The 53,651-nt window shown below is 45.8% G+C and overlaps 2 protein-coding genes across 2 annotated transcripts; both read right to left on the bottom strand.

The window, feature by feature from the left end:
• Positions 1–27,088: 27,088 nt before the first annotated feature.
• LOC131886383 (protein lin-11-like) lies at positions 27,089–28,992 on the bottom strand. Its single transcript, XM_059234690.1, has one exon. The coding sequence runs from the start codon at positions 28,295–28,297 to the stop codon at positions 27,197–27,199; it is 1,101 nt and encodes a 366-aa protein (XP_059090673.1). The 5' UTR covers positions 28,298–28,992; the 3' UTR covers positions 27,089–27,196.
• Positions 28,993–35,610: 6,618 nt separating this feature from the next.
• Positions 35,611–49,932, bottom strand: LOC131887034 (LIM/homeobox protein Lhx3-like). Its single transcript, XM_059235522.1, has 7 exons — positions 49,103–49,932; positions 45,174–45,403; positions 42,897–43,241; positions 42,387–42,604; positions 37,071–37,359; positions 36,015–36,197; positions 35,611–35,939 (listed from the first exon to the last, which is right to left on the bottom strand). Exons 1-7 carry the CDS (start codon positions 49,378–49,380, stop codon positions 35,905–35,907), a joined length of 1,578 nt encoding a protein of 525 aa, XP_059091505.1. The 5' UTR covers positions 49,381–49,932; the 3' UTR covers positions 35,611–35,904.
• Between the last annotated feature and the right edge of the window lie 3,719 nt (positions 49,933–53,651).

Genomic DNA, 53,651 nt, shown 5'->3' with positions numbered 1-53,651 from the left:
GTATGTATGATGGTTGATTCTGTCCTACCATAGGTAGAGTTCGTTCTCTCTCTTTCTCGGGAAGGGGGGAGTTGAGGGGCTCGTACGTACCGGATTTTGATGTTGTGTTGTCCGGCCATATCGCGAAGTCATCTTATTCTTCAAGCTTGTACTCGTCCAATCAGATTTCTGAGATCTTTTCCACCCAAGTTGAGCCGTTACTTGGCTGATGCTCCAAGCCAAGTCATTTCTCTCCCAACAAGTTCTCGCTCTTCCTCTCCTTCTCTCTCTCTCTCTCTCTCTCCCTCCAAGAAGTACAGTCCATAGGTCCATGCATACACATGGAGTGACGAAGCCTACTAGCTGTTCGCAATCGAGCTAGTGCTGCTGCTGCTGCTGCTACTGCTTCTATTGCTACGTGCCATCACGGTCATTTCATCTCTGCAATGTCATCTTAAGAGCTACACACTCAATGAGGGAGCAAAACATAAAACTTGCTGGATGGACTGAGGCTTTGGCAGAAGAGTGACATCTCTGGGCGGAGCAATCTCCAATGCTCCGTCCAAGCCACCATAGAGAACGATTCGAATTCACTTTTCACCTCCACCATCACCAGCTCAACGAACAGAAAACTTCACGACGTCTTGTCATCTTGTATCACTGTGTGTAGCAATAGTGGTAGGAGGAAGGAGTACGTAGTTGAACATGTTTCTAGGAGTATTGTTAGAGCCAACTCGCCACTCACCTCCATTACAACAAAAGCCAGGCCAACAAAACAGACAGCTCACGAAATAGCAATCTAATCCCGGCCCCCCAAAAATGGAATGTGTCTCAAAGGTGTTTTTGTTCTGTTCATTTCTGGGAAGGTGCGGTGGTCCTACGACACTAATACGTCCATGCCCACCATAGCTTTGGGTTGTATGATTCGCTTGGCTACCAACCAGATTTGTCCATTTCCAGCCTCCTTGGGTCTTTTCTTGTCCTATCGGGGTCCTTTTTTCTGATCTCATCATCCCTCCAAACCCGATGGCTCTGCTCCTCCTTCAAGTTCAATGGGAGTCGCTCCGTTCGACCAGATTCCTTCTCAGCCAACCGTTGGTGGGCATTGGTCCGTTGACAAGCGAAATACCACTTTTGTATGCCTATCAAGTCCTTTTGGGTGGGCAATGGCATTTCTAGCCTCTTCGGTCCCAACCCAATCGGTGGCTGCCAGAAAAACATGTGAGAAATTATGCTTTAATTTGGCTTAATGGCTAGATCCTACCCCAACCCACGTCCCAACAGCTCAACAGCCCTGGACTTCCGTTTCATCCCTTCTGGGTGCCAACTTCTGGCCTGCCTGGAATCGCACGTCTCGACCTTCGGTAGCCAGCCAAGAAAAAGTTTGAACTATCTGATCAGAGGTTAATAGGCAATAATCATGCTATCAAGCCAGTGACACAGAAGTTAACCTCCATTGAAGAGAGCCATTTGTGCGCCCCTCCTCCGTCTCCGTCGTGAATAAGTTTGATCAGCTCGATCTACTTCGGATGAGATGAGACTCACGTGCAAGCATTCAAACTCTATCTACACGTACGTACGTACGTACGTACCTGTACAATGCACATGGTACAACAGTACAGTAGGTCACAGATCTTCGAGTCACTAGTCAGTCAGTACCCTAATAGATGGATGACTAGGGCAAGTAGTGCTCGTAGATGGACGAGAGCTCATTTCACAAATGTCCTGCTTGACGTTTAACATCATTCAAATGTCTCTCCAGCCAAGATGGAAATGGGTTCCCTTGAAAGTTCACACGAGCACCTTAGATGAACGAGGCTTGAGAGGCTGGAAAACTCGAGGAGTCCATTGTAGAGATCCATCTACTGTACATACTTACTATTGCCAGAGAGAGAGAGAGAGAAAGGGCGAGAGAGATATGGAGTATAGGGCCTGGTGAGGTAATCCAATGAACGGACAGCTACACTGCAGATTCATCACACCTTGCCCGAGGCCAATGTTCATATCTTCTTCTGCCATTTGTAATTGCCTGCTCATGTCAAAACGCGACGCAACAGCGGAGAGAGAAGTGGAGAAAGAGGGCCACAGAAGTCCTCTGGCAGAATGGATGTTAAACACAACCATTGCCACTACATTCATCATATCTGGGTTCCAGCCCAAGCATCATCCAGCACCCACATTTTGGAGGTCATCACCCAACAACCGCTTGCTGGCTACTTAGCTAACTCCGAAAACCGACTCATTGGACTCACTCCTCGACCCAGCCCCCATTTGAAATGGACGAGTAATAATCTGAAAGCAATTTGGTACTGCTCTCCCAGTTTCAGTCAATGGATTGCTCGCCTGTGATCAAGCCTGGCTCTCACTCATGTTCTTTGGAGTTCATTTGGTTCGAACCGTTCGAACCATTCGAACCCTCTGAACGCTGAAGTCGACAAGAGCGAGTAACAGTTTTGTCTTGATCTGTGCTTGCTCGCTTCTTCGACCCCGTTGAAACCTATCTGTTCACATATACTATTGGGTGGCGAGGGTTCAGGCCAGCAGAAGCCCAAGGAGTTAGATGTATTTAGTTGTGTGACTGCTCAGGTTGGTGGGGAGGGGAAAACAAGAAATTACAAAATGTAATGGCCCATAATAAATTATCAAAAGTCGTGGTCTTAGTCAGATTTATGATGCAACATCTTTTCTCTGTGTTTCCCGCCCCTCCAAGGCAAATGGCAAAAAAGTCAAATCTACTGTTTCAACGCCCTGCTACTGTGACGCCTCCAACACCGGAGAATCCGCCTTAACCACATGGCACTGCTTAAAATGACAGAAATAAATAGCGCCTTGAGTCGTTTAATGCAACTTCATATTTCCTTTATATTACTTGGGAGAATGGTCCCATTTTTTGACAAAGTTCCGTAATGAAACGGTTAAGCCAAAGCAAGAGTTGGATTCAGTTGAAGCAATCATTTCATTGTTTCTCTCAGTGAGAAGAGGATGTGTGAAACACCTTGGTTTTCTTTCAAACCGTTCGAAAAGAGGTAAAGGTAGCCTCTCCAACAATCATGGCGGTGGCGATGATGATGATGATGATGATGATGATGCTGTTACCGGAGGCTATTCGAGTGTAAGGTATACATACCAAGGTGTGGCCAAGGGTGGTGAGGATCTCTATATACGCTTTGCTTTATCGACTTGAATTTGACCTTTGAATCCAAGCCAGGGATCTTCGAAACAGAGCTCTGAAACATCCGGGTATTTAAAGCCGTCGAATAGAAGGAAACTAAACTAGATGGGAGGACAAGGTCATAGTAATTCAAAATCTAAGAGCATTCTTGTGCATACATGCAATGATGTGTAGTCTTAAAATAGTACACCCAAAGCCCAGAGATCGACACAGAGAGTCCCGAAGAGCTTTGAGCTTTGAGCTTTGAGTTCCCTTGAACTTTATCGGCTGGAACTTTTCGACGGAAGTTTTGGCAGGGAGGGAAAAAGTGCCTCTTGCCTTGATTTATGTGGGGCAAAATGCCGGCTTCCTAGATCCACTAACTCAACCACCATGTGATAATGGAGAAAACCAAAAGACCATGGATGATCTAAAACTAATATTGAGAGAGTAATAAGAGCCAATTGGATGGACTAAATTAGAGGCTACACGGGGACCTGAGGATTCTTTCGAAGAACACTGGACGATAATCGTGTTATTAGGTGTCGTTTTGACACACCACTACTAAGAGATGGTTCACAGAGACTCAAATTAGATCATCGGAATCAAAAGTAGATTTTCGATTTGGGCACCTTATTTCAATCAAATTACATATATGGGTTATGGACAATTGGTGGGGATAAGAGTCGAACAGCCTCTGGGCGACAATGTGACGACGATTGGTGGGAACACTTTAAAGTTTAAATCGGAAAGTCCGTGTTCGAAAATGCATTCGCAAAGTGGAGTCACATACAAATTGATTTTGCATTTGGCCTTCCAAGTATTTCGAAAAATGCTTGGGGAATCAAGAGTGACCAACTTTTCTTGTTTACAAAACAAGACAAACGTTGAAAACCAACCAGAAGTAAGCCCCCTGAATTACACTCATGACACTTAAAGGCTGTCTCAATACGAACCTATTTCGTGTGGAACAGATCCCCCTTCTTTTCTCGTTTTTCGTTCCCTTTCCACCCCCCTCAATTCTAGATCGAGAAATCGATTTTAAATCCGTGTGAAAATATTGCGCACGCACCCTACTTCCACTTTTTGCCTGGTGAGTAAGCAATCTTATCAATTTTAAAATCTGGACGAACGAACTCAGGAACCAAGATCGAACACGATTGAGATTCAGACCAACGTCCGTCCGTCCGTCCCTTCACGAAACGAAACAACGGCCAACAAATGTGAGACAACGTCAAAAAAAGTAGAAACCTTCTCGCAGGTTGTCACAATCTCCCAGGCATCCATTTGCCTTGTAAGTAAATTGCAGAAATGAACCCTACCCAAATATCAAATGGATAGGATAGGGATAGGGTAAAAGCCGTACTTTATCCGATATGTTTTTCTCATTTTTAAGTCATTTTTTTTTTATGAGATACACAGTACTATGTCTCATTGAATAGTCATTTTTGCATGATCGTTGATATGTTTAAGTGCTTGGTGATCAGGGATGCTATTCGAGGCGGATATCCACTAAAAACAGATTTCTCAGTGTTTTCAGCCACTATTATCAAATTAATTTAAAACAGGTTGACCGATCAATACCTACGCATTACCCTAAGAATATGAGAGGAAAACAAGTAAGACAAAGATGGAGCCAGAGAAAGAAGAGAGGAGGAATTTAAAGATTTGCCAAACCTATTGGCAAATAACTGGTTTTTTTTTCAGGACGCCATGATCTGATCCTGGAACATCTCACCTGGAACGCCCTTACAAACTCTAGGCTTGTTGAAATGAAATGATAGCGATCTAATTTTAGACTCTTCCAAACCAAATCTCATTTTCCATCCCCACTTGCTAAGTCCTGTTTCTCGGAGATTGGGAGGATCTTTTTTTTGAAAACTCTCATTTAAATTCACATCTGAACATCGCGATGGTTTTCAGTGCCGGGTTTATGAGCCATCGGCTTGTGCTGGCTTGGGCAGGCCCCGGCCAAGAGCTGGAAATGAGATTTGATTTCTTATGACGGGGCCGCCCAGCCCCTAAAAGCTCATTCCAATAGCAATACGTATAAATTTTGCCAAGATCTCTTTGGCATCTCGCGTTATCTTTGATGTTGTTATTTTCCTTGAACCAGTTCGACGAGATCTGGCTCCAGAACTGGTGGCAAACAATAGCATCCAATTCGAATTCAGTCAGCTTTTGAACGAACTGAGGATGTATTGCACAGCTCTGTAGAATCGAGAGAGAGAGAGAGAGAGAGCGATCGATCGATCGAGTAATATTAAGTGAGCACCCTTTCAACCGATGATAGGCATGGATGTCGGTAGTAGTAGGTTTAGCAATTAAAACGGCACAAAGCGTTCCCCAGTAATCCTGTCTCCCGATCCAATGGGAAATTCTCATCTGTGAAATTGAATGCCTCTTGTTTCCATTTGTCCTTGAAATTGATTTCGGACTTTTTTCCCATATTTTCTCCGCAACCGCTGGGAGATAAAATTTCATCCCCTGATCCCCGTCAAAGAGACACCGAGCGTGCTTGCGTGGTCCCTCCTCCCCCCTTCCCCCCTTTCCGACGAGCACGACATTGTCATCACAACTGAAATTAATCCCGGATGNGATGATAGGCATGGATGTCGGTAGTAGTAGGTTTAGCAATTAAAACGGCACAAAGCGTTCCCCAGTAATCCTGTCTCCCGATCCAATGGGAGATAAAATTTCATCCCCTGATCCCCGTCAAAGAGACACCGAGCGTGCTTGCGTGGTCCCCCCCTCCCCCCTTCCCCCCTTTCCGACGAGCACGACATTGTCATCACAACTGAAATTAATCCCGGATGAAATTATCACCTCTCGTGTCCTCTCTCCTTCTCCCGTTCCAACTACCCGATCATCACTATTCCCACAGAGCAATGTGTGTGTGAGTGTACTACTGTCAGTGCCTGCCAAAGCTAACAACCACCCACTGGCCAGGAGAGGTCTTTTCCTTCCTGAGGAGACAACTGGTCAGTCGGATCTCATTTCGTGTACAAACAAATTCAATTTTCCGTGTCCTTGGATCATCACACGAGCGGATGCTCTCGTACAGCATGTACTCGACTGTGCCGGGAGAGTAATTCATTTCATGGGTAGCTTTTGCTGAAGACGGATTTAAGCAGGGAGGGCAGGGTGTCCGTCCGTCCATCCGTCCGTCCTATCGGTGGATGTCTATATTACAGAACGCAAACATGGTCATGATATGGATAGCACTTCCATCATCTCGTGCTGGGATGACAATCACGAGGACTGTTGAGTCGTGAAATTGAACTTTTATGACCCACATCGCGGCAATGCAATTAAATCTGCCTATGAAATCCCTTGATCTGGGTGAGAAGTATTTCTTCCCAATGTCAGGCAGACTCTCCTTGAGTTGTTGCAAATATCCTGTTCGTTTTTGGAATGCTCCTTGACATCTTATGAGAGTGCGAAAGAAGCTACAAAAACTCATTTATACGTCATTTCACGTAGACAAGATTTTCAATCTCGATTTCTTCCAGGCGAGCTCATGATGATATTTTTCCCTCAAGCTTGCCTGTCTCTTTCGCTCTCTCTCGTTTTGTGAAGTTCTTTCCTGGTGTTGTTGGATGGAAGGAAGATGATGATGATGAAGAAGAGAACCAGTCAAGTTGCTAAATCCATTCAATCTCCTGGATCTGTCTGTCTGACTGATGCCCCGATCCCCAAGAACATCGCCTCAGCGACTCGTTGGCCCGTCACCCTGTTGATGTGTGGAATTTTCAATTTTCTTGCCAAAAGACAGCAAAGAAAAGCCGCCGAACGAGTAATCTGCGCTCTAAGATTGCATTTAACAGGGCTGCTCTGCTGGAGCCTGGAAATCGTTCAATTCTTAGCCATGATCAGGTACGCCAAAGCAATGAAACGTAATTAGCTTTCCCCACCGTTCAGTCAACGAGTCTCTGGTTCAGTCAGCGTGTTAGTACTGTGAACGAACGAACCAACGAGTCGAATGTCACGTTCACTTGTGCGCGAACTAAAGTTTCCGAGATCCCATTTTGAGGCAACAATTAGTTTTGATCCTCTGGGGAAACCATCGAAGGCTATTTTTTGATGCATCACCCTCCAAATCGTGTCCCTGGATCTGACATTTGAGTCAGACATTTTCCATCCATTGCAAATGAGAGACAGAAAGAAAGAGAAAGAGAGCGAGAGCGAGAGAGCAATCTCCATCTTTCCCCACTAAAATCCCATTTCTAGTCATTGTCCCCGAGATTCTCGTGGCGTGAAGTTTTCTGCTGATAACCCTTGCAATTTTATTGAGGCTCCTAATGAAACGTGATTCCATCTCTGTGGATAGGTGATTGCATAAGCTTCTTAGGGTTTCTCCAATTTCTCAAAACTTGAAGTGGTGTGCATCAATCACCAGCATTGCCGGCCTTTGTTGGGCACATTCCACCAGACTTTGAGTGTGTAGTAAACTGTCGAGGGCCACAATGACGTCGGGAGGGTGGTTGTTTGGTTGGTTGGTTGAAGGTGGTGCTCGAGTTAGTACATACGTACGTACATACGTACTGCATACGATTTGTGCCAAGGGAACTCGGGATGGAGGCGCTGATGTCATTACAAATCCAACCAAAGGAAAATTACACTCGAATTCCCCCGTGAATTGCCCACACATTCAGGATCGCTCAATCGTGAACCAGATTTGCCAGAATTCTCGTCTTTGATCATCCTCGAGCCAAAACCACGAAGGAGGAACGTCTAGTTCCGCTCTGCCTTGGGTTTGGGGATCCACATATTGTACTGTTTCAACGTCAAGGTTGGCCTTGTCAAGAAGGCCATTTTCTCGTCTTGATATATCATGTGAGCTGTAGTGTTTTGATGGAACAAAACGCTTTGTTTGGTTGGCAGGGATTTGCCTTGGGTGCCCATCAACTGGCTGTCAAAACGATATCTTCTCCTATTTCGGGCAGGAAATCTCTTTCCTTCTCTGTCGAGCGAGTATTGCTGATGTTGGTTTCATTTGAGAAGGAACCACTTGATTCCTCCTGGGATTTGGCTACGAACCCATCTATAGAACACTGACATTAACAACACCAACACTCCTACCACCACCACTACCACCACCAAGTCCAGCACACACACACATAACATCGGTTTATATCATACCGTACATGGAATGGGTGCTGACGGGCAGGAAGTAGTTCATTGCAACACCAGAAGAGTTACACCGCCCAAAGCGAGGGTCCAAAAACCACCAAACAGGGGATTTGCATTCCAAATGTGGAAAACTTTCAAACCACTGCAGAGTCGTTGCTTCCCTGGCTTTTAAAGCTGCTGTTGTTGCTTCTAACCAGTGCGTCGACAACAACAAGTACGACTACAGCACTTCAACTCCACCAACAACACCAACAACACCAACAAGAACGCGTGAAGTTGGATTGATCCCACTCTCACCGCTCGATTTTGCTTCGAGTGTACTTGTTCCATCCCAAAATCGACCCAGCGGCCACGTCAATCCCACCTTGTCGTCCACCTAATCCGGGATCGCGTGATTCGAGGGTCCAAACAAAAGTTTCTGCTATTTGTTGTCGAGTGGGTTTAGTTGGGATTTCCATGGAATGGAAGAATAGTCTTTGTACTAAGTAGAGGAACATGGCTCTGGCCAAGCCCCTCTGGCCCCGTGAGATTTGGATGGAACTCCAACAAACTCCATCGCTGCTACTTGGTTGGTTAGTTGGTTGGTTGGCCTGCTTTAGTCAGCTTCTCCAGAGGATGGAACGTGGCCAAGGGTCAAGAATTTATGATACGGATGAGTGCGTCTTCGAGGACCAGCTCAATATGGCCAGATCTCTTCAATGGCCAATGGACATGATCCTTCCATCTGTTCACCAAGGAGGGCGAGCCAGGGATCAAAGTGGGAAATTTCAAGATGAAATGGGAAGCTTTCGCGTAAATAACCTAGGGAAGGAACGTTCGTCCTCCTCTGGTTTTATGGGCATGGATCATTCGAGGCAGCTTCGATCAAATTCGATAGCTTCTGATTGGTGTGGTCAGTTGGGGCTGGACCACTTGTTCTAAATTAGGGGTGTGCGGCAAGGGGCAGGTGTTGGAATCTCATTACAAGGTAATTTATGGATATTCAAATTCTTGAAAGGCTCCGTCTCAAATTCTTTACTTGTTTCTCTCAAGAATTCAGCCTTGAAATCTCGTCTGACCTCTGGCTTCATCGGCGTTGGTCAATTAAGGTACATACTTAAGACAGTCAATGGTAAGCTCTGGTGATGGTGAGATTCATTCAATCTTGGGAATGAGAAACTAATTGATGTACTTAAGCAATGTGTTCCTCTAGTACCTATCTCTGATCGCCTCGGTCCAATCGAGACAATCGAGAAGTACATCATGCAACAACGACCGTATCCTCCTATGGATGTACGTACGTACTCGTAGTATATAAATTTTACGACCCCCCCTATTCATGCTTGATCCCGTTGGCTCGTATCTCGCTATCGCTCTTGAAGTGGAAACTGGCAGGGTGGTAGCAAAAATCGTGACCCTTTGCTATTTAGGTATTGTTTTATGATGTCAGTTCACATGACATGCCACGCATATGGCGAAGATGATGATGAGGACGACGTCGTCGTCGAGGACGATGACGACTAAAGAAGGAACTCGCGAGGCTTCCACTTCATGGGAGTGGAAAAACGCACCACCAACCTGGAAATCCAGGAGCATCAAATTACAGACTAATTTGCAGAGTTATAGCCTGTAATTATGAGTAATCATGCCAACATAATAATTTTCCTATAAAAATCGACAAGGGCAAGATTAGTTGGCTGCATGGCACACAAACCATCGGTGAACCACTCACTCACACACTCGCTCTGAAAAGTGGAATCTAAGCCGTAATGCATTAGCCAGCCAACCAGCTAGGTAGTCAGTACGTACTAGATACCCTACGATGCCGAGTTTCAGAGGCACGAATACACGAATACTGTTGGGTGTGCATGTGTGTGATAGAGATAGAGAGAGTGAGTGCCTTTTGAGTGACCTTTGGCCGATCTCGCCCAAGACGAGGTCAGCATAATCATCTCGAGAATGAGATTGAACCGAAAGATCATTTGTGACAGGAAAATTGCGTGGACAACATTTCGATTGGAGGCAATTTCTCCATTAGATTGAGGAGATCGTGATTCTATCTGGAAATGATTCATGAGGCCTCATTTATTTTCCCTGCAATTTCGGAGATTCCCAGATTGCTTTCCGTTGGGTGGACTCGACACATTCGAGGAGAAGCTGGCTTGACTTGTACGGATGGACTTTTCATCCATCTCGATAGACTAGATTCCTCGAAAAAAAACCTTATCGGGTCTCGCCGTCGAGGCCTTCAAATATGAGTGTACACTATGTCCTCAATTTCCAAATCCAGATGGACTTCAATGTAGTACTTCCGACAAGTCGTTTGGATAATGGAGAGGGATAATTTAAAGGCAATATGCCAATCTCAACGAGTCTTTGTCCATCATTTTTCTCCCCCTGTGGGCAGATCTCAATTGTGTCACACATGTGATAGCTTCGGTGAGAGTGGACCAGAACACGAAGGAGGGGATCCAAAGGGAAATTGCCTGATAATTAATCCTTTTAGTGGTTATTCTTTTCATCTTGGACTCCCATCTTCTTTCTCCCCTTGACTCTATGATCTACCATTGTACCGTAGTGTACTCTATACCGTTCTTAGCGTGGAGTCGTTTAGTGCGAGTACAAGTGACATACTGTCGGGTTCATCTTTTGTGTTTCCCGGCGGGTTGATATCGAAGAAAAGTGTTCCCCGAACCCTAATTTTGGCCATTTCCCTCCACCAGCAACTGGAATGAATCTCGTCCGTCCAAGCCAAAATGTGATTCATGACCTCTGGGTTGGTCCATGTTGGATGTCATGTTGCCAAAATGTGGAACAGTCAGTTTCGTCGTAAAATGTGCGTGTGCATCATCAGATAAAGAGCAATCTCTCACCCTGATAAAGGCGAATTTATCGAACATACAATAGTCATTGGAGTCAGAGAATGTCATCGGGTCTGGACTCATGGGCTTAGAGTTAGAACGAGATGTACATATGTCATGGTCTGAACTATAAGCTTCGCGATTCTGGAACGCCATCCATGCGCTTTGGCACCACGCACGAGAGTACATCCATTTTCCAATTCATGAGGGGCGATTACTTTCCATGTCGCTGACATCTGGCCTTTTTGTCGAACCGACGAGATCTTGTGGATTGACTCCAACCCCCAATGAGTAAGCAGCCTTGATCTGGAGCGTCAAATTTGGTTGTTGTTTTAAGTGGTCCGAGAATGTGACGTCGTCGAAAGGCATCTTCCGCTAGAGTGCTTTTGTCTCGAAATGTGTACAAGTCGATGTTGGCGAAGCCCTTGTTTCGCCATAGCACCGTAAAATACGGAAGCACTTGTGAACATATGCTCGACTGTAAATATCTCCCATCTTCCTAGTGTTTATGCTGTGTAGATTGGTATCTCCGGGACATCCCTGCCGTCCTCGGCATCCCCTGCCGGTAGGTCAGCCACCGCTCTCAGATCAGTTCTAACCCCAATAAATAGTGGTGGGCATGACCCTCCATCTGTCACATATGCATGCATTCATTGTGGGGGTAGACGAGTGTTTGGACCACTCGATCACGTTCAATGAATACAGTTTGAGTTTCATAGATCTGATTGAAGTAAACCTTTTTCAGGGGAAATTATAGGCGTTAAGTTTGAGTGCGTCAAAACTACATATGGAGAATGGCCCTTTTCCAAACACCAAAGTGATTGAGGAGTGAGCGAAGACTAATCAAGTTGTTTATTTTTGGAGATAAATGGCTAGGGTTGGGCCATAGCTTAAGACTAGGATGGCAAAGCTTTTGATAGGCCGAGTCCAAGTTATATAAAAGTCATCGCTGATTATTTGAACACAAAATTCGACGTACGAAAACGAATTCGTTCCGCCCTCCTTTCACATTTACACTCTCCTTTCACATTTACACTCTTTCCGTTTTCAGTTGAATTCAAGCTCATTTTTTCTCTCTTTGTACAACAAAATGTAAATGTTCCACTTTAGTCAAATCAGTCTGTACCTACATAAAGCCCAGTAAAGAGAACTGTATGTAAGTCAACCAATCTGAATCGTAATTCTTCCACATCATCATCCAATCTGGTCCCTACCAAAGAGACATTTGGGAGACTACCCTGGTCGCTCTCTCCATGGACTAAAAGGTCATTTGCATATGCTGCTGGAGCGTTGTTGGGGGTGGTCCAGGGGGTTCGGACATTCCTATGAAGGGACATTTGGCACCGCGTTGGCCTCGTTTTCCTGGCCAGGGGGTTCAACAAAAAAGAGCTAAAAAGCCACAAATGTTCTCGGGTTGCGGGGTAGACGAAGATACCCGTCATCCCAGCAACTACGCCAAGGATGATCCTGAGCCCTTCGACCCTCGTCGCACAGTCGCACTTGGCTCGCTGTAGGTCACGGAGGAGAGATGGAGAAATAATAGCCCCGAGACGTCAACAACCACAGAAAAATAGTCAAACTGGTAATTATCTTTGACCAGAGAAAAATAGACTCGGCTCGAAACACCATAGAGGATCAATTCGTCTGGTTAGATGGGAGCTTATGTACGGCACCGTATACATTATAGCTAGCCACATAGGCTTTAAACGAAAATGGAATCGGGTGCGGACATAGTTTGAGTATGTACCATTGGACAGACATTCGACTTTCAACGTTCGAAGAGAAGATTTGTCTTGGGTTTTCTCGAATTCGACCTTGTCTCCTCGAGGCAATTCCGAAGGGACACAAATTATGGCACGTAACTGTTGTTGTTGTTGTTGTGGTGGTGGTGGTGGTGGTTGTGGTTGCTGGCTTCTTGCCCCTTTTTATGTGTTTTGTCTCTCCTGGTCCCGAAGTAAATCGATGGAATGTTGACCACATTCAATCCATGGCACGTAAAGGAATTTAGTTTATTTTCAGTCAATTAGGAATGCACATCTCTCGTCTGACTTGGTTCGAGGTTGAACCTCCTTTCTATCCACCTTCGTCGTCTCTGGCTCGATCTTCAGCGTTTTGTGCATTGTACGTGGACGAGAGTGTGTTGTACAAGGAATTGCTTTTTTTCACCATCTCTCTCTCTCTCTCTTTTTCTCTTTTTTTCTCTCACTCTAGAGGGGGTTTGTCTTGCAAAAAATGAGCCAACATTAAAAACCCATTCTGCGAAAATGAGTTCAAAGATTTGGTTCTCGAAGAAACAGGTCCCGAGCCTGATTATTTCTGTCAGTTCCTTGGAGACTGTGGTTGATCTTTTCTTCTGAGATTGAACGAGTCCCTCGAACGAACAACAAGTGTGTCATATTTCGAACTTTATGCAATCTGTTCCACAACAAATGAGGTTATTTATGGTTGGATGATCCTCATAAAACCTGATGCTCTCTCTCTTCTTTCAAGAGATCGCTTGGCTGACTTTCATCCCGAGGACCGAGGACGTTCATCGTCATCGCCATCCTCTTTGTAGGTAATAGTGATGATCTACATACAGTACAATACCTAGAGCACGCAAGTAAGACTACTCTCGAAGTACTGCACGTAGACACCACGTACACGAGCATAACTCGCTCGCTCCCCGTTTGTTCTTTCTCTTGACTTGAGACAGGTCATAAATTTGCGAATTTCTGTCAACCGGACCATCAACAGGAGTTTTGCCAGAAGCTTTCGTGATCCTCTTGTAGCTCGTTGTCTCTGTATGCACGAGTGCACTTCTTGATTCGCCACACCAAGGGTCGAACACACACACACACACACACGCATGCTCACAGCCTCTGTAATGCGCCTCACTGTGCAATATAATGTGCGAGTACATATCGGGCAAATATGGCGCCAGAAGCCAATGAAGGACCCACCTCCAATCCGTAGCACCCATACACTAGTATGGGCACACTATGGTAATCGCAGAGCGTAGTATTATTACCTCACATTACTTGAGGGACTCTCCATTCTAGCTCCTTGTTCGACTAGTCCGACCGACTCCCTCACCCCCCTCAAATGTTGATGATAATGATGATCAACATGATGAGTTTGGTGGGCAGTGTGCCGTGAGCTAAAGCGATTATTTCCAGATAAAACCTAAAAGAGACAGAGAGCAAGGCTGCTTCAGGATTTGCATGGTGAACACTATTATGGGGTAGCTCGGCTCAAGCACTGCGTCTATGTGTAAGCGAGAGTGAGTGAGTGAGTATTCTTCTATCGTAAGTCTGTGAGTCGAGAAGCACGTGATCCCTCCCCTTCCAAGAGGTGCGTAGATAAAAATCTAAGCTTGCAAAATCTTCCACGGTGTCTGAGCAACTTGAGGTGTGCTCAAGAGGTGTACGAGTATTAGATAGAGTCGAATTCAAATGATATTCATGAGACTTTGGAAAGAAGGCAGACAGGAAGGAAGGAAGGAAATAACGAACGAACGAACGAACGAACGAGAGAGTGAGCTTCAAAGATTTGTTTTGGCACCTTTCCCCGCTCGCTAGATATCTCACCCGCACTCTCTGACGTCCCGACAATGACCTCTCTGATTGAATCCATGTTTCGTCTTGAGCAATATCTCAGTATCTTGAAGAATGTGCTGATTAGAGCTAGTGAAAAGAAATTTAAATGGAAGCAAGTCCACGAGGTATTTTTCATGTTTAATGAGAACTACGCTAATTCTTTGTGACGAAGCTGTGAAAGTATGCGGTTCGTTGACACGTTCCCTATTGAGAGTGCTGAGAGAATTCACAACTTGATCATTCCTTTTCTGTCCCGGAATTGATCCGTTATTCGAAATCAAGAGACGACAAAATACGAGTCGTATCTATCCTGAGCGTCTTCAAAGAGGTTCTCAATGGTCGGCACCCTTTGAGAAGATTCCTCATCAAAGACTGACACCGCTCGAGAAACAGGTCCAGGGTTACTTGAGAATTCAAAGCATCCACCACATACCACCTTCATCATTTATCCAATATGGAACAAATAAGGTACGAGGCGTGCGGTTGGAGCCAAATGTCTCACTGTCTTATTATCAAAGAGGGCTCTGGATCTTTATGGAAAGAGATCCCAAACCGTGCCTGACTGCCCTTCATGAATGTTGGAACAACTATGGCCAGTCAATGGGAGTTGCACCGGAGAGAATGAATTTAGTGACAACATTTCCCATGAGAAGAACACTTGGACATACAATTGAATTTCTTGCCTTGTGACATTTCAATATCTGCTAAATGTCAAGCAGGATTGTTTGAGTCGAAAGTTGAGAGTGATCTTCTTTCCGTCTGACAAAGCCAAGGAATTGAATCAAGGTGCACACAATCAAGTGCACACAATGTGGATCCTGATAGGCTAATTACAAGGACAAGGGGGCGACTTCAATGAAACATTAGGTAAAGAAAGGAATGGAACCTGGTCTTTTCCCCCCACCCCAGTTGAGTGGACTGGGTGAAAGGGTGTCATCATGGCTGAGCGAAAGGGGTCTTCTTTTGTTTTTCCAACCTGACCTGCGAGTCGTCGTACAACACCTCCATTTGGGTGCTACATTCCTCAAGCGATCAGTAACATGTAATTAAAGAAATATTTGACTGCCTAATACCCCGTTTTCTCTACTTTCGACACGAGTTTCGCCCAGCCCGACGAAGGGACTCTCTCGTCCTCCTAACGGCCAAACAACCCCCGGGATCCATGGTCAAAACTTAGCCCCTAAAGCAAAGTCGTCGGCAATCGGCGTTTCATCTCTGTTGTTGGTCCTTTTGTTTTGGCATTGTCGTCTGACTGTCTAGCGATGTTCAGCAGGAGGTATTCGCCACCTCTTCGGGGAGTTGGCATTGCAACTCTGCGTACCACTTTCTATTTGAGACCATACACCCACCAACGGATGCTGTTGACCTGCGCGCTGAGGGCCAATCAAGCCGTCATTGACCGCTGACCGCTCGCTTGTTTCCCTTTTTTCCCAACGTGCGGTCCCGCGGATCGGAGGAGGTGGTTGCCCCGGTTTGTCTTGAAGATCGATGGACCAGGGGCTGAAGTGCATAAGGAAAGTGGTCAGGAATAAAGGAGTCAAGGAAGCCGCGATCCTTTATTCCCACTCCAAATGAAAAGGAGGTTGTAATTGTGGCACAATGTGCTCATTGTTGCCATCAGACAGAGTGGAGCCCTTTCCCTGAATGAATTCTCTCCGATCAATGAGTTGAACAATACCATGTTTGCATTGGGCGGCACTTTCAAACGAGTTCCGTACCGGATTTGCCGAATGCCTTTCCACACATATAGCCAATAATCAGGGCGGAAAAGATCCAATTTCTGACAAGGACGACGATGTAATTAGCATGCGACTGAGTATGATCAATTCAATGCGGAGGGTACGTAAATGTTTATGCACTATGATTCGAAACTCTCCGGCAATAACGTGCCATGGGTTTCTTGATCATTCATTCAGTCGGAGAATGGTTTGAGATGTTTTTTTGTTCATATTAACCCCGGGGGCCTGCAAGCCAGTGACCGCGTTAACAAAATTAAACGAGCCTCTTGCCGGTCCGATCCATGCAGCTGCACGCAACGATAGGTTCATAGTTTCTTGGAATTCCCTGGGTCTGATCCACGGTCAGTGAGGGTTGTTTTTTTGACCATCTCTACCCACGAAAAGGGTGCCCAAGGGGACAGATATTCTCCCTGGCTCTGGTTCTCCACCGATGATGTGAAGTCAAGAAATCATTCGTTTGAATGAGCGTGTCATCTGCGGCCACAGGTCAATTCCAGCCTTCAAGTACGTCCATCCTTCTTCGAGCTGATTCATTGGATTGACTTTCCGTCGGTCGATCGACGAAGCCTTCTTCTTTCTCTTTCTCTGTCTCTCTGTCTATCCCTCTTCTTGTCTGGTCTGGCATTCTCATCCGTTCTCCCCCTTCCCTTGAAAATGAATGAAGCACGAAGAAAATTCCATGAATATGGATATGAAATATATTATGCCGGCTTTGCCATTGGTGGGTGGGTCGTCGGGGTTAAAGGCTCCGAGATAGAGCCACAGAGCCACACAGCCACCGAGCCGACCTATCATCACTTGTCCAGATGTACAGATTGACGAGGAGAAAGAATGGCATCCAATATTGAAGAAAATGTGCTCGTGGTCGCCCTGAACTTGCTGTTCTCCATGTGCGCATTGAAACCATTGCCATAATGGATCCGTTTTGTACGTAGGAAGCACCAGTTGATGACATAAACCGCACACTGCACTATCGTTGACTGGTATGGAACTCGTAATTCATTGCTCGTAAGTCGTCGTGAGGCTTAGTTGGTTGATCCTGTGGTTCAGTCACATCTGTTATGAAATAACAACGCATTGGGCCAAAGTGCCTGCAAATCTAACAAGACTTTACTTTTCATTCATGAGCGATCGAATGAGACAATGCAAAGTCTCGATTTCATGTTGGTATGTAAAAACGGCAGGATGCACAATTGTCTACTACCTAAAACGCTTCCCTCAAACAATATTGAGCATCATTGAAAGAATGATTTGATCTCATAGCTCAATTGGGCCCAAACATTTCCGCTAACAAATACTCTTTGTTCCAGCTCTGCTTCTTCGTCAAGTACACCCAAGTAATAGATGGCGGTTGTTGGTAAATTATGTTATCAATCCAAAAGAGGAAGACCCAGATGTCGCTTCATTATCAGGGTCATGTGTGGAATGCCATTTCGTGATCCTCCTCCTCCTTCTCCTCAGCCGTTCAATCTCTCTCTCTCTCTTGTTCTCACTCCCTCATCCAAGCCCATCTCCACCCTCACTGGTTGGCCGCCAAGGAGATGGCCAGTCGAAAACGATCCCAATGTGTGAGATATGACTAAGAAAGATGTTGCAAGGGTTATAATTTCCCACATCCCTCATTCGACGGCGGTGAGGCCACCACACTCAATGGGCTGAGGTCGTCAGGTTCAACTGACGGATTTCCCATCGATAATCATTGGTCTTGGGGAGTAGAACGAATCTTGGGAGTTCATCACCGACCAGCTAGCCAGCCAGCCAATGGGTCTTCCTTCCTTCGGGTGTCTGTTGTGCTAATGCTATCTCTTTCATCTGGAGATCACACTTTGCGGACAGATCTTTTGACTATTCGCCACGGACACACTTTTGACCAAAAGTGAAGATTTCAGAGACAAAAGCTAAAAGGCAAAACCGCCCCGGCCAATGACCAAGATCTGTATCTCCCACCCGGGGTGAACTGAGGGGTACTACTTCCGAGCCGTATTTTTTGTCGATCTATTTACTCTCTCACGAAGCTTCGAGATTTTCACTGACCACCAATATACTGCACGTACTGAGCCAAGCATCAGGGTGGTTATGGCTCTTGAAAAGAAAAGTGACTTCGCAATCAACATCATTTCCATCCCTTTCTTGGCGGTCTTTAAGCGGTCTGCGTTCGGCCAATATCAACTTCAGCTCAAGGTCGGAACCCAGGGGGAACGACTCAGAAGGAACTCTCGTAACTGCTCACTTGCTTCTCTTTGTATCCCAACCCGGCTGAAGGGCAGGGAGGGATGACCCGCTGTTTTCCCAGACCCATTTCAGTTTGACAAGTCCAGATTGGGGCATCCCATCCTGTCGTTGGAGGTTGGTCTTACGCTTGGATTAGAAGTCCTGAGGTAGTAGTGAGTGGGGTGCTGGGACCTCTTGTCATCAGTCTGAAAGGGCTGTTAGTCTTGTGGTTTGGCTCTTCGGGTTCGTACGTACCCGTACGTAATCGATTAGAGGCACCCCAAGATGAGCTTCTCCAGGTGGAGAGAGCATCTTTTATTGGCAGCCCACTGAATGATGCTCTCTCTCAAAGAGGCCATGGGGTTTCTTAAGAGGTACGTAATGTGGTGAAGGACAAGCCTCAAGTCGAGAGTCCATCCAGGTTCTCACGATCAAGTGTGTCAGTTTTGGGACTAAACCTGGTTTAATATCATGTTCATCGGGGTCCACGAGAGACTCTCTGAATTGTTCTGTTTCGTTGCCAATTTGCAATTCTGCATGAGTCGTAATGAATTATTGCCATCAGGTGGTGCTCTTTCTTTTTACTTGAGCGTGACCACCACCACCACTGTGTGCACCGCCGAAATGTGCAGGAGGCTGTTATGATTTCGGAAACAATTGATCATCACCTCTTCCTCGATCCTCCGACGGCCAATGATGAACCGAAACGGAGTTAACTGAAACCCAATCTGAACAACGAGGCCATTGCCACAATCGGGATGGATGGATACGATGGAGTCGAGATGGCCGGCTGTCGACTGAGGATCGAGGGATTGGCGATTTTTTCCCTCTCCTTCCTTCTACCGTCTTCTGCCTGTGCCGCCAAGGAGCGGCAAAACGTAGAAACGATCGGAAACAATGGATTGTATGATTGCTTTTCGGGATTGCCCTTTCCGAGCATATCGTCATTTGGAAATCGAACTAAAGTTTGCTGCCTGCCTGAGGGCTGTCGATAGCCAATGCAATGGAGAATCCATTCATCTTGAAATCGATTAGTCAGAGCTATTTGTAGATATGAACTGAGGGGGGGATGGATGGTCGGAAGCTATTGCAGGTTGCCCTTTTTATTAGCACCAATTGCATCTGATTTTGCTTCATGCTTTTAGGTGATCAATAGAATCAGAGCCTTTCGTGTTTCATTGGAGGAGTTGATTTTTAGGTGGGATCAAATTCAGCCTGGAGAATGAAATTCAATCGCCCTTTTTCGCATAAAGCTTTGGTTCTTGTGGGCATGAGAAAAAAAAAACGATTTTCGCATTCTCGCCAGTCAGAGGTCCTTGGTAAAAAAAGAAATCACTGGGTGAGTTTGAGATGATGATGACCTGTCAGTTTCCGTCTAAAAAGAGACGGAGACAGAGAGAGCGGGTTAGCATCAACAACAGTTGAAGCTTCCCTGATGTGTGAGTGGGTTGCCCATGTATGCCAAGGACCGCTTTTTCAGGAAGGAGGGCGGTAAGATGAGAGAGAAACATTTCTAACATGACATCCTCATGTTTTCCCCCTTTCCCCTCCCCCCCTTCGTGTTTCTTGTGCTGAGAAAAGTACACATCTCCACCATGCGTATAAGCATAGTATAGGAGCCATCCGTGATGTACTCGGGGGTCTCCGAGGTTGTCTCTCTCCAGTCAGTCGTCGCCAAGCTGTCTGGCAGAGCTCATCTCATCCGGGTAAAACCTGAGCTACTACTGAAGAGAGTTAGAGAGAAACGATGATGGCGATCCCGATGATGAGAATCTGTCCGTTTCACCTCAGTCATCTCTTTGAATGCTACACTCTGGCCCGTCAACAACAACAGCCTTCCGGCCACGCATCAGTCAGTCTCTCATGTCCAATCCAAAGGGTCTAAGGTGACGTCACCGATCGGTGACTGCCTAAAGGACCGACCACAGACCAGCGACCAGCCAACGACCCCAGGGAAACAAAGAAGATTTTCGCTCTGTCCAAATCAAGTGGGGGAACACTGCTTTACAGAGATGGGATGATCTCAATTTTCTCGGCTGATGCTGGATTTGAGCCTTGATATAGAAGTAATTTCAAAACCTTCACCACCAATTGAAGTCATACCAGGTTTGAGTGAGTGTGTTCTACTGCAGGTAACAAGTATTTGTAACTTGCAAAAGGAATACCGATTTTGGACCTTGAACCCTATGCATACATAGAATCTGCTGGATATCGGTTGAAAGGAGAAGGGAGAGAGATATCCTGATTTACCATCGTCGAGAACAAGTCCTGTGTACAATCTCTGTTTGGCACTAATTCCTTGGAATTGCCCGGTCGAGTTCTCCAATGGGCAGCGAGTGAGTGACCGCGCGGAATTTTCTCATTTACCAAACCTGTAATTATCTCAGATGAAAATATTTGTAAGTGAAGGAGAATGGGCCAAATTACTCCAGCTTGTTTGGGGCTATGATGGTAGTACTGTTGTAGTAGCAGTAGTTCATTGCAAGAGAGTCTTGTCCATAGATGGACGGTAGTGGGGAAGTCAATGAATCTATGGGTGCATCCTTCTCAAGATTGGACTTGGGGCTGGGATGCATTTTCGACATTTTCTCATATTTTCTCACCCTGACAGACTCCATGTTCGCTGGAAGACAAGTGGGTAGGCATGAAATTGGTGGCCACTTTGTTCGCAGTGGGAGGATCTCACACACCTCTATAGTCTGTGACCTGCTTACACGGGCAAAGAGTCAGATTTTCCCAAAGCCTCAGTCCAATCAAGGATAGAAAGCTCTCAGCGTGAGACGTCGTTTTGCCTTCTTATGTCACGATGTCTTTGTCCATTGTCTTCCTTCACTTATTGGGTAGCTAGCTAGCTCTGACGAAAAGCAAGAAGAAATTCGCTTGGGTACCTTGGTAGCTTGGTTACTTGGTTGGTTGGTTTGTCAGGCAAGCACGCCAGCAATGGTCGAAGTCGGTCGGAGTTTCTCAAAAAAGTCCTGCCTTTTTTTCAACCTTTTGTCCTTTTGGGTTGTCGATTTTCTCTCCTGAAAGGAATCCCCATTTACGAAGAAAGGTAGAATAGAAATGTGGCTTTGAGTCTCCATGAGGCGTGAGTCTGAGCCCAATATGAGGCCGAAGTGAGGACAGTCCAACAATGGGGAGGGATTCGTTAATTCGTGGCTCAATCTCGGAAGCGGTCACCGAGCATACACGCGTAAAAGCGACGAGAAAATTATGAGCTCCTTTATCCTTTGTGTTGCTTGAACATGGATGGACCTTCCTTCAAGTAATGAGAAAGAAGAAAGAAGGGAAAAGGAGGGAAAAGGGAGAAGGAGGAACAGTGGCGGAGGCGTTGGTGCTACTGATGAACCCGCCTCTTTCTCGTGTTCTTGTTCTCGAGGGATCGATCCTTGACCGTGATAACTAACGAGCTAATTCTCTCAATCATATGCAGGAATGTGCTCGGCATCAATATCCGAGTGTCTTGGAGCCACCGCCAACAATCTTCGCCAACCTCTCCACCATCCAACAAGGCTCATTTCTCTTGTCTTCTGGAGTCAAACACAAAAGCCGAACGAATTTTTTAACACCAACTATTTATCTATTGTTCACCTTTGTGGCTCGGTGGTTCTCGAGACAATACCCCTTGACTTTAGTGGGGGGAGGCCAAGTATACGTATTGTGCTCTTGTGCATAATAATGTACCCTCATCCAGTAGTTCTTACTGCTAAAGGGTGGTTTTGAAGCAATTGGCTCGGATCGCGATCCAAAGGAAGGCTCGGAGGCCATAAGTAGAAAATGACCCCATTGGCGGGTGTTGAACAACAAGTGTAACACGTGGTTTCGATCGCTCACTGGATTCTAGGAGGAGATACTGGAATTTCCGAACAATCACCAACCTTCATTCTAGTTCGTCTGATCCTGGCCTGCCGATCGTCATTCGGGTGAGGAGGTGATCGTCATCATCATCATCATTCTCATCATCAAGTGGTGTGCTTGATCGTAGGTCTTTAGCAAAATATGGGAGCCAGCAGTGGAGCAAGGCCATGCTGCTACATCCATTTCTCGACGGGATAGTTGACCTCTTGCTAGTCAATGTCAGGCATATTTTGTTTCTCTTGGACGACCGAAAGAGCAGAGGGCCGGAGGAGGAGGGACGGGGAGATCCATCCATCCACCCATCCGTCCGTCCGTCTGTTCGTCCATCTATCCGGCTGGAGGGGTTGAGGCCGTTCGGTCATGGGTTGAATTTTGCTTTGGGCTTGTCCCCTGCTGGGACCAAGATTACATTCTACCTCAAAATTCGTTCGCTTTCCTCGGTGATATTCGTTGTTCTTGCTGAGACGCACGTGCCCATTTCTTCGAGTCTCTCTTCGATCTGTCAAGCCAAACCGAACCATTTGGTTACCGGCTGACTGGGTTGCTTGGTTGACTAGCTGCTTGGCTTGAGCTTAGCAAACCATGGACAAACGATCTCGCTGAGATGGTGCAAGTCTGAGACCGGGTCGGGTCAGCTACAAATGCGCAGATATGTCTGTAAGCCAAAGACGACGAAGGACTTTACAAGATTTATAGGATCGTCTCTCAAGCAAAACAAAAAACACTTTTTACAATTGCACCGCACAAACCAACCCTGAAAAAGCCTGGCCAGAATGGTTCACCGTCACAAGGCGACAGATAGATCGGCCACACGTCTTCTTTATCCTACGTTCTTCTGGCACGAAATATTGTGGGTGGTGCTACGGTAACCGTCCCCCTTTGTGGCATGGTTCTATTTACAATTCAAAGGTAGTTTGTCGTTCGCCCTTTCTTGGCTAGTCGTGCAGTTTCTTTCATTGCCAAAATTCTCTTGTCCATGTTTTTTAGCCCATGTCGTTGGGTGTACGAGGGCTCAAGTGTTCTTGGACCAAATCACCAGAATCCATTCTCCCTCCATCCTTCTCGTCTTTCTTTCTCTCCGTTCGTCTTTAAGGCTTCTTGTGAGCCAGACAGCCAGGTTTGCCAGTTTCAGCCGACCTCAGGCAGCCTTTTGCCGAGGCTCAATGAGCAAAAACTTTTGACATGCGAACAAAGGCTCTTTTAAGGTTTTTCTATTAGGATTTTGGCAAGTTTTGCATAAATCTCTTGTGAAGCAATTGTGACCGCCATAAAGCGGGGCACAAGCACTCATTCCTATACACAGTCCAAACGGTATGAATTGTGGCGATCTCGTTTCAATGTACGCATGTTTCTCGTCGTCGGGTTGTTGTCATTTCCCGCTCGGATTAGGTCTTCAATGTTGAGCCCACTCAATAAAAAAAAACCACCACCAGGACCACCAGAACCAGAATTAATCTTGAAGCCCGACCCTCGGTGGGTGTTTGGCTAGATATGTAGAAGAATGAGCCTCACTGGCTCGTTTAACATGACATTGAGAGAGGTTTTTTTTTTTTCGAGACTTGGACATGGTTGGTTAGAGAGCCCAATCAGGACAGCAGTAGCCTTGGTAGAACTACCTAGACACAGCAGAAGCAGAAGCAATGAAGCAGGGGCTGCTTGAAACTAGTTGTAATAGTTGTCAGTTGTCAGGGATTGGAAAACCACGTGAGATCCAGTCTCTCAATAAGGCTCTAACCCTGCTGGGTTCCTACAACTTGTCATTTACCTTGGTTACAGGGTTGCGTGGATGAATGATCCGGGTGATAGTGCATTAGTACGTATGATTGCGTTGGGCCACCAAAATCGATGGAGATCCCCATGAGCTTCTTGATGTGGTTGACTCATTCTCAGAGGACATACCACGGGCACTCAGGCATACACTTTCTAGATTCTCCATAGGTCGAAATGATCGTCAAGACGTGTGTCACTTGTTGTTTTTTCACTACAAGCTTGTATGCCTGACAAGTACCTACAAACAGATACTACATTACAAGCAGTACATGGGGCAGTCGAAGGATTAATGCATACGAAATTAGCAGATGGTTGAGTTGCTTATACTTTCCCCATCCATCCATCCATCTATTCTTCCATCCATCCGACTAACACATGAACACAAATGCGAGATGGGCGCTTGAAATGTTTTGAGGATTGCTTACATGGTGTATTACAAGTTGGTTGGGTCATAAATGAAAAGCAGGTCGTCGTTGGTGGGCCATTGAAACCCCATGATGATCCTCATGATGGTTATCCTCCACAACGTAGTCTGTGAGGTGAGCCAGCTTACTTTGGATGGAGTAGGATTGTGCACTGACGAGCTGCGAGAGTGACAAGAGGTGACAAGTCGTGCGATTGGTCTGCCACATTTTTCTGATTCGGATCAACCATTGAAAACGAACCCTCGTGAACAAATAGTTGTTGTAAAAGACCACATGAAACATGCATTGGACGTGGGAGGTCTGAGAACAACCACCCATTGTAGGCGGGGACATGTTTTTATATGTATTTATTTTGTCATGGGATTACCTTGGGAGACCCGGGATGGTGTGTTGGTTGCATCTTGCAATCTTCATCTTCTCGAACCCGCTACACCACATAGAAAGACATTGGTGGGTGTTTTTTTTGTGAGGTCGTTACTTCTTCTGCATCCTCGAGAGAAATCTGATTCCCTGTGGTAATAAAACGCAAACCTGAATCGAGAGCATTATTATTCTGATGTTGATGATGATGATGACGTCGTTGCTGTTGCTGCTCCAACTGCTGTTGCTGTTCTTGTTGCCTTCAGACATGTTGCTCCCCTCAAACAAAATTGCAGATTTCAATCAAAGCAGCCAACATGCGGAACAGTTCAGGTTCCATCTAGAAAAGTGGAGCATTGCAGATATTCCGTCACTCTGATTGTGTGGCGGCAGATTCGAGTCCGATAGGTGTAGGTAGGTGCATTGCAATACGACCGCTCAGAATGAGTGTCATGTTGTGTAGTATACGTATGTGAGTACGTACGTGTAACGTACTGCTACGATAAACTACTTCTGAATTGTGGTTTTGAAAGCGATTTGCATGAAATTTATGAGCCAAATAGTCATTTAAAGTTAGATTGAGTTGCACTCGAAATGACCCCCTCTTTAGATCCATTCTCATCTTGCACCACAGTTTTATGGCTTAGCCTTGAAATGGATCCATTTCGTCATCATTCGAGAAAAAATGAACTTGACGTTAAGTCGTTCATTGTACTGTACAGTTTGCAGACACTTTGAATTATCGACTCAAGTCTCTTCCATCAGAGCTCCTCCGTATCAACTATCCAATGAGAATGAGCTGGCTCTAGTTCTTGGAGCATTTTTTCCGGATCCTCCACTTATCGTTCTTTCTCGAAGCTGCTCGGTCGTCATTCCCATCAGAGTGTTCCACATCCTCCACCATTGTTTGCTTTCCATCATCTCGTTTTCATATTGTCTTGTTTGGACGGGTTAATCCCTAATCCGTTTCCAGCTGAGGCTATCCAAACTTACCCAGCCACAAGTCCACAATCCCATCTCGAGGATCCAGGGACCAGCTAGTCCAGCCATGCACCCACCTACTTACTTACTCACTCACTCACTTACTCACTCAGTCAGTCAGTTCCCTGGCGCCATCCTCTCTTGTGGGACCTCGGATCAAAAGCTCGTAGGTTTTGAATTTGAAAATGGAACACGAAAACTATGATAACATTATGATCCAACGAGTTGGATCCCTTTTCTCTCTCCATTTCTTTAATCGAGCTATGCTTGAGCACTTTTCGATTGGTACTCTGTGAATGTTGATGAAACGGCCAACTTGAATGGGGAGGGTCGATGATGGTCCTTTGAATAATGCAGTGGTAGCGGATTCAGGGTTCTTCTCGGATGAGTCGGGCAAATAAGATCGGGAGCGAGAAATATTTATCTAATCATCCTCAGGTCAATAAAAGATTCGCTTGGCCCTATTGTGTACTGTACAGTAGAGGAGACAAGCCAGATTTGATGTTCAATCCATCCGGATCTCAATTCATCTGAACGGGATGACAAAAGTCAGTCAGAAGTCAGTCGTCAGACGACTTGTGTGAGCATTCCTCGGGTTTTGTCCATGAATGATTGAAAGATAATATCGGGTTATCACTCAATAGCACGGCCAACGAAGATGGATCCTCCACTTGACATTTCACAAAATAAAATGTCAGGAATCCTTTTTTTATTTGAATTGCATTCTTGTCATTTGTCAAGTTGTCAGAAGTCGATCAATGCTGCACGGTCTGGACGGATTCTTTTCGTCGTCGTCCCCAACTTTTACCTTGGGGTCTTGGGAAGCCTCACGAAGAGTCCGTCCGTCCGTCCATCCATCCATCCATCCATCCATCCAGTAATGAAGCGACCATGAAGAAGATTTCGTGATGCATTCCTCCCTCACAAAAGCTTGCATCCCAAGCCATTGTTTAAGATCGAGTGCAATGAATATTTTATGAATTCGAAAACTTTGGTAGTCAAAAAAACAGTTAATTGGACCAAAAAAGACCGAAAAGGGCGAATGATTCCCGGAACACTTTTGATTAAACTGGTTTAGCTTTATTGTTCGACATATGAGATCAAGGTTGGAACTGTTTTTTTTTCTGTTAGGCAGATAATATCACAGGTAATGGCTTGAGTTAGTAAGGATTTACAATACTGATATTTGCGGTGGTTGATAGGCATCTTCTTGGATTAATGGCGGTGAAGGATAGCCCATCTCTGAAATGAAGGTACTCTCTTCATTCAATTGCATTTGGTGCCCTGGGGATGGAAAGTCATGGGCTTGTGGAGGTGGAGACGGATAGGGATTCGAGTTGGAAACCAGTTGAAGATGGGTGTCCATACCGGTATGGCCAAAATCTTGATTCATATGAACTGCATGATACGTTTGATTGTTGAAGTCGGATCGTGGAGGATACTGGCCACCACACGAAGGGTTGTAGTTGTCAAACACCACGGCATTGGGAGGGAGACAGAATCCCGGAGCAAATCGTCGGCCATTGGGCGGCAAGAACGGACCTCGGGGCAAGAATCGCATTTGATGCATGCGCTTCTCTTTGCTTCGCTTGTTCTGGAACCAAACTTGGATCACTCGCATGGGCAACCCGGTCTCTTTGGCCAGTTGCTCGCGCATATGTCGGGTGGGTTTGGGTGTTTGGGCGAACACGTTCTTGAGCACCTCCAATTGCTTGGCCTTGATTGTGGTCCGTGGGCCTCGTCGTTTGCCGTCTTTGCCGTCGTCGGACTTGGCTCGTTCGCTGTCCGAGTCGTCCTCATTGGATTTGGGACTATCGTGGGCGGCCTCCTTGTCCATGTCCGACACACTGAGCTTGTCTGAGTCCTCTTCCGAGATGCTGGATGACGGCTGTTCGTCTTGTCCCGCTGTCACCTGGTGATGTTGAGCACACACAAGATGACCCTCAGCGTTGAATCCGATCTTGTCCCCTCTTCCCACCAAGACCTGACACGTCGAGCATTTGAGACAATTGGAATGGAAGAAGGCATCCTCGAGTCGAATTGCCGATTCATCCCATTGAATTTGGAGCTTACATGTGGGGCATTGTGGTCCGTGTTGTAGGTAGAAGTGCTGTTGACAGTAGAAAAGCTGATTGTCCTGGGAAAAGAAGCAAGTCTTTTCCAACGAGGCGTGACACTCGCAGCATTGGAGACAGCCTTTGTGATGAGGATAACCTTGGACTCGGTAGACAAAGTCGTCTTGGATGCTTCCGCCACACTTGAAGCAATCCATGGTGTTGTAGAGAAAGGAGAGATCGATCGATCGCGTCGAGATTCTGATGGTTTCTTCTAGTAGTTGCAGTTGTTGCTGTTGGGAGTGGTGTTGTACCGAGTGACGATGTACAGAGATTTGAATATGCACGTCCGTTCAATCGAATTGAAGGTCAGTTAATGAATCCTTCTCTTGGGTTAGGAAGAAATTCGACGATGTTTGAGCACTTGACCCCACGGGCTAGAATGGTCACGGTCCGCGCAAACCTCGAGTTCTGGGTCGTCTTTACGCGAAGGGGTGGCAGTTTTAGAGGAGGGTGCATCCAGCCAACCAGTTCTGTGTCCCACGTAGCCCAGAGCCAGTCCGATCGTTGTGACGAGTAGTCCGGGGTCTGATCATTCGACGGGCAGCAGTTGCCCCTCGCAAACAGACCTTTGGGGCAACGCTCGCAACATGTTCAATACCGTTTTGAAGAAAAACGATCGCTCGTTTCGTTCGTTTCGTGCGTTTCGTTCTTTGGTTCTTTGGGGGTGTTTTGCGCAAGTTCGGCTCGACGTCATGTTGAAATGGTGTTCTGTCAAACTCACCCTGGAAATTTGGCGTTCCCTCCCGCTGGTCGCTGACCCAGCCAACCCAAAAAGATCATGAACAGGCCAGCTTCCATGATCCCTTCCAGAGCTAGCCATCGATTTCGAGGGTTGCGACACTGACCCCTCTGAAAGTTGGTAAAGATTTTGCTCTCGTTGTTTTTTTTTCTGTCTTGGGACCGATGGGGAGAAATGGATTCCAGTGTGTCCAGGCGTTGGAAAACAACAAATCGAGGGGTTTGTCGCTTTTCCTCCNCATTGTGGCCAAAGGATGTTCTTGTTGTTGTTGTTGTTGAAGTTGATGATGATGATGATTGGCTTGACTAGTGTATTATTCTATTTTTTTCTGTCTTGGGACCGATGGGGAGAAATGGATTCCAGTGTGTCCAGGCGTTGGAAAACAACAAATCGAGGGGTTTGTCGCTTTTCCTCCATCCCCCGAGAAGCGACCAAGTCACTTCATCATCATGTCCTTTTTGCCCACCTGAAAGCTCGAGTTCGCGGTTTTGCGGTCAGATTTCAAAGACGGCATCCAGCTGAGCCATTCCATCGTTCGCTCCTTCGTCCGTTCCTCGAACTCGACTCCGAAACCCGAATTTGAACGAACAAGCTGTTGCTCATTTTGAGCCTCAATCACGTGTAGTTATTGTACTCGTAGTGGTACTATTAGTCTACAAGTACTCGCTTAAGCACTTCAAGTCTCGTCTGTCTTGAATAGCCGCAATGAGATTTGTGGTCATCTTTTTTAGTTCTAAGAACCTTGACACTTGCTCTCAGCATAGTAATGCCAGGATGGGGGGGAAATCTGTCTTAAGGGCAAAACTGCGAGCGGCTCACCAATCGATCGGGGACCATTAGCTTCGGTCCGACAACATGCGACATGATTTACCCACAGCGGCTAATTGACCACATTGAGGCCAAAGTTGGTTCCATCATGGAACTAAAGATTGACAAATCTCCGGTTGTGTCGATGGAAGTGTGGACGAGCGCCAGAAAGTCCAGACCTTACATGTGGCATGTCAGTCCATAGCATAGTATTGACAATATTAGCAGTCAAGTGGATGGAGACTGAGAAGATTGGAAGATTGGCCGTTTGTCGCCATTCCTCGATCGGTTTTTCTTTCGACCTTTGGATTCGTTCGAAACAGGGGAGGGCGTTGTATTCGGTTAATTCCGTGTGACGTTACAGTCTATTGAGTACTCTATTGAGCTCTGTTAATTCCCTATTTGTGTCGGAGAACGCCTTTGGTGGAGAAGTGATTTCCATCATGCTTTGAAGGACAAGTGCATGGGGTGTCTATGAACTGTGCGTATGTGTGTGTGAGTGTGTGCGTGCATGTGCTTTGAAATGTATGGATTCCAATACGTGGGATGAAACGAAATGTTCCCAATGGCTCGGTGGGCTCTGCACTCCATTTACCAAGACATGAGACCACACACAGAAGCGACAGTTCGTAATGAAGTTATGACAACTTCCAAATAACGAATGAACGAATCTATTCAAGCGTGAAAAACGAGATATGCAGAAAATCTTCGACGACTTTAAGATCAAGCCGAGCTGTAATTGAGACGACTAACAGTCGCCGGCCTCAGTTAGGTCATCCATGGAGCCAGACATCTCACTCTGGTTGATCGATGTAACAATTGGAAAAAGGATAGACAGGATATAGCTCACTAGTTGAATTTTATCCAATTTGCAAATCCATTATTTGAAATTTGTGTAACCTTTTGCAAATCATTATCATATTAACCTTTGGACCAGTGGTGTCGACACATTATTGATTATTGCACATAGCCTGTTGACAAACTGAGTCAAGATGACGTGTGTTCATTGTTCAAAATGAGATTATTTCATCAAAAAAACGGAAAGAGTTCTATTCGGAAAGAGGTCTATACTCTGATTGAGTTTTGGAGCTTCATACTTACCTTAATCTGCCACAAAATGAGGGAGATATGGGTCAAAACGGATAAAGATAACAGGCCCACTTATGATTGACAAACGATTGTAAGTGGCTAGCCTATTGCAAGATTGTGAGGTTGTCCTTCAGTAACCGTATGCAACGCCATATGACTATGTAAGGGCTTGGGGCTCTTTTTTAATCAGGAAAGATAATGTCATAACTTGGGAAAAGATTACTTTTCCGTCTTTGGGTGTTTATTTAGTGCAGGGCCAGGAAAGAGAATTGAACCGAGGACTTTTGCCATACTAGAAAACCTTTCGAACTTAACCATGACACCACGTCTGGTCTCTCACACTTCCTCCAATAGACGTACGAATGGACATTCATATTCTGCATCATTGTTTTGACGCTATTCCATTTTGCCATTATACAAAATGCACCCCTTCAAAATCAACAAATGAGGCCATGTGTCAATTTCCAAGGCTCATTAGGCGCTTCATTGGTGGAGGGAATCCAGAAAAGATGATGCGGATTTTGAAATGTGATTTAGATCCGTTCTGGTCATTTTCTAAGGACGCCAAGTTACCCATCTAGTCATCCATCTATTCTTTCCATCCTCCCAATGCTCACGCGCCTTCAACCATTAAAAAAATGAACGACGATCCAGCCACAAATTTTGACACCAGGGTCCCCTACTGACGGGGAGTACATTTTTCTCATCTCCTATGTTCTACTATGCTCTACATTAATATCAGATGATGTGGTGGGATGTCGAGACAACACCTGCAGATTCAGATTGACAGAATTTAGTCTTGCTTTAGAACATCTCCAAAGCCGGTGCTACCCTGAAAAAAAAGGAATGGATCGCTTAGTTAGTACTTTGATATTTCTCGCTTTATGCCCAAAGTCGGTGGAAATTTTCCGTGTGATAGACCTTATCAGGGAAGCGTGACCCGCTCCGAGTTGACTGGTTCCATTTGATATGCCAATGGAACTCGCTTACTCGATCGTCTTTCTGACTTCGTTCACCCTCTCGCCGCTCTTGGTCTCTTGCTCACACACACACACACACACACACTCACACACACATACACACGTTTTAGTCGAATTGCTGCTAGGCGCGTTCACGTCAATAGTTCCACTCTCTTTCTCTTTTCTCTCTCTCCCTTGTGTGCAAGTGTGAGCGTGGAATCTTTGGGGAGAGTGAGTCTGATAAACCATTCCAAAAATGTTCAACGGTCCAAAAAGTGGAACAAATCACGAACACCATCAATTCAGAGCCACCGAGGGAACTTGGCACGGGCACAAAATGGCTATTTTCCAATTGAGTTCACAGCATCAATAACGTGCCCATTTCCATCCGAAACGGAACGACGAACTTGTTGCCATTTCCAGTTTGAATTCGAATCAGCAGCTTCTGAAACACCGCCTCTCAATGTACGTATTGTTCTCATTGTAATCCGATTACACATTGGCCATTGCCATTGACGTTAGCACAAGGACTGAATTGCATTTAAATCGAAATCAATCGATTGTGCGTAGACTACGAGGAGAAGTACGCCAGAAGACCCAAATGATTCGCGTTTCTGGCCGTTGGCCGCCAAGATATCAAGCCGGCTTCCAATGACAGATTTATTGAAGAACCCCAAGTTGAGCCCTGAAATTGGAAACTCTTTGACTCCTGAACGAGCACGATAGTGTGTCTTGGGACAAAGTGAGGCTTGGGGTTTTATTATTTCTCCTGGGGTTTCCTTCCATATCGGTGATTCACGGGAAAAGAAGTGTCTAGAGCATCCAACACGTGTTCCCCAAGCAGGTACCTTGTACAACACTCATGTGGGATAGCCCCTTGGAAGTCGGCAGAAGCAGTGGTGGGGAGCTTTTTTTAAACAGTCCCCGGGAACGAAAGAGAGTGAGAGAGAGAGAAAGAAAGAAAGATGCATGAAGTTCGATTACATTATGTTCTCGGTTTGATAGCCATAAGTTTCCCAAGTCCCTTTGTCGGCATGCGAGGGAAGCGTGGAAAAATTGATTTTCGGAATATTGACGCCCAAGAACAGAAGAAGCAGGGGGGATCAAACTTGTGGGAGATAAGTTTCATGCTGCTCCATGACCATGACCTAACTACGACTTGCCAGACGAGGTTGGCGTTTATTTTGGTCGTCGTTCTTTGTATGTACTCGTAGTAACTTGAGCAAGTATAAGCCCACAGAGTCTGGCAACAAAGCTGTGAGAACTTGTGTTTTTCTAATGGGTTACCAGACTTCCTCGATCTCCTTATCCCTATGGCAAGGGCCCACTTCTGTTTTGTAGATTGTGCCTTTAGACGTCAAATACATCTCAATCAGATTAGCCCAGAGCCCCAATAGCAACGAGTGGCCCTCGAGCCAAGAACGCCAAGACTCGGTGCGCCAGGATATGGAAGCTCGTTTGTGTGTGTTCAAGAAGAAGTTTGATCTCGTTTTCGACACGTTTTGTTCACGTGCCAATGCTGGTCCAAGAGTCCCTATGTTTGAGGAGTAATCAGGGTAATCACACCCATTGTTGGAACTCGCTCACTTTCAGCGAGCCATGATGATGGATGGATGGATGGAGAGGAAGAGAACAGAAGGGAAAGGAGGAGGAATAATACCAATGGAGCTGGTTGTCGGTCTCCATGTTCGATCGGAGTAGGCTACTACCACAGAGTATCCTCCAAACGGTTGTGGAACACGGTCTTCTGGGGTGGTTTCACTCGATCTCGTGTGCCAATGCTCCCAAGATCAGATAGTCGGGACTTCAATGAAAAATGTCCAAGGGCTCCCGACTGAAAACGGCTGAGCGGGTGAGGACGGAGGAGGACTGTAATCTTGAATTTCTTTATGACTACAGATTGGAACCTCGGGAAATTAAGTCCGCGTTCCTAGCTTCGTGCGGGGTCCCTTCTCTCTTTCTGACTGACTCAAAGGTGGAGACTTGGTCCACGATAAGGTTTGGAGTGGATCTTTTGTCATCTAGGAACTTCGAATTGACTTTTCTTTATCCAGGGGAGACGGTTCATCTGAGAGGAAAAAAGTAGCTGGACAGAATCTCGTTATGGCGAAGTTCATTCATATTGAGAAGGCCATTAATGGCGATCTTGTGAACGAACGTTACATGGAACGAGGCGACTACTACCTACTATGGCTGGTCATAAGAACGGAAGATCAAGGGTCTTCTAAGTAGAAGGCATTTAAAGTTAAGAAGCAGATGGCTTTTGGAATTGAACAAACTTTCGCTGGCTTAAATATTTTGCTGAGAAGAAAAAAGTTTTTCCATCGAAAGCAGTTTCATGGAACAGCGACGGTTGCTGTCTCTTTCTCTTGGAAGTGCCTCGCTTCCCCTGTTCGTTCGTTCGTTTGTTGTTGGTTCGTTCGTACATATTGCCTCCCGCCCACCTTTATATCTACCTTCAGAGGCCATGTATGCATGCATACTCGTACGTAAATACTTACATACTCTCTCTCTCTCTCTCGCACACACACACACGAATAGTTCTCCTACTTCTTGTGTTCGTTGTGTCCCATTCGTTCCCCGCTTCAAATCGGAAAATCCATTCTAACAAAAGCGAGGGACGACAATGAGGGCGACGGCGACAACATAGGATGAGAGAATTCCCCAATGGGGACTTTCGCTCCAAAAGACACAAAGAAAAAGGTCCTTTGAGAAAGATTGGATTTGCATCAAAAAGTCATCGTGGCGCTTTGTGTCGCTGCCTTTGAGCCACACATTTCCTCGCTCAACACATCGCCTCTATACTGTAGTCCGTCCGTGCGTTCGTACGTCCGTACACCCGTATGTACTAACGGAGTACTCCGCATAGTCATAGTTTCCAAGTTCCCTCAATCCTCGGAGGACGGCGAGGACGGTGAGGACGGCGAGGATGGCAATGTCGACAACGAGAAGGAGGGGGCAGAGGAGGAGAAAGACAAGAAGGGAGACGCACCTTCACTCGGATTCGTATACACCACTTGAAGATCAAAATAAGAGAGGAACCCGAAATCCAATCAGACGCTTGATCTCAGTTCCCTTGAACAAACACGTTTAATGACACGATAATGCAAGGTTCAAAGTAAGCTGATGCGCTCTATCCTGATAAGTTTTTTCGAGCTGAGCGTTCTTCCTTTAGGAGGCCATTCCTGGGAGGCTAAGTGTTTTTCAAATCATTGGTAGTGGTTAGCTAAATACACTGTAGTAGAGAGAGTGGAAAATGTACATGTATGGTTTGGATGTTTTCGCAGTCAAAATGAAACGCTGAACTAGTGAGATTATTTCGTACTCGTGACTGCTGTCCTGGTACTACACACATGTCATTTCTCGCGAGCAACCACCCCTACGGCAAAAGAGCTTGTAAAAGAAAGAAAGAACATCACCACCACCACCACCACCACCATTGCCAATCTTCGTCTTGCCTTTGGTTGCCTCACATGCAATGGCGTTGAAGGAGAAGACTATAAAGGGAAAGATGCAAAGAACTTAATCTTGAAACGAAATGAGTTTTTTCTTTGCTATGGTAGTTGCAAACCCGAATGAAAGAAAGAGAGGGAGAGAAAGAGAGAAAGAAAGAGAGAAAGAAAGACAGAGACGACGAGGGAATGAGGTGGCACCAAAAATCCCACTGAAAATGAATGTGCCAGGCCATTTAGGGTAGATGGTGGTAAGAGATGGGGGATTACGTGGGAATTTGTTCAAAAGGTGACTTAAATTGAAAATGAGAACACTCGTGGAATATCACCTTGAGTCAGGAAAGTGGGAGGGAGACCGCGAATAAACTGTGGACACCACCAACCCACCACCAAACAACCATTCTACCATTCAACGAACTGAGTTGGACATTTATGAGGCAATTTATTTCCAAAAAGGACACAAGCAAGTTACGAACAAACGATTGAATCGAAATCTCGAAAGTCTCCAATCTCATTCACTTTACCCCAGGGGGAAAACAAAATGTACGGATCCCAATCGCCATGAGCCAACGTCATCATCATTTTCATCATCATCATCATCAACATCAACAACGACGACGTCGACAACCACCAGTAGTGTGCAAGTCGTTTTGTTGTAAATGTGCGAAGAACGCTCTTGATGATGAGTTGTAGATCTGTTTGCGGTTCGTTAGCGGTTACCATGACTCGCCCGGAGCATCTTGCATGTCATCTGTAAAGGGAATCATGATTTATTTCTAAATGAGTGTATGGCAAATAGCTCCAAGAAAGGCCAACTCATCATTACCTCGTTCAAGGAAGGCCGATGAGCTACAGGATGATAATGACATGAGAGTCAGGTTTGCGTTGAGATCTCGCCCAGGATGATCAGGCTCGTCCATGTAGGCAACTTCAGAGCCAAGTCGGGGGGGACGATGCCCGAAGAAATTATCACAGGGGCTTTGATGGTTTTGTTGCAGTGGAGATGGGCCTAAGACAGAAAAACCGAAAACAAACATGTGCAATCTTGGATTGAATTGTTATATCCATAGCAATGGTATTTACATTTCCGATAGCTCGGACGGAAAAAAGCCCTGGGAGAGGTCATAAAATCTTTACTATTCCCTCGAATGAGAGTAATCATTTCAGGCCGTAAAAAAGATCCAGAGCAATGGAATTGCCTACTTCTTCTTCTCCTACTCCTCCTCCTTCTTCTCATTCTCGTCGTTGGAAGTACTAAATGCAAAAGTCCCAACCACTGTTAGTCCAGGTTGGCCACCCTGTTTCTGTCAGACCAGAGAAGAAACCATTCCCATCATGACTGCCACGGCAATTCGGGCATTCTACCAAGTGAGCTTAAGCGGTTTTGTGCAAGTACACACTCATTCTATGCGTACGCACATAAATACAGTACACACTTAATATGAGGAGAGACGCTGGATATGTCTGAGTATGTGTGTGGCGTTGGTCGCGGCTCATTTACTCCCTTCATTTTCTCATGTGCGGTAGTCTGCTTCTCTGACCTCAAAAAAGTCGAGCAATTTTGTTGTTCGAGGAAAGAGTAGCTGGCACCTGGGAGATCATAATTTGGCGCCAACATGCAAGAAGTTGAGAATCCGACCGATTTAAATAGGCATCAAGTGGGCCAACACGCATCTACCGACCGTACACCCACCGTCCATCCATCCATCCATTCCATCCGTCCATCCAGTGGAAAAGGTGTCTGTCTCCGTTATGCCATGGGAAGAAATGACTGAGCCTACCTTCGACGATCTCCCTTTACTCAAGGGTCAAGAACTTTCAACTCTGGTCCATCCAGAAGCAAACAAACTGGGCGTCATGTCTCTTTGATTGGCTCCCTCACCTGGCAATGGCGATCCATCCAGGGGTTGTTGAAATGGTGGGTCATGTCCAAGAGGTGCACCCATGAGGTGAGACGAGTTTGATAACGAAGTGGGGGAGTTCGAAGAGCATGGTGACAAACCATAGAGTCCCAATTCAGTGGTTGAGGGTCGACCCTCGTGAAAGTGGAATCGATTGTCCTTATCGAATCCACGCCATTTCTGCCCCTTGGTCCCGAAGAGGAACTTGCCCCGCGTCGTGGGTGTTTGCTTCATGCGTCTCTCTTTACTGCGTTTGTTCTGAAACCAAACCTGGAAAAGGCATGAAAAGAAAGGCTTAAACGAAATGAAACTTGTTCAAATTTGCTGCTTTAGTCTCGTAAATAGAGGCCAAGTGCCTGAAAGACATGGTTTATGGTTGTCTACGTAAACGTAAACCGACATTTTGACAATTCCACAAGGGAACACTGGCAGTGCTTTTTGACACTAACCAGTACTCACTGTATGTTCAGTTCAAAGGCGGTGGGTGCTTAGTTACTCAATCTCGGCCCAAGTCTTGGTCAAGTCTAATTCATGCCGTGAAAGCTCATTTTCCTAATGAAGATGCCGAGTTTTTTTTCACTCTACTTGGCCCTCAATGTTGGGAACTGGCACCCAACGCAGTTGGCAATCAGACGTGCATGACAGGTTGTTGGGTTGATTTTTTCTCTCTCCTCCAAAAATGGTCAAACGAGTGGTAGCAAGTCGTCCCAGCTCTCGAGGCAGTCTTTACGAAGACGAGAGGCGTTTTGAAGCCCTCAAGATGGATTCTCATGCCTTAACCCTGTCCCATAAGTCAAGTGATGTAACTGAAAAGAAGAGATAACTCCTGGGATGGCTTGGCCAAAAATTGTCCACCGGGATGTCAAGATGGTGCGACGATAGTCCAACCCCCGCCGTTTAGAGAGTTTCTCGCTCTCTCATCTGACTCGGGCACGTTCACATCTTACTTCAAGATGGGCTAAGGAAGAGAAGGAGGAGGAGGAGGGAAAACGACCAAAACTGATTTTATGAAGATGTCAAGCGGCACCAACCAACTACTGTAGAACCATCCTCGGACAGGTTCCTATGAAGATGTCAAGCGGCACCAACCAACTACTGTAGAACCATCCTCGGACAGGTTCCCTCTATCCCTTTTGGTCTTGATGTGGGTGAGTGTGACAGAATCAAGCTGGAATGGAATATTTTTGTTCACGTTCTCAAGATAAATGACGTTAGAAGCAACATCCCCGTGGAACTCTCGAGTGGAATACAAAACGAAATGGACATTGAATGGTCGTTCTAGCCTTTCGCCGTGGCTCTGATGGACGGATGAAGCTTCGTTTGCCAAGGTGTCTGGTGTGTGACTGCTCGCTCGATCAAAAAGTTCGCCCCAAGTTATTCAAACCCTTTCTTCTTGGATCCTCGTGGTTGAGATATCTAGGTCCTGAATTCATGTGAATCGTGTTTTTTGCTTTGGTTTCTTTGACTCTGCTCGTTGCGGAGGATGGAAGCTAAAGCGACGAGGCCGCCCGCTGGGAAAGACAAGACAGGGGAATAAGTCAGCTGTAGCAAGATGACAGAGAAGCTCATCACGAGTTCAATCAAGTTAAATGTTCCTTGTATTAGCGGCCACGGCTTCTCTCTGTCTCTCTCTCGCTCTGATCTGCCCATCAGAGGGGTGAAGCGATAGATCCAAGTTTTGGGTCGTGGTCGCGTTGAATTGGCCTACCAGGAGCCACTCCAAGAGACGAGTCATGAGAGTTGTAGATCCAACCACTACAACCACCTTTACCTCAACAGCGTCACCAACAGGCTGAAGTCTGAAGAGGAAGCCTCGTCATTGTATCTGTTATCACAGCGGGATTCGAGCATGAAACAAGAAGACCTTGGCGGTGGTACTCTTGTTCAAACCAGGGGAAACCATGACTTCTTTGCACTGGCAACACTAGCTTTTGGCTACTGCATGCCGCATACTAGAGCACACACACACACACACACACACTCACACACAGAGAGCACTCTTCAGATGTCATTGCTGCAAAAGAAGGTTATCGGATGGGAGAGAGAAAGAAAGAAGAGCAAGGGGAGACCAAAGAAGTGAAACAAACCCTCCGACTTGACCTCCGAGCTCTTTGAAGTCCGTTCACAATTCTCCACGGGTTTCCCGGTTACAAGTATATGTACAGTATACCTACCTACATACCCACCCACTCACTCACTCACTCACTCACTCACCGACAAGCACCGTTCACCCGGGCAAAAAGAAAAGCTAGAAGAGGAAGAAGCCCTCTCGGACATGGAAGCATTTGCTAAGCTTCCCCGCAAACTTCTCCACTAACTTTTCTGATGGATTGACTCTTCGTGAAGCAATGACAGGATTGCAACATTGCCTGACGTCGGCGAATTGCACAAGCAGGAGCAAAAATCAACCGCCTCTGACTGTTCTTGTGACCTCTGCCTAGTGGGTGGTGATGTGCAGTAATTTGGCATTTGCATCTACACGCCTTTGGCTTCGCATGTTTGACGTTTCAGCTGCTCTTTTTCTATCGTATCTATTTTCCGATACTATTCTTTCATTGAAAATGCATGAGGTCGTCCGAGGATCTCCCGTTCCAACTCCCAACCTGCATGGATCGTGTTCCCTTTGTTTCTTGAAAGAATGTACTGTACGTAAGTAATTTCCCATTTCCCTTGTCTTCCGTATTTTTCAGTCCAATGACCTGTAACGCTTCCGAGATAGATCTTAAAGGATTACCAATGCTCGAATCAATCCGATTGGGAAATGGGCATGATCCCCCTGTGTACGAGCCCACAAGTTCTGATATGACCTCTTTCTTGGTACACCAGATCAGAACCTACCCATTTGAATAAGTCCCAAGGACTCAGCGAAGGAACGGTCAAGCTCGGAGATAGTGCAGGAGGACGGGCGCTTTTCTTTTCCTACCCTTTGCATTTGCACCTCTGTTAGTGCATTGTGTGCATGGTGAGCAGCATGGGTCGAGGAGCCTTCCTGTCCGAGAGTCGATCTCATGGAGCATCAAGACTATTCGTGCATGAAAATAGAACTTGTTTGTCCAAGAGTCGACCAAGCATAACCGAAGAAAACAAGTGGCCCGCTTTGAAAACGAGATCTGCCATTGTTTAGTCTCTACCACCACGGTGCAAGCAAGTATTGTACATACAGTATACAGCATCCCTTTTTTCCGGCGTCACAAGAGAACAAAGCATCCGCCAAGATATTGATCTTCAAGTGTTATGATTTTCAATCTCTCTTTCCTCTCTTTCTTTGATAAACGGTAGTATCAAACATGTGAGGCGTACCCCTTTAGGTACTGTTGTGTACACTGTACATATATGCAATATGTGTGTACAGTGTACATGCAAGCTTCTGTGCTGTAGGTGGATATGAGATGGAGCCCTCCTACAGACATTCCCAATGACACTTTGTGAATTCCTCAAACTCAAGTCGACATATCCCCATGATCTTATTTGATCTTTTTCATGTTTGGAGCTCCGGGGATTCTCCGTCGGAGGGTCATGGGATCTAAATTCATCCAACAGGTGATTGTTTGACATGTGGATGGTGATACCCATTCTCCTCTCAACAATAGAGAGAAGCGATTCTGCCATTTTTACGACTGTATCGACATTTCAGATGGGGGCGAGATTAAATTCCAGATTTGTGCTGGGATCTCCAATGAATGCGAGCTTACGCACTACATGAGTGCATAGAACAGGTCTGGAATGGCTTTTCAGTCTCCGAGTCTCAAGAAGAGGACCATCATCATCATCATAATCTGATCTCCTCAGCGTTTTCAGGGTTCAATTCAGGGGAAACTTTCAGAATTCTTCGGGTGACTACGTATCTCGCTCGTCGTAGCCCTTGACTCACTCACGCAATACTCTCAGTGACACCTTCAAAGAATCGTCTAATTGCTGAGTGGAAATGAATTGTGCACTAATTACCGTTCTAACACGTCATGAGATCTTTGTTTGTGGCTGCCATGCCTCTATAAACTAGCCAACGATGGCGTACTCACACGCACGCACGCACACACACATACACTCTCTCTCTCACACACACAGACACACCGTACAATAGAGTATTGCACCAGTGGCAATCACGGATGCCGACTTCACTTCATAGTACTGATCTTTAAGAACTCCGTTTTTGAAGCGCTGGGGTGGAATCGCACCGCTCTCTAATTGAGCCTGTCAATGACATCAGACCCTCCGGGTCAAAGCGATTAGAACGGAGGTTAGAGAGTAGGCCTCCCGTTGTTCAAAACAGGCTCATATCCAACCGTAAGTTTCCAAATTCCAAAACGTATCAGTCTTCGGACTAGGATTTCTTCCATAAATAAAAGCCCTCTTTGACTTGTGCATGATGACAACGATGATGATGATGATGGTTACTGTCGCCTGAGACGACATTTGGGTACCTATTCTGAGGCTCCGGAGGCAAATTCCTTTCCTGCTGAGAGTAACAACCACGTCAACGAAGGCTTCCGCTGACTCACACCCAACAAGCTATAACACTATCCTCTGTATATCTCAAGTGACGAACTCGATGAAGTAAAGGAAGCTGACGACGACGACGAAGCGGATCCTTCGTTGGTGTGAAACTCGTCAATCAATATGTCTTCATTTTGCTTGAGAGCCAGAGGATGGATCAGAGCATATTTCATTCATACACCAGAGTGAAGGCCATTGAACACCTCCAGGGATGTCGGGTAGATAGATGTTGGTGCTACTCCCACAGCCATGCCATACGCACACACTCACACACACACTCACCTGGTCGAGAGGCTCGCTCAAGTTCACTATTATGCCATACAATCATAACTAAAGACTTGAGTGACGTGCACAACAGCCAATGATGATGAAGAAGAGTGCTTGTTTCCGCTTCCGAATCCATCATCGAAACGCATTCGTGGATCGATGGATCCAAATACACGGAGGGAAAAGGTGCGAGATGCCTGGCTTGAAATCGTGTAGTCAATGGTAGTGCCAGCCTGGCTCGTCATTGCCACAGGTGATTCGTTGATGGCAATCATTACCATTACAAGTATGATTATGATTATCACAGTTCTCGCCGTGATATTCATGACACCTTTCAAGTTGACAGTTCAGAGAACAAACGCTATTGCATTGAGAGAGATGTGCAAGCACGTAGAACGGATGAATCGTCCATGTACGTGCATGGCTTGAGAATGGACGAGGTGTGATTTTGATGAGCACTTGTCGTAATCACATGGTGTCGATTGACGACCAAGAATTCGCTTCCATCATCAGGGATTAATAAAAATGTCGCCTACCTGGATGACTCTCATAGGCAATTCCGTCTCCTTTGCGAGTTGCTCTCGTATATGACGGCTAGGTTTCGGCGTTTGTGAAAAAGTGGCCTTCAAGACCTCCAACTGTTTGGCCTTGATCGTCGTTCTGGGCCCTCTTCGCTTGTTAACTCCATTTCCGTCGTCCATTTCGAGAGAATCGATGGGATCACCACAAAGTTGGCTTTTCTTTTCACCCTCTTCTGAAACACACAAACACATACACTAGTACATCACATCCACACAGCTACAGTACACACATGGTTCAGAGGTAACGGCTTTGGTAATTAGTCATGCAAAAAGAACCACAAGCCAGCACTCAACCAAAATGCCACAAAAAGCTATTTCACGAAATTGGCCGTGATGACTTTGTTGTCACATTCGATATCTGATACTCGGCAACTCTGTGAAGGGAACACGCTTTGGCTAAGCCCATGGAAAGGCAAGTCGCCATGCATCTTATTATATTGTTCTGATGCTTTTCCAATGCGTTACCTTGTTCATCCTTTGCACCTTTAACGTGCGCTCTCGGATTGACATGAGCAACCAATTCAGGGGTTTCCTGGTCAGGGGGAAATTGTGGCTGAGGGAGGCTGGGGAACTCGTGGGCCGAGTTCGATGACGATGACGGAGAGATCAATTCCAGGGACGACGAGATGATCGAATGTGAGCACGATGATGATGATGATGATGTTGGTGGTTGTTGTCGTTGTTGGGTATGTGTGGCGTTGAGCAACGACGACTCATTGGGCGAAGATGTTCCTGCCATTGATAGATTGAGTTGTGGACGGGTGAATCTGTCATTCTCTTCCGCGTAATCGTCCTCGTCCTCGTCGCAATCTGAAAATGAGCAGAACCCCATGTTACTTAATTGGTCAAATCAAAATGCTGCGAGATGCATATTCAATGAATCTATTAGCATCAAAATCTGGTCAGGAATGTCGAGTGTCCTGTTCTTCTTTTCTCCCCAGGAACGACAAAGTACTCAGAGGGCTCGAGCCCTTGTCAGTCGGTTGTTGTGTTTGGATTGGCATTCCAATCTGAGATTGGCAGTAGGGCCTCTTAACTGGAGGGCAATTTCCGAAAACCACCACTTTAAATGGAAAAACGGTTCTCTGGCAGTCATTCAAAGCTCCCAGGTCCATCTGAGGAAGGCACGTTCGTTCGTACGTTCCTTGCCCGTTGATCCTCCCGCTCCTCCTATTTGCATTATTTTCCCAACTGATTTTGATTGATGGAAGTTGATGAAAACTCGATTTTCTGTCGTTTTACATGATTGATCGGTGCGAGCATTGTGGTTGGAGTCAAGCAAGAAGCAATCCTCTTCTTCCTCCTCTCATTCTTTCCTCCACGTCACATCGTGGGGAGGAAGAATCAGGCATGTTATTCTCTCATTCAACCGCAGTTTTGGTTTTTGGACGAGAAAACCAACAGATCCTCTATTCTTCTTCCAATTGCCTGTGCAGCAAAAGACGTACGTTCGTACCCGTAGGTACAGCCCTACATACAGTACAACAAGCCTCACTGACGAGTCGAGTGGCAACGGTGGCATGAATCTCTTTTGAGTGAATTACTACCTCCACTATCATGATACGTATGAGTCGTATGCACTAGAGATTGTTACCACAAAGAAGGTTGAAAGATATCGAGAGCAACCTCTGGTGTCCAAAGAGACCACCAGCCTTTCACCACGATTGAACGAGGACCACGACTACCCTGTTAGAGGCGTCGACACCAAACCTTCCCTCCGTGTGTATGCGGCAGCACTCCGTGGAGACACACGCACACTTTACATTGGAGCGACTTCTTCCTTTTTACGTTCCGTTTTTCGTGGTGAGGACAAGATCGAGATTTGCGGTCAGGTTGACAACATGACAAAAAGACATTCACTCGAAATTGGTTTGTTTTCAATCTGGACATGATGATTGATCATTTACGTGGGTGCCATCTTGTTCCCAATTAGACGAGGTACTGGTGGTTGGTTCATGTAAAACAATCAATTGGCTAGGGTATGTGGACCTTGATCCAATCTCCGGATCAACCAAAATCATGTGTCACAGTCGCAGTATTTAAACTCGCTCACGACATCTTGACATTTGTTCGTTCCTCCATGATTCATTATGGATTCATGAAAGCAGTAAAATCAAACTCCAGAGTGACGACAGTTCATCCGTACGGTCAAGGCAACATTGTAAGTATTCACGTATTCATACACCCATAAAGTGAATGTAAACAAACCCTGATTGCTACGTCATGTCAAGTGTGCCCATCCTATAAGTACTGGCAAATAAATTGCCGTTAATGATTTCAAGGGGACAGAAAGAGGTGGGCATTTTACAATCCCGGTCCAATTTGACCGCAGGACCCCCAAAAGGCCATTCATGATCGTGCATAGGGACCTGATCGAATGCATATTAAATCAGGCCTGACCACGTGTATGCCATGATGGCATGTACAATGTAGGCTCGTGGAGTTGTGCCCTCCTTGACTGATGACGTTTGATTGTAGTCCTATTTTCATGTCCCTGTCAAGGTTTGCATTTTTAGCTTTCATGGCATGCCTCTTTATTAATTGTATCTTGTTAATAGCCTACCTCTGATGTATTTGTCACATGTTCCCAGACCCTGGCGGCCCCAGCTGATTACGTTTAATGACAATTTTATTGAACTAATTTGATGGGGGGGCTATTGTCATAACTGAAGCTAATGGATGACTCTGTGTGACACTATTCGACAGGCTATTTGAGCTTGTTTGCTGCTGGCGACTTCTTACCGTAAAAGTAGACATTGTTGCTTTGATTATTGAGAACATGAGCGACGTAATCATCTTTGCAGACAAACGCGCCATCCATCATGACAAACAACTTATCTCCCGTGTTGAGCTGACGCTTACACATGACGCAGGTGAAACAGGTGAGATGGAATATTCGCTCTTTGGCTTTTCTCACCATGTCGTTGGGATGAATCACGTTTTGGCATCCACTGCATCGGGGTCCATATCGTCTATGTAGAGTGAGAGAAAGAGACAGAGAGAAAGAAACAGTTACTTTTGAGAGCAAGGTGGGCGATCGGTTGTATATAGTGTACACAAGCATGACATTTCAATTTTCAAACAAGACGGGTGTGTGCGTGCATGTGTGTGTGTGTGTATGTGTGCTTTGTAGGTATTGTAAAATTCCGTGGCCTCGCGGAACAACCCTTTAAAAAGTGAAAAGTTTTCGCCCACTCCGTCTTCCTATTATTGTGTCCACCACAACAGTTCGAGGAGTCGTCCAACTTCCCTCCTCTTTTTCTTCGTCTTTCTTTAAAGCGACACAATTCCAAACTTAAAAGCCTTCAAAGGGAGAGATTTATGAGGTTCCTTTTTCAAGTTGCCCCCAAAACGAAACCCTTCAACGTGAAGAAGGGCTGCTAGAAATTTTCTTCCCCTCTCAATCAATCCTTGAGATGAGAGAGAAGACCAAGCAAGCACCACCACACAGAGCCCTGCTACCATCCATTCGTACTTGGGTATACCCAGGGTAAACCCAGCCAAGCTCTCATATCCCTGATCCCCTTCAGTTGGCACATATAAGCACTTGCGATATCGAAGGTTCCTGCTGATTTCTTGCTCCCTGCACACCTGATTGGGATCATGACAACCTGTTTGGAGATGATGGAATCCAAATCTTATTTTTCCCGAACAATCAGCCAAAATACATTGGGACATGGTAACAAGTTGTTCAATAATTTTCCTGGTGGTGTTGGCTCGGATCCAATTTTGTTTCCCACATTTTCCTCAAATATCGATAATCTATAGTATTATTCTTAGGATCGCTTGGGTCTATCCCCTGAGTAGCGAGTCTGTCCGTCCGCACGGTAGTAGATCCTCAGCAGCTTTGGACAACAACGAAACACGGCATGAAGAAGCCAACCATGCACCCACCCAACCCAAACTACCAAAGAGAGCTTCTTCTTCCCCCCAAAAAGTCAATTTCATGAGGAGAATGGTGGTCAAATAAGAGAACCAGGATCAGAGAGCTGCTCAATCGATTTATCTTCCTCGTCTGGCTTTGATCGTCAACGTGATGAGACACACTCTCTGATCCGCCAATGCTCAAACCAACCCACATCTGAAGCCTTCTTCATTTTCTTTGTGGTCAGTCAGGCAGGATCAATGTCTTTTCATAACAGAGCCAATCCTCGCCTCGCTCGTTCTCCATCCATGGTTCCATTACAAGTGGAACGAATTGAGAACACAGTTCTCTTTTATCTCGTCAACTCTGGATCCAGAGCGAAATTGATGTCAGCAAACCACTTGACCGTTGCCAATGCCAATACCAATCTGCGAAATGAGTGTGCGAGTGTGTGTGTGTATGTGTGTATACATGTGTGTTGATGGTGGAGGTTGTAGTAGTACGACGGAGTATGCACATGATGGTAGAGTGATGGTTGGTAGTGCTTGTTACTTTGTACCGGTCTCCGTTAGAAGTCTGGGAAAAACCATGAATATGACCAAATTACTGAATGGAGCTCATGTTGGGCATATTGGCGCCTGACATTAGCGTGGTAGAAAAAAGTGCTACCATTCTTCAAGCCCCAGGAGGGCCTCCTCAAATTCTATTGCACTTCGTGTCATTTGGAAGGCAACCCTGAAGAAAACCAACCTCTGAAATAAATGTTTAGTGTCTCCCATTAGAATTGGGCCGAGTTACCCACCACGTACGTATGTACGTACGTAAGTTCACGTAACAAAATATCAGAAGACTTTGTCCGATGAACGAAAATCGGCGTCAGCTCGTCCCTACCTCTCTAGCTGGCTTGCGAACCTATGAAGAGAAGTTTGAAATAGTTTTAAAATACCTTCGACAGCCATTAATGTGAGGCGGGTTCGCCATTGACCCACTAAAATACGACACCTTCTCACGCGAGATCAGACTTCAGGTTTCATTTGAGATGCAATATACAAGCTTTTCTCACGTACAACTGGTTCGTTCCCTGTTCAATGTGCGTCAGTCACTGCCGAGACTTGGTGAGAATTTCAAAATTCGAGATAGACCGACTGTATAGACCGTACGTACGTACGTACATGGCCAAAGACAGAGAGGGTGGTGCGTGTTTCCTGCCCTTTATTGGCCACAGTATTCGTTCGACCTCGAGTAAAATATAAAAATGTTTATTTATATGTCTCTCTGATTCGCCGATGAAGAGGTTATTGAGCGGGATCCCATTTCTCCATAAATTGCCATCACTATTAATCATGATGTTTGCTTGAGGGACTTGTTTAGCCTCTACACAAACAGAGTAAGACTTTTATCTGGACTTCATTCTCTTTGATTTGAGAGAAATCGGAAGAACATAATTATCAAGTTGGTTAATTAAGTGCAGATAGAAGGGCAAGAGTTTAAACTGATTATTCTACTTTGACCATCGGGGGTTGTTGCAACAAGTTCAGGCTTGTTCGTTCACCTTCCCTGATTGAAACCAACTCATGAATTACAGTTTGAAATAATCTGGAATTTTGTTTTGAGTTTAGATGTTGGACTGAGTAATCTGAAAAGTCTCTTCGAGCTTCAATGAAGTGGAAGATCCGTAATTGCTCTCAAGGAAAACGCGAAAACGCGGACTTTATTTGCCCCAGTTAAATTTGGGGGGGGTTCTAAAAACGCTCATATGTATGGTGGTAGTTTCTATCTCTGGTCCTTCTTTCATTCGTTTCTTTTTTTCTTCTTTTCTTTCTTTCTTTATGGTGGGTTTACTCGGTAGTCGCCTGGCTTAATTGCGGCAACTGTTTCTCACGACCTTCGAGCACAGTTGCAACTTGGGATCTTGAGCAAAGTTGGTGCTACTTTGAGCCAATAAAACAGATGGATATGTCTGCCATGGAGTCTAGTCGTCTTGTTCATGTATTTACACAAAATTGTCGAGAACTCCCCACCACACACTTTGTGTGGACTAAAACAAACTAACAAAGTAGGTAATGCACTTCTGAAAATCGTTCACCCAACATCTCAATTCGTTTGCAGCCATTTGAAACCGGAGTTAATGCATCCCACCAATCTCAGAGCAAAGCCACCAAGGATCACGAGATGAATATGGAAAGTCGTTCAAGGTGAATTCCCTCCAAATGGCCCATTGACAGCCAACACTTACGGGCAATAATTAGCTGGCAATAAACATAATGCCATGTCGCTCCGACAGAAAAGTGGTTTGAAGGGTTTTTTAACGTGAACTGAAAGGCTCCAGAGTGAGCGAGCGTGTGTGTGTGTGAGTGCGTAAGGTGTTGTGTGGGATAGTTGAGAGCTCCTCGTCTTGAAATCTTTCGTAATAACTCGCCACAGAAAATTGACCAATTCACATTCCTTTGTAACATTCACGACATGCAAATACTAAATGAGGTCCAAAACACCCAATTTGGGGGCGACGTGGTAAAACCCAAAAGCCACACAGAAACCATGTGAAGAGGAAAACTAATAGTAGTAACAATAATAGCATCATTCCCCGTCCCCTGTTAAATGGTATCCCATTCGCCATTTATAGGGAGCAAGAATATAGAACAAACGAACGAACACTTTGCTAGCTAGCTACCGAGGCTTTATTCAAAATAAGGAGAAGAGGAAGACGAGGAGGATGAGTCAGTTGAAGCCATGTGCTAACAATCCTCACCAACCAATTGCTGGGTGGGTGGGTGGGGTTCAAACGTAATCGTAATCAAGTACATACTGATAAAAATCATTGTGGCAAAATATCTTGCCGTCTCGTGCAAAACATTTCTCTTCCAGTTGCACTCCGCACTCGGCACATTGGACACAGGTAGCGTGCCAAGGCTTGGCTAGAACCGTGGTGACAAATTTATCCTTGATAGACTCCCCACAACCGACACAGCAGATGGGTACTTGACTCGTTTCACTTGACATTGAATTCGACACACTTGAGGATGTGGGTGGAGAACTGCCTCCAGGTACCCCCACCCCACCGCCGCGGAGAATCCCCATTGTCATTCTGAAGGATTATCACTCTCAAATAATTCCAATCAGTGGCTATATAACCCCAAAAGGTTGATCCAGCTGTTGCCGGTCGCCCGATTGTTGCGGTGTCAACTGTTGCTTGCGCCACAACCATTCATCATGAGACGAATCAGGCCTACCCAAGCTAGTGGTGGTTCTCCTTCCCACTCCTCCTGCTCGTCCTGGTCCTCCTCAGTCGGCTCGATCTCCTCCCGAGTTTAATGAAAGAAGATGCAAGCAGCTTTGAGGGCTCGCCGATCCGTCTGTAGATAGGCCGTGCGTGGGGAGAAGTGCGAAACGAAATATGTCGCGATCTTCAGGCTGACAACTCCCGGTGATTGAGTGACGATCGCCAGTCCCGATAAGGATTTGGCGGAGCTCAAGAAAATAAGTTCTCCCGCTAAAAATTCAGCAGGTTCTTTCGAGGAGTGAGCGCAGGCAGTTCCGTCGCCCTCGACGGAAGGAAAAGAGGACTCGCCTCCGGATTCCCGGAGCAGTGAAGATGGCCACGCGAGACAGAGGAGCCATGGAGCCAGACTGCGAAGGAGAGGACGGCGCTCCCTGTGTACTTCCAGCTTCCAGGGCGCCGAAGACGACGACTACGACGACGACGACGACACGAGATTTTCCCTCAAGAAAGTGCATGGGATCTCGACTCCCTAGGCCGACGCAACGAGGTGGTGGATGGAGCAACCACGGCCAAGGTGAGCATGAGGTGCCACAAAAGAAAGAGAGGAGGAGAAAGAAGGAGAATAAAACGGTACAAGACTCTGAAAGAGAAAGAAAGAGAGAGAGAGAGAGAGAGAGAGAGAGAGAGAGAGAGAGACGAGAAGGAGGAGTCAGATAGCATCTCTACACCCAGCCAGTGGGCCAGTGAACTCAGTGGCTTAGATACAAACATACAGGCGTAGGCCCCCGCTTCCTCCTTTTCTCTTCTTTTCTGTTCAGTTCTCATCCTCTCCTCTCTTTTCTCTCTTTCCCTCTGATGATCACTTCTCATGGCCAAGATCCTCTCTGGGGTTCGTGAGGAGAGAGACGAAAAGAAATCTATTTACTCAGAGCCACGAAATTGCTTCTTCACATTCACGTGTGATGTAGTTTCTCGGCATGGAACTACAAGCTTTTGAATTGGGCCCGGACTTGGGGGTAAGCCAGGACCTGAACGAAAAATTGAGGAAGGCAAGCAGGCAGGCAGGCAAGCAGGGAGGAAAAAAGACACGAAAGAAAAATAAGGTCTCGGAACTAGAAAGGGACAGAGACACATGAACGAGGAGACCAAGAAGAGAAAGAATGGAAATGCTTGCATGATGTTTTCCCAAAGTGTCGTGGAAGGTTTGCCTTTGTCCACAAATATAACATGACACCAAGGTTGGCCATACCTTCACCGAACATAACTACTTTGAGAGAGAAGAGACAAAGAGGAAAGCAAAAGCTCCCAGTCCTAGTACGTATTTGGTGTGTTTCAGTTTTTTAGTTGCATCCTCCACCCTTTTTCTCGCATTCAGATGACCGTTTCCTGAGTCGCGCTCTGGAACAAAATGTCATCAAGAACTTTTACCTGGGTATTAAGAACCATGAACTTTTGTCATGTCATATTTTTATTGTAGATTATTCAGCGAGACGCTGGTTTCTCAGCCATGGGACCAGGATGCTCTTTCCAAATGATATGGAGCCAGGCTTTTGGTGACATTTCAGCCAAGTTGGAGAAGATCGAATGGAACAACCTGAATCTTTGCTCTGAAAACGAAAACTTGGAAATTGAGAGCTAGCTTATGGATACGGGCTTTTTTGAAACAAAACTGCTTAAGGTGACATTCCTGGTCACACCTCAGATGTCAGAAACCACTCCTGGAAGTAAACACGCCGTAGTAATGTATGACATGCAAGAACATGAGCCTTTCGAGCAACGCGGACGAGCTGTTGATGAAAAACGATCGGTCAAAGTTTCATTGTAATCCACCCGAGAACACGTCGTGTGAAAGTTGTAATTAAGTTGACCCCAACGAGCTCACATTTCACCCTCCCATGAATATTGTCAAGTTGGAAGCCTCAAGTGATCAGGGACTTGACTGAACTCGCCGTCACCGTCGCCGTCATCGTCATCATCATCATCATCCTTCGCCTGCACCAAAACACAAACATGAACTCCCCCTCCTCCTCCTCCTCCTCCTCTTCTTCCTCCTCCTACCCCTCCTCTTTGTGGCATAAGCTTAGACGCTCGTCCACCAACAATCCAGCATGCCTTGGAAGATATTCCCAATCTTTCTTCTCATCTGGACAGTTCAACGCCGAGCAAGCACTAAGCCGGCCAACCCTGCTAGTCAGTACTGTATTGTCTGGAGCGAGAGTGACACGTGTTGGAATAATTTGTGGGCGTCTCTGGAACAGATTTGACTTTGAAACTTGACACCCTTCCGTTGCATGGGACAAAGAGGGCAGAACTAGAACTTTGAGTGAGCTAGTTCTGGACATGTCTCCGTCTACGTACATACCAGGGACGATGATGATGATGATAATGTTAGGAGTATTTGTGATGAATGCAAGTGAGGATTCCCTGGGAGTAAATAGCCCTTCATGAGAACGCTCGAACCCCAAGATGAAAAGAAATATTGAGATGGAAACGTCAAAAACAGTTCCAATTCCCCCTTGCACACCCCGAACGATTCAGAGTACCTTGATCTGGGGCAAACATGATGAAAGTACAGATATGCAATTTACCATTACAATATATCGCTGCCTTTGGCAAGTTGGCAGTGATAGTTAACGAAGGGACAAAACGTCATATTAAACCGAGCACTAAGTACGAAAATACCTACATAATCTGGGTACTCCATGGGTAAAGATCAAGATCCAAACGAATCAGACACTTTGCGGTGTTTACATTTTGAACTAGGGATGTTGTGAAATAGAGGAGGCATGGACTACCTTTGTATTCGTACGTACGTACATACGTACATTCAATCTTCAACGTCATTCTCTGAAATGGCTTCGAGCAATTGCCTGGTCATGGAGTTGAAGAAATGGATTTCAGAAAATGATCAATGGACGCGGAATTGATTAAGTTTGTGCCTTCGGGTGAGTTCGTCGTAAGCTCTACAAATTTCATTCATACTTCGACCACGACATACGTTACTTTGGTGAGAAACTTTTTTTTCCCGCCCAGCCATGATCACCAGAAATTTCACTGATAGTTGCAGGGATCTGTAACCACACATTTGCCTATTCCTCAACAACTCATTTTTAAACATTTTTTTTGTTTGTGTGCATTCAAGTGCGTGTTAGAAAAACAAACAAACATGTGCGCCATGTGATGCTATCAACGATAGTGCCGAGCAATAAATGGAGTACCATGGCATGAACTGCCAATTGCTTTTCGAATCTCTTGGGACTTGAGGCCAACTCACTTGGAATCATGAAAAGCAGTGTTCCCATAAAGATCTCTATGGACGTTTGGAAAGTGCTTGGCAATTCAAGTTGGTTCAAGTCCATGCTTCGGTGGCTCCACTGCAGAGGTTCATTCGATCGAGCTACCGTACTAGTGTGTTCCCTTGGACCATGAGGTGGAGGATTTGTAAACGAGGGGAACATGACCAATGCAGCTCGTTTTGTCGCACTATTGTGTCTACACGTGTACTACCGTACACATGTACGTACATAACAGAACCCTAATAACAATTTGGTACTTAGGCGCAAAACGAAATGTTCGTTATTCCAGCATACGTTACTATACTACAATATAAAACACCCTCCCTGTGCGTTGTGTCGGGTGGCTCGTTTCTCTACGACTTCTTTCGTCGGATGGCGTGCTGCCATGCATGCTAACAGCTCAAACCATCTGGGGAACTTGGACCTGAGCAAGCAAAGCTATCAAACCAACTAATCAACATATCAAGTGGTCGCTCCCGTCGACAAGACTGGATAATAGTATAACTTGAATAAAACCTTCCCCTGGGAGCTCATATCAGAGAGAAAATATGACCATCCTATGACACAGTAATCAAGAGGTAGGTACAGAACCACTTTTATACGCCATCAGCACTATCAGCACCACCACCACTGTCGCCATCATCATTCTCGATTCTAAGTAAACCCGAAATGGCCTCGTAATTTCCCCAGAGAATAGGGAACAAAAATTTGTTATGAATGTGGTGGCGGTGGCAGTGGTGGACCTTGGTTTGAGGGATTTCGTGATTGCTTGGCATATGGCCGAAAGACAAACAAAAGCTTCAAGTGAAATAGGAGCCCAATCTAAATAAACACTAAAC

The sequence above is a fragment of the Tigriopus californicus genome, chromosome 9 (genome assembly GCF_007210705.1).
Source record: "Tigriopus californicus strain San Diego chromosome 9, Tcal_SD_v2.1, whole genome shotgun sequence".
In the NCBI taxonomy this organism is placed as follows: domain Eukaryota; kingdom Metazoa; phylum Arthropoda; class Copepoda; order Harpacticoida; family Harpacticidae; genus Tigriopus; species Tigriopus californicus.
Note: the sequence above shows the minus strand (reverse complement) of the source record. Positions and strands in the feature narration are given on the sequence as shown.

Coding starts and splice junctions, on each gene's coding strand:
- LOC131886383 (XM_059234690.1), bottom strand. CDS start 28,297: ATGGATTGCTTCAAGTGTGGCGGAAGCATCCAAGACGACTTTGTCTAC.
- LOC131887034 (XM_059235522.1), bottom strand. CDS start 49,380: ATGACAATGGGGATTCTCCGCGGCGGTGGGGTGGGGGTACCTGGAGGC. Junction 43,242..45,173: donor CAACAATGTCTACTTTTACG/GTAAGAAGTCGC, acceptor GCTCATTTTCAG/ATTGCGACGAGGACGAGGAC. Junction 36,198..37,070: donor GGATGGATCGCCATTGCCAG/GTGAGGGAGCCA, acceptor TTTCTGTCTTAG/GCCCATCTCCACTGCAACAA.